The sequence below is a fragment of the Echinococcus granulosus genome (genome assembly GCF_000524195.1).
Source record: "Echinococcus granulosus chromosome Unknown EG_S00015, whole genome shotgun sequence".
In the NCBI taxonomy this organism is placed as follows: domain Eukaryota; kingdom Metazoa; phylum Platyhelminthes; class Cestoda; order Cyclophyllidea; family Taeniidae; genus Echinococcus; species Echinococcus granulosus.
Window position 1 is genome coordinate 438,905 of NW_020170395.1, and position 71,797 is coordinate 510,701.

At 41.1% G+C, this 71,797-nt stretch overlaps 8 protein-coding genes across 8 annotated transcripts in view; 2 read left to right on the forward strand and 6 right to left on the reverse strand. All coding sequences in view use genetic code 11, as the record gives it.

Annotated features, from left to right (window-relative positions):
• Positions 1–3,787: 3,787 nt before the first annotated feature.
• EGR_03057 (hypothetical protein) lies at positions 3,788–4,060 on the reverse strand (the record flags this gene model as incomplete). The annotated part of the gene is made up of 2 exons (XM_024492306.1): positions 3,788–3,907; positions 3,947–4,060. 2 exons carry the CDS (start codon positions 4,058–4,060, stop codon positions 3,788–3,790), a joined length of 234 nt encoding a protein of 77 aa, XP_024353232.1.
• A 3,396-nt stretch (positions 4,061–7,456) lies between these two features.
• EGR_03058 (Telomerase Cajal body protein) lies at positions 7,457–9,087 on the reverse strand (the record flags this gene model as incomplete). Its single annotated transcript, XM_024492307.1, has 4 exons — positions 7,457–7,749; positions 7,894–8,029; positions 8,414–8,543; positions 8,807–9,087. 4 exons carry the CDS (start codon positions 9,085–9,087, stop codon positions 7,457–7,459), a joined length of 840 nt encoding a protein of 279 aa, XP_024353233.1.
• Positions 9,088–9,239: 152 nt separating this feature from the next.
• On the reverse strand, positions 9,240–16,976 carry EGR_03059 (Iron-sulfur cluster assembly; the record flags this gene model as incomplete). The annotated part of the gene is made up of 12 exons (XM_024492308.1): positions 9,240–9,417; positions 9,450–9,565; positions 9,607–9,765; positions 11,479–11,716; positions 12,589–13,063; positions 14,124–14,295; positions 14,684–14,781; positions 14,853–15,311; positions 15,383–15,472; positions 15,510–15,835; positions 15,904–16,297; positions 16,913–16,976. The coding sequence occupies 12 exons, from the start codon at positions 16,974–16,976 to the stop codon at positions 9,240–9,242; spliced, it is 2,769 nt and encodes a 922-aa protein (XP_024353234.1).
• A 4,547-nt stretch (positions 16,977–21,523) lies between these two features.
• On the forward strand, positions 21,524–36,063 carry EGR_03060 (Serine/threonine-protein phosphatase with EF-hands; the record flags this gene model as incomplete). The annotated part of the gene is made up of 12 exons (XM_024492309.1): positions 21,524–21,608; positions 24,924–25,051; positions 26,324–26,530; positions 27,833–28,048; positions 29,107–29,273; positions 29,351–29,387; positions 31,228–31,377; positions 31,810–31,875; positions 32,870–33,055; positions 33,899–34,272; positions 34,415–34,515; positions 35,828–36,063. 12 exons carry the CDS (start codon positions 21,524–21,526, stop codon positions 36,061–36,063), a joined length of 1,953 nt encoding a protein of 650 aa, XP_024353235.1.
• A 4,702-nt stretch (positions 36,064–40,765) lies between these two features.
• Positions 40,766–42,239, reverse strand: EGR_03061 (hypothetical protein; the record flags this gene model as incomplete). Its single annotated transcript, XM_024492310.1, has 2 exons — positions 40,766–41,305; positions 41,940–42,239. The coding sequence occupies 2 exons, from the start codon at positions 42,237–42,239 to the stop codon at positions 40,766–40,768; spliced, it is 840 nt and encodes a 279-aa protein (XP_024353236.1).
• A 4,480-nt stretch (positions 42,240–46,719) lies between these two features.
• Positions 46,720–51,648, reverse strand: EGR_03062 (hypothetical protein; the record flags this gene model as incomplete). Its single annotated transcript, XM_024492311.1, has 2 exons — positions 46,720–46,808; positions 51,120–51,648. The coding sequence occupies 2 exons, from the start codon at positions 51,646–51,648 to the stop codon at positions 46,720–46,722; spliced, it is 618 nt and encodes a 205-aa protein (XP_024353237.1).
• Positions 51,649–60,469: 8,821 nt separating this feature from the next.
• Positions 60,470–64,818, reverse strand: EGR_03063 (hypothetical protein; the record flags this gene model as incomplete). Its single annotated transcript, XM_024492312.1, has 5 exons — positions 60,470–60,609; positions 60,660–60,695; positions 61,045–61,150; positions 64,521–64,730; positions 64,762–64,818. The coding sequence occupies 5 exons, from the start codon at positions 64,816–64,818 to the stop codon at positions 60,470–60,472; spliced, it is 549 nt and encodes a 182-aa protein (XP_024353238.1).
• A 6,355-nt stretch (positions 64,819–71,173) lies between these two features.
• Positions 71,174–71,797, forward strand: part of EGR_03064 (hypothetical protein) — a gene marked incomplete at both ends in the record, with an annotated part of 5,520 nt that continues 4,896 nt past the window's right edge. Inside the window, one exon of the mRNA XM_024492313.1 lies at positions 71,174–71,216. Coding sequence (XP_024353239.1) covers positions 71,174–71,216 — 43 coding nt within the window. The remainder of the gene's footprint in view (positions 71,217–71,797) is intronic.

The following is a 71,797-nucleotide window of genomic DNA, read 5'->3' on the forward strand; positions in this document are numbered from 1 at the left end:
CTGGAATTGCCTTCACTAGGTTGGTTAATTTAACATTTGATAATGATACTGAGAGGTAAATGATAGGAAGGTGCTGTGTCAATGGAGCGACGTATATTAACGTCTAGTAACCTAGGACGCAGAATGTGTTCTACCTTTTAGAACGTTCCAACAGTTAAATAATCATTGTCACTTGATAAATACGCTTCACTAGCCTGGGTATGCATAGCTTTAGGTGAACAAAGCACAAGGCCATCCTTTAAAGTCTGTATCAGCCTTGATACAACCCCGACAACGATGACAAATAAATGCGATTGTTACATAACATTTATTCACTTTGGTTTTGACATCCTTGATGGAAAGCATAAATGAAGGCTAAACTTGGCAGAGAGGCCTGCAATATAATTTTCTCAATCGCGCTCACAACACGGTCTTACTGGTAGTTCAAATGCAAGAATGCTATTAGAAAATTTGTAAATTTCTGGCAGCCCTCCTTTGGTCTTACGCACCCCACAAAAAAAGGAGCCTTTTTAAAACAAACTTAGTGTACGTCCTAGCAATCGTTGCCAGTGTTTGGATGGCGCAAAAGAACTCCTTCTAAATATCTAAGCACTTATCTTAGCCACGCAAACGGTGGGGAAGACATAACAGAAGAATTTTCCAACCATCCGCTTCTGAGTTACGAAGGATTTAGATGAAAAAGAAACCCTACTTAAAGGACCCTCACAATTCAAGATTTGGCAACGAACAGATGGAAGCTGCAGCGGTAACTTGTTGCGATTTCTAAGGACGAAGTTGTCGGAACACTCAGCATTCGTGAGACCTTTATTCGTCAGGAGGGTTTAACATTTTTTTGCAGAGGATTTTAAATATAGAGGCTTTTGTGAATATATTTAAGAGAAATGTTATCTCGAGATCTCCGTAGTTAACGACTAATACGATTAGAAACAAACCTAGTTTTTGCACTGAGTCTGCGTTGGCCTTCGAAACTAGAACGCAGACAATGGTACTAAAGTAGACCTAGGATCCTTTCGTTTGCGCATCTTCGGAGGTACTTGGCTCTCTTGTGCACGAGGCATCTTCATTTCTGCATTGCTAACTGGGTCCTTTGGTTACCCAAACAGTAACCAATGCGAACTCCCGTCAGGGAGGAAATGCTAACCGACCGTTCAGTGTTGATGGTTCGTGTCCAGATAAGTCATAAAGATAGCATCGCAGAAGCCAATCTCGTGTTTGTCCCAACTTGTCAACTATCTGGAAATACCGTGTGACAGGTTTAATAACCACCCAGCCGTGATGCTTGTTGCCCTGGTTTGAAATGCCTCCGAATCACTCCACCGGGGATCATGTTTAAACGGTCAGAGACGAGACTGATGTGAAGTGACCTTTGAACTACTCAATGTAATGTTTAGTTAGCAGTATGTACCCACTTTGGCATCTTGGATAATTTTTTTGGAGTTCATGATTCTAGTTTAAACTAGTTCAAACTCCTTTGAGTGTTAAATGGGTAATTTCAATTATGCAATAATTGATCTCCAGCCTGATTATTCACTTTCCAAAATCTCATGACCATTATCTTAAATTCCCTGTTTATTACCTTTTTTTAATGAAAGGAATCAATGGAGGTCAATTAACAGCGAAGCCGGCGTTGTAGAATGCATCATCACTTCACTCAGCATAAACCAGTGTTTTACTACAGCAATACCTACTTCACTCTCCATTTAGTCGGCTTAAAAAGCCTGTTCGTCCTCTCCACCCAGCATATATTCATTTCAAGAGGAAAGACTTCTGACTAATGATGCATGAAATGCCTCAAATCTTAGCGCTTTGGACCTCTCTTCTTTTACAGATAAATCTGGGTGTTGAATTTCAACCATAGGGTGCACCTATTTCAAGTACTACTAACATCGATGCCCATCAAATTACGTAACATTTTACAATCACAGGTTTAAGAACATGCTTCTTAACAATTACTGGAGATCAAGGTGTTTTCCTAGTCACTAAAAAGTAATGACCTGTAGTAGAAGGCAAATCTTGCAACTGCAAAGAAATCCAGCTTAACTGAATGACCAGTGGGATCTAGGGCATTGTTTGCGGCGCCTTTACCTCAAGGATTCCAAACTACAGGAGCTTTTATGGACTCTTGTAAGGAGGAAAGCACAAGGACTTCAGTTCCGCATCACTTTGGGTAGGAGAACCCACCGCCAAATATCCTTTTACGCCATTATAAAAGATTTATTCCTCAACTGTTATTGTGGCCTGTTTTGCAGCACTGCAGATGCATCGAAGTCTACCGGCTCTGTGGGTTTTGGCCGCTTTGGCATTTGCACCAAATGCCAAAACTGCAACAGTATTCCTCCTGCACCTTGAAGTCATAATTACTTCACTGTTCATCCTACCACTTTGGCAGATGTATAACCTATCGCCGAGTGCTCCAGCCGCCAAGATACAGCAGTTCTGCGTTCGAGAGTTAGCTTACAACAGGTCTAGAGCACTTTTTGAACTTGTATGACAAAGATGGCACAGAAATGAGTAGGACTTTCCAACCCAACTCATCTTCTCTGCAAAGATTTTATTTAGTCTTAAGTGGAAAGATGGCTAAACCACTTTATCTCCTACATCTGTCAGATTGAGTGTCAGAGATTAATCGCTGGAGCTATTTTTAAACCACATCTTTCTGCAGGCACTTTTTGCAAAATAGCGATGTCACAATTTGCCATTAAGATGTCTACTTCGTTCCGTTCGAATGAATAGTTAACAAACAACTTGTGCCAAATTTATAAACCATTCCAGACAGGGATAAGGAAAAAAGTGGCTAGGTGTTTTTATACCTTTCGATGATTAGCTGTCAAGAAAGCGCTAACACCCACGAAACCGGCTTGTGTACAGCAAAAAATGACGCCCCAGTAAAGAAACTCCCCTGAATAAAGACCGAAGGCACCTATAAATACTTAACGCTACGTTTTATTCGCTATAGTGCGTGGACAAGACCAGTGCAGTGATGAGGAATCATAAGTTACATTTGGGAAAAGCAATGCCTAATCTATAGTAAAGACAACTGGGTCAACATGTGGATTTTTGATTTACTTCGGAAAAGGCAGATCACTTCAAATCAATCAGAGTAGTCCTTTTGGTTAGTTGGCAGCTGAAGTGAATTGCAAATCTCCACCCAAAATCTCTGCAGTCTCGTGATACCTAGTAAAGTAGCTCCTAACCACCTTTCTAATAAATACCTCAACAACTGAAATGTGATCAAGCCCTGAGCTAGTTATTTGCATTGTAGCCTAATCCATCCACTGCCAACCATTTTAGTAAGCTGGTAAATTATTACTACTTAATTTAAAAAGTAACAATACTTTCGCAATCACCTTGTTGAAGTCCTGCTAAAATTGCTCTTAATAGGGACGTAAACTAGGCCTGAACATACAGTTTAGTGGAAAGCGTAGGAAACTTGAAAAACCAATGGAACATATCAGACAACTCAATCCTTGAGGCGCTGTCGAACATTCTGTTTGAATGTAACATTTTAAATGTAATAGCAAAATGGAAGCATTTGTTACTCAAGGTTGTTGGCTTCTTCCCGTAAGCCTTTAACGTACACTTCACTGACTGTATAAGAAGTGGTTGCAATATCGTGGTTGGTACCGATTTACCAAACATGAAAAGAGTGAAATACCAACAAAAAGTCACCTCTTCAAATGAGTAATCTAATGAGTTTTCAAATGACATAGGAACGATCGTTTGATCCCCTCCTTCGTCGCCTCAATTCTACTTCTGTGGCCATTTTGAGTACTGGAAGTTGGGGGGTTTAACCATGTAGGAAGAAGGTAGTTACCTTTGCCAGCAGCCAATCCATATCCGAAATCGCAGTAGAGGTCATGATTCTTATATTTTCCGGATCATCCTCGTCTGCGTGTTGTCGAAAATTCTACATATGGATTAGGCAAAAGTTGAGTGGAAAGCGAACCTGCCTAATGTAGTTGCGGTAGTAGGGCTGAACCTCCGCCGGCAGAAGGCGTACCTTGCGCAGCAGGTAGGCGTAGAGATGGAGCGAAGTTTGAAGCAATTTAGAGCCCGCCATCTGTTACCTGGGGAGGGGAAAAATAAAGACATGCGGTTCAATGCGGTGTTGAAGGTAGGCAACTGTTGCACGAGAACTTGCAAGCCATGCAGGTGCCGTTCTTTGCCAACACTTCTAGATCATTTACCCCACATCAGTGCCAGTAAAGCACCGCTAAAATCTACCCCTTTCGGTCATCAAACATGCCTAGAGAAAAGATTACTTCAAATGCGAATTTCCTACTAGACGTAGATAGTCTCTTAAAAATGCTCTACTAATCTCATTACTTGAAATACCGAACAGCACGTAAAATAAGTAATATATTAAACAATCTCTCGTGGAAAGTGATGGAATCCTCATCGACAAAAGCAGCGAACCTAGGAACGGTGATTTCATGAGTACATCGAAACCTGCCTTCTTGTCGCCGAATTGATATGAACCGCAGACGTATGCTGCAATCGTTTAGTAATCAGCACAGGACTACGAAGTTTGGCACTGAGAGCTTGCCCATTTCTCGCCTTTCGCAGGACTTCTCAGTTCGCTGTGGGAATGTCGACTCGTCACCTTTTCCAACGATGAACTGCTTCAATAACTGAACAATATCCACAATCTTAGTTATTTGGATCGCTATATAAGTCCACAAAGAACGAGCTACAAATTCGCCGTTGGGAGCCGAACAACAATTATTCTAAATGACATCTCTAGGCAGTGTAAGAAGGCTTCTTGGGGAACATCCAGAAAAAGTCAACCAACCGAGAGAAAATTCCATTCTAACAAAACTTCAAGCCGTAAAATTGACCTGCGAGAAGATCCCATACCGCATTTTGGGATGAGGGGGAGACCGCCTCATCCTCTGTATTCCCCTCATAGTTCTCCAAGTGATTGCCAACTCTCCTCGGCATTATACTATCACATGTGAGAAGGACAGTTCGAAGGTAAGAGGGCAGGTCATTTTGTCCTAGAAACCGGGGCCGAAGGTGAGGATTAGAGCTTTTGAAAAGCATTTCGACAAATGTGCTGATAGACATGCCGCACTTATTTGCTTCGTATATCAAAAACCACACTTTATTACATCATGCTAGTCAATAGAAACCCAGGAAACGTAGGCTACCTAGCCGTACTTGCTGTCACCATAACGCAACACTAAAATCCAGAGCAAAATGGGTACACACAACGCAAATCGCTGAAGGTCTGAATGCAAAATGACTCCAGCATCGATTCAAAATGCAAGCACTGGGACATGCAGAATAAACGAACATCTACCACATCCACAATTTCAAAATACTGTCTAGAATGTTGGCTCAAGTGGAGGCGTAACCGTTTAAAAGGCACTTAATATTCGAAAGCACAAAATCGAAACACAAACACACAAAAAGTAGAGCGGGGCTCATCACAACGTAAAAAAAATATATTTGCTATTTCAAGACATTAGCTACAAAAGCTGTTCCAGCTAGGCAGCAGCCAAAGCCATAAATCCAGCGAAATTCCAGCCACTAAAATAGAGGAGAGAAGAGCCACACCTCGAACCCTTATTTATCAAAGGGAAAGATCCAGAATTTGACCTCCTTTCGAATGGGCAAGAGGTCCAGCCGACCTGCCATAGGGAAGTTTATCCTATCACCACTGGCCACTACCGCAGTGGCTTCGGCATCCGTGAGAGAGAGCGGTAACTCATTCTCGGAATCGGATGAGGACGATGAGGTGGATTTTGGTGTCTTAGAGGGATTGGAGGGAGTGCAGGTAAGAAGATGCTCGTCCGCGAGATGGGGAGTGAGGAGAGGTCGTTTTTGGCCCGAGGCAGTGGCGAGGGTGGGCAGGAAGGGGTGCACCGAGACGCTATGACAGCTATCCTCATGGCCGCGCCACACTGATGCTAGGCGCATCGTTAGCAGCTCGTAGCAGGACACCGCGCCTGTCTGGTTGCCCGTAAAGAGATATCGTCCCGTACTGAGCGAAGGAAGAGGGGAACCCCAGTGTCACTAGCCGACAAGTCATTCCAATCAATCCGCTTCACAGCTCAGTAATAAATGTCATAAGTAAAGCATTATAGTTAAATGAGCAGGCACCAAGACCATAACTCGCAAAGGACAATGCAAACCCCATGGTTAGCATGCTTTCCAATTTTCTGGTGCAACTAGAAATTACGCCCACAAAACCAACTCACGACGAGTCTACATAGGGATATTCGCCTTCGGGTCCCAATAGTTACGTTCACTAAAGATATTTTACGCAGCAAAGTACTTTTAATAACAAATCGTTGTAACCTGGCTTATTTCTTATTCAAGAAGAAGGTGAGAGGATAACGTGTTTTTGGGATTAAAAGGGCGTTGAAAAACAGGATATCAATGCCGTGGCCCACAGGTCTCAATGAAAAGTTGCTGTTGCTAGCGAATGGTGGTAATATCTAAATTGTTAAGGACTTTTCACTTTTAAACAAGCAGAAAACTATTCCAAAAACAGCCAGGAAGAAGTTGTAGCTAACGTCCAGTCCACGGTTTAGATGGGTTCCATAACAGGCAGTCAAGCGTTTTGACTGTTTAAACGGTGAATTACACGGATGAAAATGGAAGCTGTGACTTACGGGTCCACGTCAAATTGGAAGCGCTGGTAGTTTTCTACTCGGCGAGATAGAGTAGCTAGTGGCGTTTCGGATTTCAAAAAGCGCGAATCCCACACATATATCTACAACAAGGTGTGGATGACCATAAGGGCCAGAATAGCGCTGACTGTCAAACAAACCTACACTGACTTGTTGGCGTTTAGAAGCTTTGGTTACCCCACACATATTTATTGCAAGTAGAAAAAACATCAGTACAAAAAAGGATGGAACGCCGTGTTTCGAGTCGCTCACTATATGAGAGTTATCCGTTGCAAATCGACTTAAGGAGAAGCGATGGTATTAACTCAACAACTTAGGCATGAGATGCAGAAACACAAGACCCAAGCCTATTGAGAAGGCAGACCGCCGTGAAGCAAAGTTACGACACTAATAACATTTGATAGCTAAACGGAACCAGTACAAAGAAATTTGTGCACGATGGTAGCGCGGTCTGTGCCATGAAACAAAATACAGCTACGAAGTCCCACAATATCAAGCCAGCTATCACCTATTAATTCGACCCATATTTTTTCTTCAGAATTGTGAGTACGAAGCTACGCAAGGTTGAGACTCCATTGATTCATTGTAAATTAATAGTCTACGATATTACGTGTCCACGGCTGACAGAGGATATGTAGAGGACAAAGCACACCATTAAACCGGCCAAATGTGGAGGTGAAGCACGGAAATACAGAAAATAGTCTGCCTCTTCTGTTGACATTGAGAATCTATCGGAACGGTGTCAATCAAGTAGCTCTAGTAGAGGCTCTGTAAGCCGGTTTTCGAAATTTTGGCAAAAGCCGGTTCCTCCAAAGGGCTTAACAACATCGCAAAAAGAGGAATAGACGCACGCTTCCGTCCGAACGACCGCCAGCAATGAGGTACCAAGGCACCACCCCGGAAGCTGGAGTGACAAATTGGACCTGGCTAACGCCTCTTCGGGGTCCCTGGAGGATGGGCGAGACGGCCTCGCCACCTCCTGACTCCGAGTAGACGGCTACCGTGCCGCCGAAGGTGCCAACCGCGTAGACACTTTCAGCACTACCACAACTGACACCATTCAGCACCGGCGCCGATAGTGCCGAGAATATTCCACCTTGCTTTGATCGCTCTGCAAAAGAAACAGTTTTTTTTCCATTCAAAATAATCACTACTTCGGGGAAGTACACCCCTTCCCTCTACCTGCACGACCGCTGAGTGAGAAACAAGGATGTGACGATCAGGTGACGTTGATTTTTTAAGAAGACGAACTCACGTCCTAGTGGTGGTCGACGTTCCGAGCGAGCACCAGGTCTATCGACATGAAAAACTTGAATGTAGCGACGGAAACCGCAGTATAAAAGTCTGCCATCTGTGGAAAAAGCCACACTCTGTGGTGATGTAAATTCTCCCTACAACAGATTATTTATGGTTTTGAAATGACGAGAAATGTGGATTCCGTCTCATCCATGGGTCTTACCAAATGATTACTGGGCAGGTAGGTGGCTCGCTGTGAACCATCGTAAGCGTCCCATAGACGGACTGGCATTCGTCTACCAGTACTTACAAAACTGAAGAGGCATACAGCATATGAATTTAGAGTGCAAGGGAAAAGTTGCAAGCATGCATCTTACCAACAGGTAGAAGGGTCGTCGGATCGCATGTACGGGAACCAGCAGTAATCGTACACGAGTTCACATTCGGGCATTCGCAGTACGACAGGCTTTTTGTGAAAGAGATTATCGAAGTAGCGCAAACACAAATGGGATACATGTAGATGTGGCCAGGCAACTCACAATCTCTGTAGTCAGCGGATCCGTATCGATACTAAACTTTTCGCCGGAATTCGTCAGGGCTGGTGGAAAGTCAAACAGTCGAAAGACATTGTCGAAGCTAAGAGTAAGCAGACAACACCCATCTGGAGACCTGAATGAATGAATAAATAGCTAATCGAGGCAAATATGCAATCTAACAGGACCAACGTAAGGGACTCACCACTTGCACCCACGAAGATAGTTATTATATAGATGCACTCCATGATAATTGCAAGAAAACTCTTTGTCAATTGTTGCAAAGAGTTTCGGCTGGGAGAAGGTCCAGTCAACAGGATAATCTGCATAGCAGAAATATGTGACCCAGTTAACACAGGATTTTCCTACCCAAATCAAACACCAATCAACACCACAAACTCGCCTTCACAGTGGCCTTCAAAGTTTTGATCCATGGGTTCCTCTTCAGCCTCAGATGGTGTCACGACGAGTGGTTCATTGGAAATATTCACCGGAGCATCAGCCCCACCAGGCTTTAAACCAAGATCCAAAGTCCCACTTGAAACTAGAGGAGAAGCTTCTTTGGTGTTTTCTTCTGTTGCCATTGTTACTACTGCAAAGGTTTCGACGAGTTCAGTGGTAGACTGAGATTCTGGAGCCTTTAGTGAAGCCGATTCGGGGATTTCGTTTACGGGTACCATCTTAAAAGCCTGCGTTTCAGCGCAACACTTTTGAACTTCGGGCGTAGAATCCTAGGAAGAGGTGGAAGCATTACCCATGTAAGCCAAAGCAGTGAACTACACCAAAAGAGAAGAAGGGAGGAAGGTGTATCTATTAAGCAGAAACTGCGCAGCTAATCTAGTTTCAGAGTAAATGAGGAGCCACAGGAACACCCTTTATCAGACTGAGGATTATTTGCTATCCTAAAACCGGATCGGATTAACTCTTCCTCGTAGTCGAGTTTAGAACCCTCGAGGAACTGCATCGACTGGGGATCAACGACGATTTTCACACCGGAATGCTCAATGATACTTAAGGGAATATTAAGTCAAACCATACTTACATGTCATCACCGCTTAGGTTTTTATCAATCTCATACTTGTACTGAAAACCGGAGCAGCCACCACTATCCACAATAACTCGCAGTAATCCATGGTCCTCTCCTAGTTCCTTCAGTTTCTAATAAAATATAGCTCACCCCCTGTAACATTCCCACTAACCTTTACACAAGACGGCGAAAAGATTATTTTATTATTCGCGGTAGATAGGGAAGCAACTCTTACAACCGGACCTGCTCTATGGAATACCGGGCGCAGCCTCAGCATGTGCGCATGGGACCCAGGCTTAAAAGTAATTAGTTGCGCTGCGCCAAATCCATACTGATGGGTTAAATCAAAGACGACTAAAACAACCAGCTTCATCTTGAAAATCCCGAAATTCCTACACTACACCTATGCACCTTTAAATGCTTTTCAGACGCTTAGGTTACGAATTAGTTTGTCGTTTAAAAGGACTTCTATTAGAATACGAAAAACAAGTAGTAAGGAAACCGGTAATGCGCCTTTTCATTTAAATATGTACTACCTGTCTACCAGCATCCAGCTAGCCTAAACATTTTGCGCTTTTAACTAAATTTTTGGATTTTTAAGGACTAACTAGCTCATTTTATTTTAGTGGAACTTTGTTTTGTAAAATTAAGAGGTAAACTTAGAACATCCTCTCTACGTGTCGTAGAACCTCAGTAGGCCACTGTATTGTAATGTTTTGATTGCTTTTTTTAGGCATTCCACGTTTCTTGTGCTGGCACTGAAGGATATGGTCACTGTGCTTTAGCTGGGTAGCATGGACTTCGTGTTGTACCGGTGGCCCCTCAGTCCTTCTGTACATCGTAACGCATGTTCCGGCCGAGCATTGTATCCTCCCAGCTTCAGGAAAGCCTCAACGCACCGCAGTACCCGTTCAAACACTTCGAATATGTTGCGGCATTAAATAAAACTAGAAACAGCCAAAAATCTCCTTATTGGTGTTCTCAAAGACCTTTTAACTTATTCCGCCCATAGTCGATAGGGGTAAGACATGCTTGAATTTACGCATACACTAACTGGGGCCAATTTCACCTCTGTCTTTTGCTTGGCTGAAGCGAATGGGCGATTTAGAATGAATAAATCCTCTCGTTTAGAGCAATGTCAATAAAGTTTGAGTGCAAGGCAGAGGAACTACTTCAGGGCCTGCGATTATTTATATCCTCATACACATATCAACCGTCATCAAATTCTATCGTATGAAACGTCTCTTTTGTGGTGGACACCACGCGCGCGAAACCAGGCAGGCGATAGCACTGTTCTCCCCCGCCAAGTTACCCCTAATCTCGCATATCGGCAGGACTATGCAGGAATGATGTCAGTGCGGAAGCAGTCACATGCCCAAATCTGAAAAACTTCAGGCTGCCTTGCTTGACTTCTGTCCTTCAGACCAAGCGCGCCCCCATCCACGACTTTCAAATATTTTACTCGAATCCATAAAACTGATACACTGTTTCCGCATCAGGACCGGCCGAATATACTGCTGGAAGAGACTACGAACATGAGTGAGAGCCCCACAACTGATCAGCCGGGCTGAGAGAACCGTAAAAGGGTATAAAGTGCCAGGGGGTGGTACTTCGTTTAGCGACAGTGAAACAAATCATGCACGGCAAGGAACTAAAACTCATTGAAAAGAACATTTTGAAGACCTCAACTCAATTCACAATTTGGAGATGAAGAACAGGATACGCTTATGCCTGAGTACATGTGCAATACATGTTTAAATGTACATTTTGGGAAGCAGGAAGCCCAACTACCCCAAATCTTCAGCCGCGCAGATATCACCAGTTCCCAGGTGGGGAGAAAAACACAGATCTCCCCCTCTCACAAAGCTGGTAGCTTGTAAAACACCCATGATATACAATGTGAAATGTGTGCCAACAACTAGCCTTCTAAATCTGGGGATAGAAGAGAAAACGAAAATATTGCACATAAATCAAGGTAAAGTGAATGATAAAATGGAATGGTGTTACATTCAATGATAGTCGAAGATGATGTTTATTGTTCCACTGGTTCATCACGAGGAGGGGCAGGGAGGTCTTGGGATCCGAAAGCACGGTCTTCCTCCACGTCTACGTCGAAGGGATTGCGTCCTCTCGTAGTGTGGCAGGGGCAGGGTGAGGTCTGCTTGTTGGTCGGTCCCGCTGACGGGGCCGCCGCCGCTGCTTCAAGTTGAGTGCGGCTCATGGGAATCAGAGGAGGAGGTGGAAGTGGGGCCTCCAACGCCGCGCCATACATCGGGCGCTGTCTGCGATGCAACGAGCAAACAGACCGTCACAGATCAATAACTGAGCGAACAGGTGTACTTAAGGTCCACCTCAGATATCTTAGGAGTAACACTTTCACAACGCACTAACAAAAGGAATAGGCTTTATTCTGGACCTAATATCATACCTCTTTTTCAAATGTAACGCTTAAGAAAGTAATTCTCTGCTTACATCCAGTGTCGATTCGCTAGATTCATACTGTTTATGGTCAAGAAAGAACTGAATCGCTCACAAGGCAGCCCATTTTAAAACGCTTGCGACGGTTATGGGTCCTTGATTCGAGTCTTAAGGCGGATGTGGGATTCAGCAGTCTGCACAAAGCAGATCTCCTGATTTGAATTGTTTTAGATTACTGTGCTTAGTGTGGTTGTTTTATCCAAAAGCACTTTCACGCTGTTTAGGTTATGATTATGGGGGCTGAAGAGGTGCCCTAGTTAGAATGAACTAGGAGCACCTGAAAATAGGATTTTACCGTCCCATCCATATCATAGTAGGCTACGGTATTACTCTCGACTTTTTACTATTCTATGCTATAAACAACTTTACATCATCCATCACTAGATCAAAAAATATGACGTCATCCCACAAGTTTGTAGCTTAAGGAAGCCGTCAACGATACATCTTGATCAGACAGAGTGCAACAAAGTTCTAGGAACGAGCTCTCATGGTGGGATTTTTTCCACCCCTTGACGAACATCTGTGATTTGAAAGCGACTCGTTAAGAGCTTGAACGAAAGAAAGACACCGAAAGTGAACAAGCTCAAATTAAATGTCCGATTGAATTAATTTCGACACAATTGGGTTCCAGTAATGGCAGTAGTGCAATCATTGCACAGAGGAAGCAGTGACTCACCTGTCCAGAAATGCGCGTCGCTCTGCCGGGAGCACCGGGGCCAAAGGTCGATCGGTGAGGGGTTGGGGCGGCCATGCGATGTTGGTTTGAAGCCGATTTTCTTCCACAGGGGCGTATGGGGGCGGAAATGTCTCGGTGTCGAAGTAGGTGAATACAGAGGGCTCCAATTCCTCCTCATCCTGTCTGCCCGCAGTTACTTCCATCTCGTCAAAGGCTGTGAAGGGCCCTCGATTTCGCCGCCGATCCCGACGCCAATATTGAAACAGACGCTGCCTCAGTGGCCACCAATGGGACGACCTTGAGGTTGTGGTTACTACCGCCCCCGTTGGCGCCGCCATTAGTGGTTCGCACAGTCCTCCTGCTGCCTGCCCACGGCTGGCGTTGTGGTCCCGGGAGTCGCTCAGGCGGAGGGCACACAAAGTTATGAGACCCGCTAGCACGCTTCCACTTAGCCATACCACCAAGAAGATTGTGTCTGTGAAGTGGAGAGGGAGAACATTCACAGTGTTTTTCCCCAATCACGGCGTAAATACGCCTTCGTTGAAGAGTTTATCCTATCCTTTCCTCTGCTCCACACAACGCGGATTAGTCAATGGTTAGACTTTATTGAATTTAACTCGTATCTGATAAAGGATCCAATAACGATGCAGACGTTTCCCTGGGGGTTTATGGTATGAGGATTTCATATCCCAAATACTCCCCTTTCGTGCAAAAGGCAACGTGCCTAATAAATCAATTCGTTGTAACTCAAAAGGACCAGAATTATCTCGACAGTTGGATGAAGCTATCGGTGAAAGCAGACAAAATAAGAAAAACACAGACAGGTGTCAGATTATTTCTGCAAATCCAAATAATCAATTTCAAGGAACCAACTCCAACCTTAGCTACCGTGCAGATAAGAAAAAGAACCGAAATTGAGCTCAAATATTTTAATAAGCTCTATCGCTCCCATAAGAATACAACAATTTTAAGAACCACCCCAACGACAATTGGTCGTCAGATCGGTTACTATGACCAGCTTATTGCATTAAAAAATACAGGTCAACTGACAACACATCTTTCATCACAACAAGCGACTACGCCTAGTGAGCAAATAAGTAAATCGAAACACCTTTGAAGGTTGTATTTAAGATAATCAGAGAGTAACTAAAATATTTTGAAAGTTTGGCATTGATATCATAAGGGTGCAAGTACTCAAAAGGGTCTTTGAACAAATATTGCCACCTCAGATGTCCATTAAGATAACTGTAGACATTCGGTTGGTAAAACTGGCAATATGTCACTGTTCACATAAACTTAGGTAGTCAATCATGAAGAAATAGGAATCATTTATATATAAAGGCGTCTGAACTGTATGAGCTATAATAATTGGAAAACTCAGGAGCTCATAAGTCTTAGGCTCTACAGTGCCTGCATGGCTCCCGCAATAATTGACCGCGACATCGACTACCTTATATCTGGGTCGAAAAAATTGCACCAAGCATGCGGCTCCTTCAGAAACATTAGAAGGTGAGGTTGCAAGCAGATTGACTAACCATTTCTGCCGTAAACAGAGATATCATGAACACTTAGACGCTCCTCTGGCCATGTCAGAATAAGAAATTCATCCACCAGAATGTAAGGTAGTAGAGAATTCGGGAAAAACAGCAGCGCAACACAGTTAAGACCGATATAGAGCCCAGTCAGTGCAACTGACAGGCCAAATGCCTAAAATAAGATACAAATTATAAGGCTAGCGGCTAACAGATTTCTGGAAAAGATAGAATTTTATTTCAACAATATTGTCGAACAGCAAATCCTCGAATTCGAAGATCTCAGACTCGCCAAAAATATTTTGACTCGCAATTTGACACATTCATTACGATTACCTCGAAAAAAGTCGGATTTCACAGTTCAAATGTTTTATTATACTAATATGGCACAGATTGTTTGCATCTTGCTTTCTTTCCCTTCCTAACCTAATTCATTTACTTTTAGTTAAAAACGTCACATACATGTGATTTGTGGACAAAGGCGAGAAAATCGGAGCGTCGCATATGTTCGACGCTAGCAGAAAACGAGTTAAAAGTGCATAAAAAGTACGTATGGGATATACCATGTTTTTGTAAATATACATTAGTGCAATCAGCACAATGTAAATGAATACGAAGAAGCATATATGTCCCGGGGGATTCTTCAAGGCATCAATGTAATCTGAAGAGGGAACAATGAGTCATTGTAGGTTCGGCTCAGGTGCATGAATATCCACATATACAACAGCGTACTTAGGAGCGAGCCCACAAAGAGGGAAGTAAGAAGCAATACAGCAGGCAGTACGGGAACCAGCCTTGCCAGTCGCCATAACCGATACTGATTCGATCGTCTGCTATAGCAACAGCAGCAGAAAGTATTTTTCAATGTGGTGGTAGCAGTGTAGATGCCTTCACCTGTTCCAAAAGTGAAATTAGAGTGGCTTCTAGGAAATCTAAGGTGAGAGGACCGCTCAGGAAAAAAGTGGTCCGCAAACGAGCCCCCATTGGTTCTGCCATCATCCACATCTCCTATTGCTCCGTAGCTGCTGTAGAAGGGTAGCTGTGGCTCATTTAGGGGGTTGAATATACTTGGGGATAGAGGAACTGTGTCTTGTACGTAGAATTTTCGAATGCAGCAGCAGTAAATCAGAAACATTAACAGGCAGCTCGTGAAAATTGGTATCAGCACACCAACTACAACCAAATGAATTGCTAAAGGTGCAAACAACCAAAACATGACTAAAATTGCATTAGGTATAACCAAAGAAGTATTTAAATAGGACAAAACTTGCCACTATCGGGTAGGTGGGAATAACGGTAGAAAACCATAAGACAAATGAACGAGGACATCATTGCAATAGAGGTACCGCAACCTAGAAGTATTAAACCATCATCAAAAGTGAAACATACGTAACCACACAAAGTAGCTGCCAGAGAGAGCGTACAGTAAAGCTGCCAGGAAGATAATTCCGATGCTAAATCGGGTTCCAGTTGAAATGCCGGAAAAAAGATCACAAGTCAACTGATCGGATTTGGTGTAAATACGGTAGAAAGACTGCTCATCAGTATGGGGACAAGTGTATAAAACCGTGGGAGCGTAGGCCACAAAAGTGGAGCTCTCCATTTGGGAACGGGAACCCGTCTTGTACTCAGCAATCACATTCACAGCTGACGCAGTCCCCAGATGTCGAGCGATCTTAACCTCATAACTGTTGTCACCGTAAAGTCTTAAGTCTCTAGTAAGAAGAAGTATTGGTAAGTAACAAAAATATGTCAAGATAGAGAGTAGCCATTTCGAACCAACTTGGCATTAATACTGGCAACGAGAGTCCCACGCAACGCCGCATCTCCGTAGGAGGAAAGACGATTTAGTACACATAAAACGTCACCAGTAGAGGGACTAACATAAGTGCCACCAGAACCACCGCTTGTTACCAGTGGAATGTGGTAGATGTGGTAGACAAGATTAACGATGGATGATGCATTTGCCTGAAACCCAGACGGGCATGCATCTGCGGAACCTTGTGGGGAGGAAGCGGCATAGAATCGAAGCGTCGATGTCCACCATCGCAGCCTCTCCGATGAATTACCAGGAGTATCATCTAGCAAATAACTCGTTTCGCCTTCCCAACTGGTGATGATCGTAGATGCGGAAAAGCGGTCCGTAGAGTCAATTCCACAACCACCCGGTATAGCACCTAAAGTACTTCATTAGGACCCCGGCAAGGTTTACTTTCAGCATCATAGAGAGAAGCCCTAACAGCTGCTAGAAGTGGTTGAGAATGAAAGGAATGAACAAAAAGAATCTGTGACGCGTTTGTAACCCTCTCCCGATTGACAAGTCCAAGATTATAGCCATATTGGGATGAAGCGACTGGAAATTCCTCCAGCAAAGAAGCCCATATTTTATTGAAAGGACTGTGTATAGAAAAAGCCAAGAACCGCGAGGGGTCAGTCGCGATGCCAAATGAAAAAGAATTTCTGCCCAGCTTGATTGTGATCTCATTCCACGTGCCGATCGGCAAGTCATCTGTCAGTTGAAGGCTTTCTAGATGGTGTGTTAATTGTCAAGCACTATTTACTTACTTCCAAAAACAATTAAAATGCAAAAATACGGTGCAACCTTCAGACTCATTTTCAAATTCTCCCCTAAGTTGATCGAACCATAATGTACCAATCGCTACAGCGCCCTAATTTAAGTGGTGGAAACAAAGCACACAAGCATATCTCGTATAAATCGAAATAAAAGGGCTTTATTTTAAGCAGCATGAACTCGCATTTGTTTTTACTGAATTGTTAGGAAATGAGCTAACTTGAATTGCGTTTTAATGCTTGTTTATTTTCGCAGTCGGTCAGCCTGCTCTTACCACTGTCCATTTGTTACATCTTTGTTCCCCTTTGATTTGCCGTGACTGCGTCCGCGTAAATATTTTCCTGGTTACAAAACTATGTTGTAACTAAATTATGCGGTCTTTGATGGGTTGTTATACTAAACTGTGCCGCGTTGAGAGTTCCCCGAAGACGCAATACTAAGTCGGGCTATGCATATTCGACGTGCGGAAGAGCCGTGGGGCTACTGACACAGCTCGCGGGTGGTTTTACCAGAGGGAGTGCAGTGGTCAGTCCCTTCAGTGTCCAGGTAACCAAAGAGAAAATCAAACCGACAACCCACGTGCTGGATTACCTTCTCTCTACATTATATGACTTGTATTCAAGAATACCCGTTGATTGAATAGCGTAGAGCGCATAACTGGATTTTGAGCTTATTTACTGTTGCATGCGAGCCATCAACCATGAATACGCTAGACAATAATTGCACTACTCCGCCCACATATGAATGCAAATAAGATTGTGGTAAATAAGACAGCGGTGATTTACTAACTTAGGGCTACCTTGTTATTTTTGTGGTTCGACTAGTCCTAATTTTCGTGCGGTTATCAGCTGTTTTTTTTTCCAGTTTTACAACAGCTTCCCGTCTTTTCTGCGCCGTTTTGTCATTTTAGTCACCACCCTTCTGTAATCTGCGACTATTTTGCAAATGCCCCCTAATTATGACTCCAATTATCTAAATACAGGAACTCGCCTCATATAATACGGGGAATGACGCAAAATAAGTGTAGTTCTTTACAATAGCGTTAATATAATGAATGTTTGTTGCCAATCGTTCATCACTTCCGAGCGATGATTTGTGGAGGCAGGACGCTTTAGGCTTTAAAACAGCGCACACTCCACATCTCTTGTGATTTTCAAAGGGCCTATTCTCAAAGATATTTGAGAATCAAATTATTTCATTGAAAATGCAAAATGAATTGAATAGGTAGTAAAAATTACATATGTGTGTGTCTTTTATGGCATTCCTCTCGTACTATTTCGGGAAGACTCTGTGGAAAACGATTTGATGCTATTTTTACGCAAGCCTTCAGTAAACACTGTTTTTTACTGTCGACAGGGAGCAGTTAGGTTTAATTGCGTCTCAACATTTAATAACGACTGCTTGGAATACAGGGGACTATTTTGCTATACAAGTTAACGATACTCAGACTATTGTTGAAATGTAACAATACAAGTTAACTCAAAAAGTAGCATGGAAACTCGAAGCCTACCAAAAAATCCATTACCTAATATTTAAACAAAGCGCAGAAATGAGCTAAGGCAATTTTTCAGTGCTCTTACTTCTTAAAAGTATGACTAAAATGGAAATATGTAAATGAGCGGCTGTAATGCTGGTTCGCTTAAGCGTACCTTTGAGGCGGAAGGCGGTCAGTAAATACAAGTTCCGTGACGAATCGGACGCTATCAGTCTCTTTAGGAGAAAACGTACCCTGAACACATTTAAACCGTCCACTCCATCTACTCGTCCCAAGAGTATGAAGGCTGAGGTGGCAATACTTCGGTGGGAATGGGACGTTTTTTAACAGGAATGTAGGACAAGGCCCGTGGATCTCCTCTTCCATACTCTTCGACATGTTTATTAGGATAAGTAAATGGGGGAAGCGAGTACAGTGTTTGGGGGGGGGGGGGTGTGAACACGGAACCGCTCTCGGGATTTCAGGGCGTTGACGCCTACGTCAGGAGGTTCGACTCCTCTGCCCGCCTCCTATCTGAAAGGTACATTAAAACAGCATAAGTATTATAGGAATAAACTGACATGAAGAAGACATTATTTCAAGTAACTTGCGCAGTTTATACCCGCTAAATTCCTCTGTATAATCGACGATTAAGAAGTGGGTTTTTTAGAGATCATTTTATGTAACTGTCTTGGGTACCCACAACGAAAAAATTCACCTTGATGTTTTCAATTTCTTATAAACGTGATTGTGTATCCCCATCAGCCCAATTTACAACTCACGCTTGTATTTGAAACCGCCCTTTAAATTATGTATCTTGCCAAGGCAAACTGTATACGTTATTATTTTCAAGTGTGATACGGACCACGGATGGTTCAAAACGCCATCTGACCCAACCCTTGTTAACGCCAGGTATCTTCCTACCATCGGCCAGGTAAAAAAATAAATAAGGGCAGTTTGCCAGAATTGTGTCTTTGAAAGGCATAGTAGGAGTTTTAACATCCACAAAATGAAGCTGATTTAAATAAGTATAACTCCATTTCGACTATCACCATTATTCGAGGCAGTATTTAGATAAGTTAGATGGTGTTTAATGATTCAGATTTCTAGTAATCACTCACTAGAGCCTAAACAGATATGATCGGACGATTATAAAAGAATGATCATTGCAGACAGCTGTCTAGGCAAGATGATAAGTAACTACACCTGAAAGTGGCAAAAGCAATGGAGGTAGACAGGTAATCTTCTAAGACAATGCTTTACTTCATTTTCCAGAATAAAACAGGACTAAGCGTCATTTTGTTTTTAAGCTTGGGGCAAGAGGTGCATGGCTGACGGTGGAGTTAATGTGCGTCTCTCTGGCGTCTGTGAAACTTCAATCGACGACAGGACTGGGTGTGATTAGGAAGCAAGTGTAGGGGCGTAGCCCAAGTTTGATAAATGTATATCCCTCCTTCTCACCCACTCCTCGCTCTTCCTCTTTCTCGCTTCCTCCAAACCTACACTGCTATCCTCTCCCTTGACCGTGGGCTATTTCAGTCCAAGTCGCGGGAGATGACCGCGTCGATATTCATTATGTCATCGTAAACACGAGAGAAGGGGAACTAGAAGGCAGGGCAACTGGACAAAAGTAAAGGCTTAAGAAGAAGATAGATAAAAACAGCCCTTTCAATACAGTATGGTGGTGTTTATTTTAAATCCTTTTTACTGGGCACTTTTGGGAGGACCGTCTCGCGACAACACTATTTAGCCATTCCAGAAGATCAAAATTTTTGTATATCGTGTTTTTTGCATTGCCCAAATCAAATTCCAATCCACAATGTAAATGTTATCTATGCCTTCACCTCCTGTCGCAAAAAGCACTAGGGAAATCTAGTTAATTTATTCATGTCTATAACTTTTTAAAATCTGTATAAACACTTGCATTCTCAGGTGCATATTACTCTTTAATCACATCTGATTGCAAAACTTTGTGCAATTCCGCCGCTATCACAAATAGACTTCATCTTTTTTATTTGTGTATATCGCAATCTTGACATTTAATATAAAATCTCAGCACAGTATGGCGCATTTCCCTACCTTCATCAAATGGACAACAGTGTTAGCTCCGATTTCGGTATGGCTCGCCGCAATGTCGTGTATTACGCCATGGGAATCTCTGAAATGCGACTGTTAGCTGCACAAGGCAGTACACTACTCTTTGCTGCCCTCTGACCAATATCCTCCCATTCTGAACTCTCGCACCATAAAGTGTCAATTGAACCTAATGTCATCTGAGCTTGTCTACTTTAAGAGGTGAGTTTGAAGCTTTCAGTCGAACTTTTTGTATAGTATTGCGAAAAGGTATGTCACCAGACCGTGCAATTAGGAAATAGTTGGAAATTTGTGATTATGCCGATGAATCTCCCAAAAAAGGATTGAATATCTTTTCTTTATTCCTGAAGTTAAAGGTGCGGTGATTCGGGCTAAACGTGCCCATAAAAAAGTTCTGTGAGGATTAACTTTGTGTGGTGAAACAATTGGTCTCCACCTATATCAGAGGGGAAGTCGCGTAATCCGAGCAAATTGCCACATCACAGGTATTGATGGATAAAAATAAGTGGATTTTGCTTTACCCTTTTTACCTTATAAAATCACAATGACGGGATTGTTCATCATGAGCTTTTTGCTAAAGGCTAAGTGACGATTATAACTCAAAATTAAAAATTCGAAGGCATGTGGGAGAAACTGCTTTGGAAACAGTCAGGGCTAGTTAAGCCATCGGAAGAAAGTCCTGTTCTCATAAAACAGCACATGACCCTACACCTCATGCCACCCGCTGCAAACTTCCCCAGGCGTAAATTTGCACTTCAGTTAGGATGGAAGAAAGACGACACCCAATCCCCACCCCTCATATTACCTTTTCCTGTTTAATGTAACCTTTCAACGGCATTACAAAGCCACATACGAGGTAGGGTAGACTGGTAGAAATTGGCATTGAGGAGGAAGAGGGGGGAGCCAGGTTTTTTGGCTCTAGAGATCAAGGGTTATGTAAAAGTCAAATTTTTAAGTTTTAGGGTTGTTGAGACAATCATAGATAGCAGTGGTGAGCATTCCAAAGGATATATTTATGCTTAAAGAAGTCCCCTGAAGTTACCTCGTTTTGCTATCAGAATCACACGAACTTATCTAGTGGTCGAATACTGCACAATCCAGCAAGCAATATTCTATAAATGATTAATTTGAAGGGCAGGCTACAAGTTTTCAAGGGGAAATGTGTCCAAAAAACCAAGACGAATATAGCAGTCGCTCAGACAACCTGTCACCCACAAATTGACAAACGAGATGTCGCACATTCTCAACCAATAAAAATCGGGGATGTACCTGGCGAGCAGTGGCTGCCCAACCCTCGCGAAGGCGGACTTTCTTCCCTACTATCTGATGAAACATGGCAGAAGCGGAGGTATGTGGTCTCTACGCCTTGTTAAAAGTCACCGAAATTTCTATGCACTCATGGTCCCATCACCATGTTTAGCTCCCTTGATTAGGATAGCGAAAGAATGCTATGTCAAGGTTTTCTGGTAAATCTCAAACGGAGGCGTGGATGAAAATTTTGTGATGATAAAAACACCCGTTTTCTGCATCTTTTCTCACAAAGTCTTCACACTTACAATCAAATTGGTCTGCCGCATGTTACGCAACATGAAACGAGCGCCTTTTTACCTCTGTTAATAAGATGAAAAGCAAAAAGTTCTAAGTTGAATTTTTTCGTCGTTTATTTTTAGGTTTTATTTATTAGGTGCAGTACGTAGCAATCATTGCTATTGCAATTTTACTATTTCATAGATTTTCTTTTCGAATTTACGCGAAATCTTTACCTGAATATCACTCACTCAAACGTTTTTTCATTGGGCAGTTTTTAAAAAAGCAGTAAAATGTGACTTTCCACTTCATTACTAAAATATTTTATTTTAAAACATTAGAAGACTAAAGACCTGCAACTATGACAAAAAAGAAAGAGTAAATGGAGGACGGGATCGGTAACAGGCATAACTTTTTTCAGAAAGACGTATCATTTGATGGAAAAGTCGACGTCTGATAAAAAGCGGTTTATTTAATGGGGGGAAGGTTGAGGCTCTTACTTAAGTACATTAGAACGCATGCCTATTATAAATGGGGAGAGCGATCGCGAACGAAACGCATCAACTTTTTCCATCATTTAGCGTAATTGTCTTACTTTCCAATTAACCATGGAACAAGTAAGAGCCAGTTTAGGTATTTTAAATTGAGTGTGTGCATCGAGCTGTGCTGCCACCTTTGCGAGTATAGACTTTGGTATTAGAATTTTTGGTGATAAAAACACGGTAAATGTAATTTGATTTGTGTATGAAGTACGTAGACGTTATCCGTTGCCTTGTCGGATCAGATGAGCTTAAAATCTTTTTCCTTTTTCAATTGTCAGTGTGTCAGTCTATAAGGTGGTGGTATATGCTCTTTGAACCCTTGATGTTGTCATAGGCTCGGTGTTCCCCCCTTCCGCCTCAGTCTGCATGCCCTTGGAACGAGCAGACGAATTGGACGAGGCCATGAATACTAGGTAGCCATAAGTAAGGGGTACAGAGGTGGCATGGTCTAAGTGTGCTCACGAGGTTCGTAATTGCCAGCTCAAACAAACGTTTTTTTACAACGTAGTTCATTTTAATCTAGACAGGACTTCACAGTGTCATATGCTGTAGCCCTACAAAGTCCAAGGTGACTCACAAAGTGCTGGACTACTTGTGGCCTTTCTTTTGCCTTCTCGGGAAGATCTTCCCTGAAATTATGGTCCCAATCATTAACAGTTAGGATGTTTTTGTACCATCTGCCTATCATTCCCATTTTTTGAGCACATTGTCAAATTTTCTTGGTTCAGGCCCTAAGCCTGAAAGAAAGTAGAAAAAAATCAGTAAGAGGGGATCTGCCTTGTGCAGGCCTTTATATTCTGTCAGATTTTGTTTGTGCAGATGACTCCGTGGTTTGCAGGATTGTTCGCTATCCTCCGCCTGAGTCAAGGAGACATTAATGGATAACTATTTTTAGCTTACGACAAAACATTTTAGTCGCTAAAACATCCAGAAAAGGGTGTTCCTTTTATAACTTTGATTGTTGTGAATTAAAATGTTATTCTTAGAGCTGCTATATTGTGTCCATTTCATTTAGCTGGATTGGAGTTTATATCCCTCCCAGAATAAGTGTGCTCATTCAGCCTCATGCATAGTCATTCATTGAGAAATAAATGCCATCTAGTTAAGCAATGATAGCTATATTCACCGTTACCTGGATTCCCAACTCGAAGGTGTAATAGTGAATCCTAACTTGGGCGCTTCGCTAAGTAGTCGAAATTAGGTGCTGTTGACAAACCCTACGAGTTCATCCTGTTAATAATTACCGCAAACATTTTCCTCATTTTCCATCATCTTGAGTTTCCGAAACCTAAAATCAGTCCGCCCTAGAATGGTTATGAAATTATGCTCTTGTTCAATCCGTTTTAACCATCATGGTTTGAGCAGTTTAGCTTTGGTCCTCTGTACGGTACATTAAATCACGTTAGTAATAAAAGCTCGGAGGAGGCTGTAAAATAAGCAGCACTGCGTTTTTGCTTTCCGTATTGCCTGTTCCATATTACAAAGTGGAGGGATTCGATTACATCAGTTTCTGATGCTAAAAAGTTCCAACTGGTCACAGGTAACGCCAATGGCATAAATGTCTCCTATCTATAAGCTCAATGCAACAATTTGATGAAAAGTGTTGTTTTTACAAAGACTAAGGGACAATTTTTAATTGCTTGTACCTAAACCTCAATGAGGTGTACTGCTTGCTCGGTTCTGCTGGAACTCATGAATAGTTAACCATGCCTTGCCTAAATAATCTGTTGTGATACTGCAGCGAAATCGCACTTGGTCCTATTTTTAGAAGTCAGTATCGTTTGTTCAATGAAATCAGGGCCAAACAAGGCGTTAGTCTTTTTCGTTAAATAAATTTATGCATTCCCACCTTTCCAAGATGAAATATTTTTAAGTTAAAGCTTTTTATGGGTGCGTTGAAGGCATTCTTTCAGTTTTTAGGTACACTGGAAGTAATCAAAGAATAAAACACTTATACTGGAACTATGATTAAGAAACCTAAGGAATTAATAACCTAATTGACTTAAAACTAGACTAAGAACTTATTTAAAAGTAAAGTTTTTCATTTGTAGAATGCTTCTACTGGCTTATACGGTCGCATCAAGAGGGACCGCGAAGCATGCATATGTGCGCCAACATTTCTGCTTCAGCTCACTCCGTCTAGGCTCAAAATGAAAGACGAATCGTGAAACTCTAGTACCACTTTGAAAATATTGCATGTAACGCTAGCACTGATCCCCGAAAACAATCCGCTCCAAGAATCACGCAAAAAAATCCGGCGACTAATTATTTACTTTATTTTGGTTGATACCGAATTGCCTTTGAATGAATGAACTAATCACGCCTACGACACTTGTAGGGTTAATTATTCGTATTTGCCACCACTTTAACTTGTCGGTTGTACTCACTTCAACTGTAACTTTAGTTAACACTATTTCTGGCGTTTAAGCAAATCAAAACTAACTATCAAGCTGTAGCACTAAATGCATTTCAACAAGTCATCTACCTTACAAATCAAATTGATTGGTCACGAAGAGAAGTTGTGTAAAGTTTAAGCGGAAAATATTGGAAGAAAAGTTGACGCGTCTGATAGAATCTTTTGGGATTTCCTTCAGCACTGAAGGCGGCTCTTTTGATACAAACGTGGTATCGACGCCACCAAGCCGAACTCGAATTGCGTCGACGATGCGCCTGGAAGATTTACGAGTTCTTCGAATACACTGGAGCTGACGACCAAAGACACGTAAGAGCACTGATTCGATTGCATAGGGACAGTTGATTTCATGAATTTTGCGAAATATTCAAATAAGTGCTCAAGTAAATCCTCAATTCATTGCTTTTTATTTGACTCCAGCTTCCATGACGAAGGTATTCACACTTGCTTGGTGTATGGCTCTTTTACCAATTTAGTATGACTACCTTGGCTTTTACCAGTTTGATTGCTATAATTTAGTCCAAGCAATGTGTCAGGAGGAAGAGACACTAACCTGGTGTCGATTTTTTTAGCTCAAGGAATTTTTCACCTGGATCTTGTCCAACTATAGTCGTGAGTTACACCTCAGGATAAGTTTCATTGAGTGTCTTTGTCATACAACGTGTTCACACAGGAATTAAACTTTATCAATTAGGCTTTCTTTTGCCGACTGCTAAAAGAAGAATTGCTGTGATTATAAAAAGCGTACTTATATGCAGAACTGAAATTGTCACGTTAATAAGTGATTACTTTTGAGTTGTTTTGTGTCAACGATACAAGCCCCAGTACCTGAATAACATTGGTGAGTGACTAAGTCCATATGAGACAAGGACCTTCTTATAACGTCAAAGAGTAAATGCGTGAGGATTTTTAAAGTGCCTATCACCTAATAGAGTAAGTTATGCGTATTCCACTACACTACCGAGGATGATTAGTGTGATCTTATGAGGAAAGCTGTTTTAGTACTTATCATGCGCCAAATTTTCGGAATTGCATACGTTCATAAATAATGTGGATTTGCATATGTCACATAAAGTCTCGTCCTCTGCGCATTTTCGCAACAAATTGTGTCATTCCATTGTGCAGAATAAGGCGCTTCAGCTGAATGTTCCCAGGAATGGTTGCTGCACTATAAGTAGGGACCACCACAACCGAGATCGTCACTAACAAAAGACCAGACATCGTTGAAACTCTTACACATCGGAATGCTTTACTGATGACCCTGACCAGACCACTGTACTGTTCTGAAGGTCTTCTACAGATATTCGTATGTTATCGCCCGTGTCCACTGAAAACAAAATAATCATACACAAGCACCACCGTTCGTTGCATGTTACCTGGAATTTCAGTTAAAGGAATACGAGCTTCCCTTGTAGCATGTGCACCGACCACTAGTAAGGAAAGGTACACCATATTAGCTCTGTCGCAATTAAAAGTCTTGTGCTAACTTAAACGCCCTTCGTAGTTACACTGATGACATGATGAAAGCTATGCAAAAATACAAATGAAGTTTTTCATTGCAACACAGCGATTCCTTCACAGCCGTCTTGGCCGATGGCAAAGATGCGTTTGCAGTCAAAGAGCTCCTTTTCGCAGAACCTTGAGCGCCGCCTTCAGAAGGTGACAATCGCGGGGAAGGGAGATGCGCGGTGGAAGAACAGCACCATTCGATTTCACGAGTCGCAGTGGCACTCGCGCTTCAACAACGACTACATTCAAAGTCTCATTGAATTTCAAAAACAAGGGAAGGTCAGTTTTCATCTCTAATTATTTTGATGGGCAGCTCAAAATACAAAAACCTGCCAGAATCATAATAAACTAGAGCAACAAAAGCCTCCGTTTTGCTCAAGAGGCTATGCATCTTATTTTGCCAAGTAGGAAAACAGGTTAAAACGTCAACAAACTCTCTCATGGAACTGAAGTGCGAACGTTTAATCTAGCATTCCCCAAATAAACTTGGGAATCTAGTTAGTATTCCACCCTGTAAAGGACATAAATCAGTGTATTTTATGTATACCATTTTTGTTCAACATATACCACGAGGAATAGCAAATCTCTGCTCTTAATAAAAGCTTGGGGACTAATTGTGTTACCTTTTATTTGAGTCGTAGCAAACCCTTGAAGGATTCAAACTTGGATGCCGATTAGCCTTCCCCTGTTTAAATGGTAATAATTGAAATATTGGTGTACTTTTCAGTTGTTGAAGGGACACAATTTTGGGGAATTTCGTAACTTGAAAATTGACAGTTGTTTATTGCATGACCTCTGTAGGTCAGTAGGTATTTGGAACACCAGACAGACAATGAACTCGGTTGAACCAAATATCAGCTTTTGGTATAACCTTCCACACATTAGTCACTTTCTTCCCTAAGTGATTAAATTTTTTAACCAAAGTTAAATTCCTTTAGAAATGAAGTAGATTAACTTTTGATAATTACCCAGGCAGACGGTTTCAGAGGGTCTTAACACAAGTGTTTCCTGGCCATAATTCTCAAGTCCAGTTTTTAATGCCTATTGTTGTGGCATTCTTAAAAAAACGCGTTTACAACTTCATTTGAAGGATGAAAAATTTTTCGCATAAACGACTCTAATAACATGTGGTGATTTACAAACGGATCCAATGAAGTATACAGGTTAAAGAGACTAGAAGCAGAAGATAGCTTTCCAATGAAGCATTATTAGTTTAATAGGCAATAATTCCCTTCTAGTGATCTAAAAGTGAGACCGGTACTCATGCAGTAAACTTTAGAGGTATTGGTGCTTTTAAATTGTTTAAAGTTTGTTATTTAAATGAAGAATACTTTTACGGTTGCGGCGCTTCAAACCAAGACATTTGATATCTTACCTTTCAATACCATGGAAAAAATCGGCACAAGTCAAGTGCAAGTGTAATTAAAACATAAAATTATTCTATTTATGCGCTTAGCATCATAATCAAAGCTACAAATATTGGGACTCTTCAATTCCATCCGGCAGTTACCAAGCGAAAGCATTATAAGCATACGGCCCTTTGAATCTTAACACATCTCCACCGGAGTTTTCGCTGCTTAGATTCTGGATTCGGACCTGGTGACGGAAGTGTTGGAGGAGGCGACCCTCATTCTCCAGGCACTTCCAAACATCCAGAGGGCCTCCACCACTCTTTCACAGCGCATTACTATCTGCGGTGATCTCCATGGTCAGGTGGAGGATCTGGCTCTCATCTTTCAAGCGGCACGTCCTTTCTCCATTTTATTTCAGACTTTTCCTGTTAAATTCGCTAATCGTGTTTCTCCAGCTTTTAACCGGACATTGATCTGTCTGTAGCAACATAATTAGAGCTTCATAGGGGGAGTGTAATGCGAAATCCATTTAAACTCCAAGTCATCACATGCAATTAACTAAAGTATTCGAAAAACTTTTAGTAAAGCATCCGTTTCATTAAATTAAACTACCTTCTCTCCTTTACTGAAAGCCTGAATTGCGCAGAAGTGTGTGGTGACAAGCGCCTATCAGATGCAATGTGTGACGCACTTGAAACATTAAACACGGAAAAGAGGCAATCGCGTTTACCACTAGGGTGTTGTGGATATTCCTAAAATATCCGACTTTCACTATACTTCTAACCAAAGTTAGTTCGACATAGCCAGTGAGCTGTGTGCGATTTTTCCCAATGATAACCTACCTGCTTGTGTCGAAATTGTAAATTATGTAGAGGGCGATACTCTTGTCCGCATACATTAGTTAAGTGTAATGGGCTCGATATTCCTCTCTTCCACCTCAGCCTTCGTAACCTTGGAATGAGCTGACAAGGTGGACGAGGGCATGGCTTATCGGGTAGCGATAAGTAAAGGAGTGCAGAGGTATCGTGGTCAAGGCAGTTTGGGGCACGTTTCCTGCCCCTTGGGGACCGGTGGCATCCGATCAGCTACGAGGATGGTATTTGTTGACCGCTTCTCTCCTAAAAGGTGCATTCAAACAAGCTTGTGTTGCATTAGGGACCCAAAGAGATAAGCAAATAGAAGGATTAGTGCTTGGTAGTACTTTTTTTCAGTATCTTGAACCACTGTTACCCTAATAAGTAGTTAAGAGATTCAATTTGGTGGAAAATGCAAAGGAAGCTCTGCCTTATGGGTGGTAGCGTTTGACACATAAGTGCTTTTAGTGCATAAGCAGATAGGATATTTGCGCTTATTTTAACATTTAGAGGAGCTGCAAATGTAATGAATGTAATCAACGACCTGCGTATTAGTTGAATGCGGGTAAGCGCCTCTAATAAAGTGCTGTTTTCATTAGAATAATAATGAACGAACTAGAAAATCATTCATTCCGTCTTTATATTTCAGAACGGCCTTCCGGACGTATTTAATCCATATGTATTCAATGGAGACTTCGTTGATCGTGGCAACAATTCCATTGAAGTGCTGGTTATTCTTCTCTCCTGTCTCTTGGCGCATCCCTCAGCGGTTTTCCTCAATCGTGGGAATCACGAGGATCCCATACTGAACAAACGGTAAGGCCGCTGAACAACTAATGCGTCTGCCTTTTCAAAGACATTCGTCTTATTTCTATTTTCTTCTTTTGAGACAGATACGGATTTGCTGATGAAGTTCGTTCAAAGTATCCGGTGGGTGAATTTGTTTCATCCTCCATAATAAATGTTGTGCTGCTTAATTTAAATAGACTGGACTAGAGTGGGTGTTAATGGAGCGCATGGGTCATCCACAATCAAGCGTTGCATCAAAACCTCACCCAAGGGCTCACTGAATAAAATAAAAATTCAGTAATTTTTTTTTCATGTTCATCTAAAGCCAGAATTACTTATCCAATTTTTCCTTATCTCCGAGGTTTGAGTTTAATGACAGTGGTGAAATGAAGCGATATACGATGTAACATTTTATGTGGTGACTCAATCGTTTCCTGGGATCAAAAGAATCCATAGAACTAGAGCAGTGTATGCATTGTCGACATGGAGAGGCTGAAGACTACTGTTATGGTCCCTAGGCTATGCCGCCCAGGCGAATTACAGAAATGCAACCTCCAGTGCCCGCCAAATCAAACGATAAGTAAAACAAAAAAATCAAAGTATTACATGGTTCGTCCCCTATTTGAAGCGTCGTCTTCACTTTTCCGTGCTCAACGTTGTCAATGCTATAAGAAACACACCCATGAGCCAACTACTCCAGTCATCGAATTTGCGCGCAACTGAGAAGATGTTTGACCGCAATGTCATTAATCCCTCTTGGCCATTCTACTAGAGCTGGAGTTTTGTTCCACTTGGGAACCGTATTGGGAAAAGGGGGAATGTGCTAGCCATCTCATAGGTCCATTGCTCTTCTTAAAAACGCTGGCCTAAGAACTTTTATTTAATAAAGAACGGTGTTTAAAATAGTTTCGTTGGAATAATGTCTTGAGTCTGTTCCTTCTTGCTACGTTATTCCCGCTTTAATACTGCTTAGCCATATCTATTTGGATTCTACCCAACTAGTAGAGAGGTGGAGAAGGCTTCGTGCACTCACTTGAGCGATATCTTGGTAGAGGTACTGTAGACGGCTGCATAGAGAATTTTTCTAGATGGCTCATGGCTAGTGTCGCTGGAGTCGTTAATTACTTTCCTGCAGAACACTGGACTGAGGTAGTTGCCGAAAGTGGACGTCACTTTTAATCCTTCTGCTAGGGATCGTTACAGCTTCTCCCATCCGTAGTACATGTTCTTTATCCATCACATTAAGGTCTTAAAGTCAGGAATGGAAATCAAAGTATTTGTAATTGGCTTTCCACTGCCACAAATATAGCACCCTGGAACTTTTCTGAAGGTCATGTCGTCTGGCAGAGGTAAAATGGCTGAACCTTCAGTGTCCGAGAAACCAAAACGAAGTGTTAAAGAGATAACGAAGGTATTGCATTTACTTTTTGCAGAAAGAAGGCATAACTAGCTAATCTTTGTTTGTTATATCTACTTTGTGGTTAAGATAGGAGGCCATGGTTTTTTTACGAAACGACTTAATCCTCTTTTGTGGTTGAAAAGCAGCGGATAAATTCCGCATATAGTCACTAAAGTGAGGAAAAATCAGGTGTCTTTTCAGTTGCTACTCAAATTACATGTTAAAAATTACTGCGACTGTTGCACGTGAGGAGGACTTACGCGGTTCAAGTAGCATCCACTTTCATTTAGATTTCTTGCATTGTCTCCATCTATGGATACTACCTGAATTAAACATTTTTACGATAAAGGAATTTGTACTTTTATTTCCCTATTCATTTAATGCACGAGTAAACGTACTCCTAAGTATTCTAAACGTATGCCTTTCCCGTGAGCTTCAGAAACAACGTTTTAATTTAAGTACTTACTCCTACCTTTTCCCCACGGTCCCTCTGTGGTGCCATTGGAGAACCTTTAAAATGAAGCTGTGTCAAGACGAGTGCCAAGTGGTTCTTAAACCCCTTCTCTTCCTTCCCTTGTTCAGAAGCAATACAAAAAAATTTTGAAGCAGACTGAGCCCCTTTTCTGCGCCATTCCACTCTGCACAATCTTGGACGACGTCATCCTCGTGTGTCATGGAGGTATTTCGAGAACTACCGACCTAACTAAGGTCACCAAACTCGATAGGAAATTGGTAACTCTGCCTTCTTTTATGTCTTTCCTTCTTCGACCTAGACGTCAACCACGCTACTCCTGTCATAAATGAATAGTTAAATGAACTGCGAAGCACACATCCCTAAATTAGTTAAGACAATAAAGAGTGGACCTACTGGTTAAGAAATAGTAACTTTGGACGTCAGCGCAAATTTTATGTTAATGATTCAAAGCGGATGGTCTTTAATTTTTCTGCTAAAACAATTAACTGATTAAATAAACCACCCAACGAATGCCATTTAGATCTAAAAATGGTTTTTCTGCACACTTACATCCATTCGTCTTCCATCTCTAATGGATTTTAACTTTCCCACTTGCTCCAAACAGAATGAATACCTTTCCATAAAATAGATGTTTTCATCATTACAGGCACAGGTAAAGTAGTGGTTTATCTATGCTCTCTCTTTTACAGTTTTTCTCAGTCCTTCAACCCCCCCTTGAAGGGGAAAAAGCAGTCTCCATTGACGACTGGCGACAGGTAGATTACTTCGTTGACAAAGTATTTTTTACCAGGTAGAGCTAAAAGTTACTTTATGTGCTTTGAGGAGCAAAAAGCATTTCCTTTTTAAGGTAGTTCACTTTGCTATGTGGAGTCTTAAGTGGCCTTTAATCCCTGTTTAGCTTCAACTTGAGGCATGAAAAGAGAACTTTAAAAGGTAGTCTTACCTTTAAGGCTCATTAATGGTCATAGGATGGTCGACTGGATTGACTATTTTAAAAGAAGTGGCACATGATGTGATGCATGCAAAATTGGATTGGTCTGACGTTTAAATGCATGCGCACCTTATTTGAGGGAATACGTTTATTTTCACAGCATACCTAATGCTGTTCAGTGTGACTATTCGTAATTTTTATGCGATGGGGCTAAAACCACCAGGCTTTGAGCTCCTTTTTTGTTAACATGTAGGCTCATGCGAACACTTTAATGGGTGCATTTAACAGGTATATGCAGCGTCCTAAGACTTCTCTAAACACTAAAGAAGACAATGCTCGGGTAGAATATAAATATTCCGCGTACAGTGGAGTTTGGGGCTACTGGCATGCCCCAAAGGTCAGCTCATCCGGCAAAGATACGATGGCGGGACCTAAAGTTTTCCTGAATTTTCTTTTTATAAGAAATTTATTTCTGGCCTGGTGGCAGAGATGCTTGCTAACCATGTGCTATAGATATTCGGAGGGTCAAGCCCCCATATCTTTTGGACTATCCACTTCACCGTATCTCAGTAATTTGTAATTACCCCAATTTGCCAAGACCTCAGTACTCTAAACAATGTGTTCCCCTGTCCAACTCCATATCTAACCTCAGCTAGGTCTACTTCATCCCTTGTATTTTGGCAGCGAAGTTAGGATTTGACTAGTTCCCCGCTCTAGAACCATGTCAGATCATCTGTTTGAGATCTCCATTTATTAATTATCAAATTAATACAAAGCTTAATGCTCCAGACTAGGCATCATCATCGTTATCATCATAGGTCCTCGACCTCTTGTGGAGCGATCCGCAGTCGGCACCTGGATGCAAACCAAACATTAAACGTGGTGGAGGAAGTCACTTTGGCCCAGACATCACTGCTAGCCTCCTCAATCACCTAAAAGTCGGTATTCTCATACGCTCACATGAATGCTGTCCCAACGGCTGGAAGATGGATCATAATAATCAGGTTTGTGATTAACCGAGTCTTTTCCCACTTCTACTAGAAGTGGGCTCAAGCAACCGCGAAGGGAGCGATTCTAATAAGGATGTATGGAATAAATGAAATCGAGTATGATGACATATAGTTTCAAACAAAGGACTTCGTACATATGTACAAATTGCTAAATGCCCTAAATAAAGAGAATTTTCCGCACATTAAATTAAATCATGGGTTACTTGGGATGTGAAGTCAGTGCAAATTTGTATTAATCGGCGGCATTCAACGCAGGGTACACAAGAAGTTCCCATGCAAACTAGTTGTGTGTGCAATTGGGATATCATCGGAGAGCATCTAAATTTGCTTAATAGAACCATGGGAATGAGCTCCTTGGTTTCCCATACACTAAATAAACTAGAATATGAATGCAACTACGTCCCCGAACTTGCATCGTTGACTTCATTCAAAGACATTTTAAAAGCGCAGAATCGAAACGTGAATCATTTTTACGTAAAACTATTGTGCTAAAATGTGGAATTTTTCACACTCTCACACTTGGGTGGGCTAATTCAGGCCGTTGGATTTTATTAAATCCAGATAATAAAACAGCATAGGTAATCTGACCCGTTTGGATCTGAAATTGGTCCCACCATGGATTATTAGCAGGAGAAAACGCCTGGATTTCGCTATCACCACCACATAATTTGTTCCATACAATGAAAGGAGGACTTTTATCCCATTAGGGGGTATGATGCAAAGAGACGATACCATCTACGAATGCTAACCGGCATCATGAGTAGCACGGGTTCTCATCTAGTTGGATCCTCTTAAATCACATAATGAGCTGAGAACCAAATCGTCTCATCTACTTAGGTTCTGACTGTGTTCTCTGCCTCCAACTACTACGGGACGGACAGCAACCTTGGCGCCTTTATCCAACTCTCCTCTAAGCGTGTAGTGGGTTCAGCTAGTGCCGCGACGCGGATCAGTATAATGGAGCCTGTGAAGTGTGAACTCGATGACCTGCCAATGGCTCAGGCGTCTGCGATGGGCGACGAAAGCGCCACCATCGCCGCTTCAACCAACACCTCAGCCCGTATCAGCTACACCCGAGTCATGACGCCGCCGGAGAATGGAGAGGAAACAGCAAACAGACATAAACAGATTGTTGAGATACTTTTGGCGCCACGGCTGGTGATGTTTCGGACCGGATGGTCGAGTAAACACCAATCTCTGCTTGGAAAAAGGTAGATCTTACTCATAGGCATGTATTTTTTACTCGTTTCTAGAAAGAAATTTAGAAATCCTGTGCCCTTTTTTGCGTTTAAATGAAACTGGACCAATAATTTGAAGAGTTGTTCCCCATTGATGTCAATTTTTCGGTTGTAGAAATTTAAATGACGCTGCCTACCGCATGTTGCTAAGGCGAATTCTCAGTCGTAGGGAGACCATAGTTGCCGCCCTGTGTAATTACGATCCACAGCGCACCGGTTAGCGATTTATCATTCGCCTTTTATTATTTGATTTGATATACATTAAATCAGAATTATGAACTGAAATTGACTAGCCAGTTAAATAATTTTAAGCTACCAACACAACGATTGTCATTCGGCTATGAACTGGTCAGAGGATCAGGAATTCTCTGGTTAATGATTAGAACGTCATTCTTTATTTACAGTTTTGCGAAACCGGCAATTTAAAATGAACATCAAAAACTTCATTAACTAATAGTATTGTGCTGTATTTTTCAAAGAGGAACTATATAGTCATTAAGGCTCAAACGAGGGTGGGGCAGGTCTGTAAGCACCTGATGTAATTTCTGTCAGGCTAACTGACAGCCCTGGAGGTTGGGTAAAAATGATCACTAAGCTCACATGCAGAAATAAACTTGATTCCGTATGCACACTTAAAAGAGTGCTACAAATCTTTTGTATAAAGTAGGCTTTGATTAGGTTGGAAAAATTGTTACTCCGAAATACTGAGAAGGGAAAAGTGAATAGCTCAATGGGTTTGTCACAAACGGACTGTGACCGTAAAATTCACCTACTTCTGTGTATCATGACAACCTTAAGTCCTACAAAGTCAATTTTTATGTGAGTAGCAAATAGAGGAGCATCAACGCAGTCGTCCAGCCGCCTCTTTTAACGTCCAACCTGTTATTAATTGGTGAAACAAAGAAAAAGGCATCACAAGTAATGTTGAGCAAAAAGCTACAAAAAAATGTTTTAGTTCCTTCTACGGCACGGAAAACACCATTGGGGATTCTGTCTTGTAATATACTTGGTCTTTGAAATGAGATAATTAAATTTAGTTTAAGTGCGATTTATATTAATCGCTCCAATCATTTGAATAAGCTATTTTGCGGTTATTTGTTTGGTAAACTATGATGGATGGAAGGATTCAATTGCCCCTGTATTTAATCTAGTAGGTCCGTGAACCAATAAAATGACAAAAAAGTGCCTTCTTGATTGGAGGCTAGAAGCAATATTTTCTTATCAAAACATGAATCGCTGTCAATTATTAAATTTAATGCAGCAGGCGTATGGATAAAGTACAATTAATAGAATCAATGGGGCTTAACATATCTTTTATTTAATATCCTACACGGCAGTATTCTTTGTAATTGAGGTAAGGTAGACCAAAACCATGGTTAGAGGTGGGTAATACTTCCTTTCACCCATGCTACCAAGTACTAAAAGAGTCTTCTGAATGAAGCGACTGTTTTGATTCAAATTGTCCGGGCATATAGATGCTAGACAGAATAGATTATACAACAGCTTTCGCTTTCGTTTTTAAATGCAGGTGAGGTAAAAATCACTCAGTGGTGCACAGTGATGCTGAAGCACGCCGGTCAAAACCTACCATGGCGTATCCTGCGCTACTCTCTGGTCAAATCCTCTCCCACCCGTCCCAAAACCCACGTCCTTTACATGTCTATGTTTGACCCCAAGCACGAGATTTTTTCCGAATCCACAGTGAGTCTCCCAGATGCTTCTGCTGATGCAGTCTCATCCAGTCAAGGATCGATCTGTTCGTAGACTATTGTCGGGCCTTCGGGGCTCCTGAGAGGCACCTCATTTGCTCAAATAACAATTATAAATTCTTAGATGCTCACAATCTTCTTTTGCAAGAGATTTATAAAACACGTACACTTTCTGTTGATAAAACACCAAATTTCCGTTGACTCTTGCATGGAAATTTAGCATGCAATTCAGAAGATAAGTAGCCTTTTAAACATTTTGGTGAGATACGAAAGGTTCCATGGTGGTAGGATAAAGTGTTTAGTATTGTGTTATTTAATCATCGAGCAAACTGTTTAGTTTCGCACACCGCCCTCCGCTAGCCACGGTATGAGCTTTTCATATTAGCGCATGTTTGCCTCATGATATAATCAACCTTTCTTAAAGCAATAACTTTATTGTATTAGCATTCTGTCAACACTTTTTCTCTTTGTTTTAATTTATAATACGTATTTTTACGAAGAATGGCAGTTAAGATGGAGTCTTGGGGTACAATGGACGTTAATAAAGTGACAATCATAAACGGACACTCGGCTGTTTAAAAATAAAGGAGATGTGTCAAGGTGGGAACATTTTTAAAGCGCTATTTCACCAATACACACATTTGAGCTTTTTTTGGTGTTCAGTAAAGTGCAGGATGGGTTGTGACGTACAATTTGGCGATAATATGCCATCACTGTTATGATTAAAGGCGCCCATAAAATAGCTACAGTGGCTCCACCCAACACAGTTACTTCGCTTACACTTAATAACTTTTCTTCCATTTCACTTTAACAGAAGCGAAAATTCACCAGTGAGAATTATGCAGATTTGGACGATTTGGTGTCGATTTTCAAGCAGTTTGACAACGATGACAACGGTGAGTCACTACTGATTTTTTGTGGAAGACTCCTTCCATTTTGGGTATATTCGTTTGTAGGCCATTTTCAATGACCCACTAACCTTGGGTCATTTTTCAAAAACAAATGAGTTTGTTTTTTTTTACTGAAATCGTATTTAATGTGACTTTTTTATTGCTTACTACAGCTCCGATGTTTTCGAGCGGCTTCTTGCATTTGCGACAATGATAGTAACCAAATATTTTCAAAGTGTCACACTCATTTTAGGCTTTGTGAGTGTTGAAAAGTTCAAAGAGAAATGCAAAAAGCTATACACAGACAAGGGATTTCCATCTAATGACTCAACTATCAACAAGTTGGCAACGCTCTTGGACTTCAACAGCGACGGGATCATTGACTTTAATGAATTCATTGAGGGGTCCCGGCTTGTCAGGCAAAAGTGTGAGTGCTTACACCATTTCATTTGGGGATTCATGATTCAAAAGGTAACAGACTGCATGAGCTTGACTTAGTGGGGATGAAAACGCTCCCTACAGTCACGATCACATTACATTTCCATTTTAAGAGGAAGTATTTATTGAACTGAGCTCTAGAAGTCTAGATGATTTCCTTATAGCTGAAGACTTTCGGGATTTATAAGTAAGCGCCTAAAATTTGGTACTCAACTCCACTAAAATAGTCAGGGCTTCGTTGAATTTATTCTCAACTCAGTATTTAAGCACAAAATTAGAATTCCTTCCATCCAATGCTAGTGTAGCGCCCGAGTCTGCTCTGAAGTCCTGAAGCGACGTACAGAAGGGCTGGGTGGTGGAGCTATCGTCCTGGCATTAGGCCGTTTCGCCGGGTGGAAGTACAATGGCCGTGCCCTTCATTACCCTCGTAGCCAAAACGAGAAATTAAACAAAAAATGAAATATTACACTGTCACCTCAAAAAAATACTCCTTTATATATTTTCACCGTCTAGACTGTGGGCTGGTCAATCACAAGAGAAGGGAAGGGCAAAAAGAGTAGTGTCTCGTTTGTCCAGTGCAATAGTCAAGCCCTAAAAGCGGTTTCGTTTTTTGGGTTGAACGTACTTTCAAAAGCCTCTAATTAAATTCGCCTTACGTCAAATGTCAAAAATCTTCGGTTCTTAACGTAGACAAACAGAATGACTGCCATAAAACTACAAGGGCTAGGCGAACGGCAATCACCCTCCTGACTGCCCCTTCCGATAGGGACGTTGCAATTGCAGTTTCTATCCTAAAAATTCTTTTTTTGTTTTCATTCAGGACCTAACAAATAAAAGGAACGAATTTCTACAGCAACTTGTACTAGAGTTGTATGTGTATGTGTTGTACGGTGCTTGTCACCTATCCTACTTTGTGATTATTTTGACTGGTTATGTCAAGTACGAGACAAATTTTCCTTATGGACGGAAAGTTCCGGAATTGCAACATTTGTCCCATTTGTTCTCATAAACTATATTGCGATGTATTAGAGAGCGGCTTGGCAATTATTACTACCAACAATTCTTTCACAGACCAACAACCGCCGACCTACGTTCCTGTCACAATTTGACGTCTAGACAACTTATTCATTTGAATTATGTAATCTCTTTCGATGTGGAATAAAGAAATGGTCATCAGTCTAGTGTTGCCCCTAAAGGAGGCAGGAAGCTTTGACTCAACTCACATTCCAGTGTTTTTTTTTGCATGGAAATTGCCTGATCACGACTAGATCATTATAAGTAGTCAAATTTGCCGTAACATGCGTTTTCTTAATAGAAGTGGACATCTCTAATAATCGTTCATTACACCCCAGAAGTGTAAGGTGACAATTTTTTAAAGATACAAGTATAAAGCATCAAAATTTACTTACTCCATTAGTAGACAAGCGTGATTCGTTTCCCTAGCACAATACAAGTGATAGTGCTTTATTTGGCAGACTGCAGACTCCAGATGCCCAAGTGCTTCCTTTACGGAAAACGAAATAAGCGCGAGGGAAAAAGCCACCACGGGTAATAAGTCATTCAGTCTAAATTTAACCTACACTGAGGGGGCAATTTTATGGAATACCATCATCCAGGTCTTCAAGGAGGTATTCCAACTTTGTGACTACCCTATTCACACTTATTTAATTAGGGGTCTACTTCTTTCCTATTTAGCTTCACGATTTTTCCATATTCATATATTTAAGGAGTAAAATACTTGACTCGAAATCGAATGATTTTCCACCATCAAACGTTGATCATCCATATTTCAGAGGATTTTTCATAACTGTTTGCAGTCCATTCTCGCTATTGTGAAACGTGAGCATACCAGGATTCCTTTTAATTAGTCTGCAGTTCCGACGGTCGACGTTTTGTGGTTCGACGTGAAAGTTAATTTAAACTAGTTTCTTTAAGGTTTAAATACGCATTGGATACTATGACTACTTGGTGCCAAGCAAGAGGACCCACTTATTAATCAATGTAGATTCATGCTTATGTACTTGTTGGTGACCTAAAAGGTGGTGGTCTTATGGACACCGGGAGTCTAGAGGCGGTGATCGAGGTATAGAAGATTAAGGCTTCATTGTCGGACAAGAAATGATTAAACAAGCTCATATCTTTTAATACATCACAAAAAATATCCACGAAATTGATTTTAATGAGTATTAAAAACTTGAATGTCGTCTACTCAGTCCAACCCGACATTGTGTTGTTTGAAATGGAATTTACTCAGAAGCAATGGATTAATTAAAACACTGCCACTGCGCTCCACAAATAGCATTTTCTGGACATAAAATGCACGTTACTTTATTGTTGGGGACACTTTGTTGCATGCGTCAGTTCCGAGGGTTGGGCTTTTACGGCACCAGCCTAGGCTATCAGCGCTGCTCAAACAGTTGGTGGAAGCGCCAGAAGTTATTAGAACAACCAACATTAATGTGACATGAACATTTTATGCATTTTCACTAATAATGAAGCGCTTTTCCGGAACCATATTTAGGGAAAAGTTTGTAGGTTAGTGGGAATTTTGCAAACCCGTAAACGTTTTTCGCCTGATTACAAGCAGTTAGTAAATTTTGCGGCCTTGTTCAGAAAGTGAAATTGCCGAGCTGTGGTAGAAGCAAAACGTTGTGATGGTCCTACCTCAACTTATCCATAGTTTGCCAAGAAAAGTACTCCAAGTATTTGACTGGGTTTGTACTTTTAGTAAAAAAATTGCGTTTACTGAATGTATAAAATTTTACAGTGCAATTTGAAGCTGTCTTGCTAAAAACAGAGTAGAAATCGTGTTCTGTAGCCATGCAATGGAGTTCCGTGGCACTTATCATTGCTTTAAAACATAGCTTTACTGAATCAGCTTTCAATAGAGCGAAATTTCTAAGTTAAAAGGATGTTATATTGGATACTTTGCCTTACTTTTAACGCAAAATTGCTTTATTAGAGATGAATGCATAAAACGCAACATTGAGTCGCCTGGTGTGGAGGTCATCTTAAGAATGCAGATGAATGGTAGTGGGTGTGATGTCAGCTGTAAGGGAGTAGCAGAAGGAGCATTTGCAGTCAACGTACTCAATGTTATAGTCATTGATGTAATCGTATTGCTGGCGTTGTTGGAACTGTCGCTGCAAATGCAGGTAGGTATGTATGTCTATATATATAATGTAATTTAGATATGTATGCATATCAAAAGGAACGCAAAAATCTGTCAGACGATGGACAGGCCTTTTTACAACAACTCCACCAATTTGCTTGTGGCCGTACCCTCTTCCCTCTGGGTCCATTTAAACTCGGTGGCTGGTGTGGGGAAGCATGTACGATGTGTGTGTAGACCAGGAGTGGGTGGCGGCTAAATTTACAGAGGTAGTTTGAGGAGGGGAGGAAGGGTAAATGCGACTGCTTCGTACCGCATCAGTTGCAGGTGGAAACGACCACCGTTTTCTCACATGTCTCACACCGCACCTCACAGCACCAGTGGAACTTGCATTTGCACTTCTCCTGTTGAATAAACACCTCTCTGCGATAGTCGCGACCACAACAGAGGAAATTACAGTTATCAGGCCCCTTAGAGTCGACACTGCAGCGTCTACCATAGGTCCCAATGCTACCGAAACGGGGGTCGTGGTGGCAGTAAGAGGGCGAACGGGTGGTGTAGATGAGCTCGTTCTCCTTCAGCATCGGCAGCCCCGCCAGACTAGCACCAACAGGCACCGAAGACTGGGCCGACGGCGAGGGCTGTGGTGGTCCGGAGGGTGAGGGGCGATGGTAGAGTGCTGATTTTGGTACAAGGCGGTTGTTTACGTAGTCTACCATTACCGCCTCTTGGAACAGTTCACGAAGCTGAGTGCCCACAGAGCGAAAGTCGGGCAGTGCGCGCCAACATGTCCGCATCTCGCAGGAACCGCTCACCCCGTGGCATTTGCATTTGATATCCATTTTTTTCACTACCGCCTGCACAAGAACAAGACTTTTCTGGCATCCATAGTTACTGCAATCTGGTCTCTCGAAATCCATTAAAATTTGTCAGGCACATTCTCAAACCTCAGTAATAAGATCTTAGCAAAAACTGGAAATTTCCCTGGTCAAGTAACTTTCGTACCTTTTACTATAAATTGGTCGCATTTGCAAACTTTTCGAGTCGAATTTTACGGAACACTGGAGTGAATGAAAATTTCTCAATTCAAATTTTTTTAACAATCAGCAGCTTTTGCAACACTTTTAACACTACAGAATCTTCTTCTTTGACACTTTCCAAAATAGGCATTTTTGCTCAAATCATTTATTTAATTCCTAGTTGAGCAATGCACTTTCCTTTTTCTTTACCATGGGTAGACGATCAGCGTAGGCGTCAGCACTTTCGAATAGCTGTATGATACGTTTAATCACTTACTGGCAAAACTTCACTTATCAGTAGTAGTTGACTAAACCTTTACTTGGCTTTAGACTGAGAATGATCGCTTTTTTTTCTCAATATACATTTTCTTTCAGTAATCGGGTTTTCTTAGCACCATTAGTTGTTCAAGTTCGGAAAGTAGTTGCTATTGAAAAAGATTAAAGTAGGGCAGTTTGTTCCACCGCCACCTACTTGTCGACCGACGTGGTTGTTGTGTAGATTGGTGAGTCCTAATTTGGGATTTCTCTGCACACGTCCCCTTTCGCGTGAGTCGAGGAATTTTCTAGAGAACGCTGCACCGAAGTGGATATTGTCAGAGCAGCCAGACCACTCAAAGTTGGGCTGTCGCTCATGGTCGTAGATAGTGCGGTCGCAGCCACAGCTGTCGTGCATGCCCGAGCTGCAGGCCTTCGTCACTGCGTGCGATATGCCCGCCGAGGTGACTGCTAATACGTAGGCGGATTCGCGTGTTCCTATAGTGGGACACCTCATCAATTTGTTAATAGTACTAACTTGTTCCTAAACTCATATCCGCATAATGTGGCGACGGTTTATGCCACAAATAGTAAAATCTGGCCAGTTGTCTTATCGCCTCGCAACCAGGAAATAATAAGTCCTGGCTCTTTTGTACCACCGCAATATGGTTCTCTCTATCTACCCAAGCACAGTCTTATCTAAAATGGAACAAAGGTGGTGATCTGTTATGCTAATCATGTGGCCTGCGTTCACCACGCTGCTCAATGTTGTTTGCCTTGATAAACAGAAATTTTATGCTTTTAGCCACGGATCCCCTCGTAATCCCAATGGAGCATTTCCTTTGTTTACATTTTGCTCCTGTCCTCTAAGTAATTTGTGAGCCAGCAACTGACCTAGACTGGATGAAGTTGGCTCTCCGAATATGTCATTACAAACGCCTGCGCATGTTTTCAGCAGGAGGCACATGCTAACAAAAATTAAGCCAGTGAACTTTATGGAGATGCACAATACAGAATGCCATGACATTTATCATCAGAAATTACAAAATTATCTCACTTTTCTATCGACACTTAAAACATGGGAAAGTTGTTCGGTTTGGTGATATTAGTAAATTGCATGAAACTGAACCACACTATCTTTTGAAAGGCTTGCAGGAAAGTCAAGCATATGTCAGAAAAGTAGAGTAAAATTAGTTCAGTTTTGTTGCTTTCAGCACAATTTATAGCTGTAATGACATGTGAACCGTACGTTGAACACTACACTCCGGGCTGCAAGTTAGACTAGGTGTCAACGCAGGGCTATTAGGGAATTGATGGAAAATCTGTCAGTTTATAAATGGTGCCCACCATTTCCATTCACATCGCAACATGTTTTGTTTACCGGGACAGTAAATACAGAAAATAAATTCATATCCGTTAGCATTTAAAGAAAAGCAGTTTGTGTATTTCTAGTATGCAATAACTAGGCTTCACTTGGATTCCATTATAAAGCATTGCTATTTTGAAGGAACAACAGCCAACAGTTTTGTGCATTGGAGCCTTCAGCGCATGGATTTCTCATAAATCCAGCGTCCGCCATTGATCATCACAGCAATTCTTTAAAAAAAGTGGTATCGTGGACAGTAGTGATGGGATAAAAGCAGCGAGGTAATTAAATTGGTTAGTCTCCGCAACAAAGCCATTGGGATTTAAGCCTCCCATTTACCTGCGTAAAATGGTTAAGTTAAATTATTTTCTTCCCTTTTGCAAATTGAATTGAACCGCATGTCCTTATGGCTTATTATATGACTTCCATCAATGGCTTAGTTTTACAGAGTAAGGGTTAGTGGAAGTACGGATAGTGAACAAGCAGCGTGGCTGTTATTGTTTGCACACAAAATAATTATCTTGTCACTGGCACTTGTGTCAACTTTTTCTGCTTAAAATTATCCCTCATGCCAAGAATCGACAATAGCTGTAAAAGTAGCTCAGTTATTACAACAAAACTGTTGCGCACAATAAGTGTTCTGTAGACTAGGACCAGCAAAGACCATGAGAGTAAACACCTATGTACATTGAGAATTGTTAATCAAGGTTTTGTAATACTTAGAAGAAACACTATGGAAGTTGGGAGAAAAGCTCAGTACGCCTGCGGATTTTGAATCGAACAACAAACAAGTGCTCATTTAAATACTAAACTAAGAGGTTCTACGTAAATCACTGCCATGTCCCACTTGCCCCTATTTAGTTTTACGGTTTAAACACCCCAATCCTAGTACCTTCGGTGACATCTTTTAAGCAAATGGAAGTCATAAATTATGGTAAATCAACACGTATCTTTTAATTCATTTCTTAACTCGGCTCTATTAACCAGGGGTGATGGGGGCTTAATGACTACCCTAGCATAAGTGTTGCATAGTCAACGGCAGACGGTTGTTTGGATATCCATTTCTAATGAATGGAAACATGCCTTTGGCGCTTGCTCCTGAAGCTGACAGACTGGCCACCTCGACCGCGTGACGTGAGAGCATGCGAGACGATGGTCGCAAGCCCGTCTAGAAATGTGGTCGTGAGGTACATGATCAGGGGAGGTAACAAGGGTCACTCCGTCCTTCCGACCCCACTCCCCTTTTCCAGCGCCTGTCCAATATGTGGTCTGGTCACCGAGAGGGCCTCTTGAGACGCAACCCACAAATGACTACTCTGTTGTTGGATGTGTCGGCGTTTTGACGGTAGCCGCTATCCACCGGCTAAGACGACAACGACGATGGCAGGAGTAGTAGGATTAACAGCGGTGTGGAGTGAGTCACCCTTCGCCAACGGTCTCTAAATTTATCCCCCTTAACTCTGCCCTCTGCCTTTCTCTTGTGTCAACCGGCGCGCATATAATGGCGTTGGATAGCACAAGGGAGCACGATGCAGACAATATTTGAACACTAAAGAGCAGCTCAGTCCCCTTGGGCATCTCATCTGACTGAGTCGAGATGGCATGACGGGAGACAGAAACATCTAAGTTATCAACGGTTTATGTTGATATTGAACCACTTGCTTGACATGCTCTCCTCCAGGGTCAAATGTACGCGATGCCTTTTTTAGGCCCGGTAAATTGATTACATCAAATCCTATCACAAGAGGACTAATTGAGTTTTGGAAAATAAAATGCTTGCAGAGATTTTCTAACCCGAGGGTATTTACGTTCTTTTAAGACTTTAACAGCATAACTCCAAGTAAAAAGTAGCGGCCGACTAGTCTACTTAGCTTTTCTTGATTACTTTAAACAGAATTTATCGTCTTGACTTCTTGGGAAAAGAGCATTTCGAAATTGGGTCCACCACAGCACGTAATCGACACTGGACGAAATGCAGCCCCTAAAGGGAGACTAAAGTTGCTAATAAAATGCCAATCAGAGATTTGCTAGTACATCAGCTTTCAATCAACACAGCAAATTCGTGTGATAGCAAACGTCGTAATTCTTCATCTGGTTAAAAACAACCCGCCTATCGGTGATTACTTTTCCACAAGTTTTAAGAAATAACATAATTGCCTCAATTGTTGGAATATTTTTTTTTAAGAAATTGAGTTACATTTTGTCTGAGTTATCAAGCTAAGAGAGTGTTTCCAGTGTGAAATAGCTCTTTTATTTGCCTCTGACCATAACAAGCTATCTCCGGGGAGGAAGCGGACACTAGTCTTTATCATTAAATTGCCCTACCCTTAAGGCTAGAAAAATTATCTTGGCTAGTGGAAAGGGCATTCTTTATCCCACACCCAGTCTTTTCTCAGCTCTGCAAAATACTACTTTCTCAGCTTAAGTGACATCAGATTTTGTGTCCTACTACTCTGTGTTAAAAGATATGTCATGCTTGAAAAAGTTCGGTGCCGTTGTTGAAGCTGATGAGGACTATTTAGCGTCTACTAGCTCCAAAAACAGTCTGCAAAGCCATTTTTCCATAGGTGACTCCGAAGGTAACAACCTCCAAGTGTACGCGCACCAATCGCTCCATTCTCTCTATTTCGGAAAATAGGGTTGGAATCCCCGCCTCTACCTCTGCCCTGCAATTTCATATTTGAACTGAACCTTTTTAAGAGTACGAAAAGAGGCCTCTGTTGGAAGTAGAGGCGAATTAGTGGGAGGACAAAAATGCCGTAGAGAGCGATTAATCATGGACAAGTGTGTAGGCGCTTTTGTACACGGGGATGTTTTCGACGATCTGCTTGACATGAGGGCGTAAACAAGGTGCACCAGCACTTCTGCATTAAGTAGGGGCACGCCAAAACCCTTCTTAGTCATGTTGGCAACCAAAAATTCAACTAAGCACAGCAGTATTTATAGAAAAACTTGGCATTGAAAAGACGCTTATGGAATGCTCTCATTTGCTAGAGGAGAAGTTGTTACGGTTTCCCAATTAACTCAACATTGAGAAGGCTTGAAGTCGTCCCACTTGCAGAAGGGACTGCCTCAGATCGGAGAACCTGCCACTAGTACTAATGAAATGCAAACGTACAAGAGCCCTTTCCGTTGTTTGTAAATCCGACGGATGTGTTATTTATGGCATGGAAAGTACTTGCAATGCAGCATCCGCATGAAACTTTACTGTCTCAGATTCAATTAGCAAGGCTAAAGTGATCACAATAAACAACCGGTAGACAGAAAAATTAGTTCAAGGAAGTTAGCACTAATTTTTAGCTACTAAGTTTTTCCGAATCTAGTTATTTCGAAGGTCATTGAAGGCTCTGAAAGGTTTGATTAAAAGAAAAAAAGAGGCCAATGCCTCTTATGGTCAAAGCTTGAGGGGCTACAATAGAGCTTTGAAAGCTGAATGATGTAACAGTTTCCTCCTTGAACTGGCTGATGATACTCATGAAATGTTCAGACAAGTCGGTGTACTTTACTTTAAGCAAAAGTTCATATTCAACTGTTAGGTGTTTAAATTTCGTACCCTTAGCTCAAATCCTTAATCCATTAGTGGACTCACAAACAACGGAAAGGGCTTTTTTACGTTTCCATTTCATCAGTACTAGTGGCCGGTTCTCAAATCTGAAGCAGTGCCTTCAGCAATAACTGTTTGACCGTCCCACAAAACCATGAAATCGAGTCCTCTTGAACCTAGATGTAGAAAGGGATCCAAGAAGGACAAAGAAAAATGGGGAATACTCAGCTTTGGGTCAAAATAAAAGTATCAGCTTAACTTTCAAGCCCATTTATCAAAATTTTACTTTGTATTCGCTGAATGCAGGTCAATGTGATAAAGGGGCATTAATGCGGAATTCGCAAAATTAATTTCTCTTCATTTGGGGTAGTCTTACTGGTTGGATTGATAGATGAGATTTGTTAGCAGTCAGATATGACAACTTCTTGCCGATTTATTAGACCTATGGCGGTAATTGTCAAGGCATAAACTCCGCATATCTTGCACTGTGATATAAGCAAAGAGTCCTAGAGGACGACAAATAATTAAATAGAATCGATTCAAAACTAATTGGGGATTCTAGTAAAAAGCTGTCAACAAATTTCACGGAGTTTATTTTTTAGTTCCACTCAAAATTAATGAATCTCTCCACACCCAGGTTGAATGCTCACCATATAATGCAATCCAAATTAGAATTCGCTGTTAGGTGAAAGGTGTTGGCTACCAGATTTAACAAGGCTTTTCTATCTAGAAACACTGCAGTCGAATCGGTTCTATGAGCACCGATTGCGTGAAATATGATATTAAATAGCCTTACAGTGTGGAAGATGTAAAATGTCCAAGTATGCTAAAATAGGTTCACCTTTAGTTCCAACTGAAGATGCTTACGAAATTCCAAAGCACATTTTGAAGAATTTAGCATCAAATCCGCTAAAAGTGGACGACTGTAGTGGAAGAACGATCCACATAGAGGGATTAGTGAAACGTCGTGTGCTTTATTCAGCTAGAGCTTTTACTAGCCCATTCAACACCAATGTAGTACGTTTTTAATAATGGCACACCCATCATGGTAACGTCGTTGGTTACTGAATTTAGCGCCTAGTTTCTTATTTAGGAACAACAGTAGTGTTGTGAATAGTAATTTTGTAAGGAATTATGCCGCTAAAAGACACTAGAATTAGTGGTCCTAGAAGGCCGACGAACAGCGGTAAAATTTTCAGTCATTTCCTGCAAAATATGAACTTAAATTGGACAAAATCAGACCACCAAAGTAGTTGACAAATCACATAAAAATATTTTATTCACTTGTAATCTTATATGAATTTTCCGACCTATCACTGCTAGCAAGTAGATTTTGTCGGTCTGCAAATTAAACAAGAGATTTTCGGCCTCAGAAAATCTAAAATCAACAGTTCTATGGACAGTAATGTGAAGGATGGAAGGAGTCGATTCACCTTTAAACTAACCAAATCGGCTAACGCAACTTTCCAAATAAATCACAAAATACAGAGTTAGTTTCGTAATATTGAATCGCCGAAATGGATGAGAGTATGCAAAAACCAGTGAAAGACTTTTCACCTCATTTTGGTCAAGCGATCTACAGAGTCCCTTCAAATTTAAGTCTTGACAAACAACTGTGATTGAGTGACACACTTTAAAGCAGGTATGGTGACGACGTCTTGAAAAATACTGATTTCAGTAAACTACGAAGTTAAGACGAACTTGGTAGTATTGTGGAGAAAGAAGCTGACTGGGGCCTTCAGGGCCGTGAGAGTGTCTTGCAGGACTAAAATTAACTAATCATGCCCCAGAGTGGAGGTACCTCAGGAGCTGATAGAGGTATGCAGGCGAAAGAATGCCTCCGAAATCGTTCTAACGGATGTGCCAGTGACTTAGGCCCAGCACACATGTGTGTGTGTCTGTAACGGGGCCAGAGTGTCGGGTCGGAGCGGGTTGGAGTGAGGAAGCGGGAGGAACCGAATCGAGTGGTACGAGGGTACCACACAGATGCTCCACTGTGCACCAAGACGACATTTAATGGCCACTCTTGCTCCCTCACTCCCTTCGATGTAAACAGCTGGCTATCAGAAAAAAAACGAATGCCAAAATACACACCCGCGAGCGCAACGGCCGTTGGGTTCAGCAAAAAAACCGCCTTCAGCCCAAAAAATGAACAAGTGTGATTGATGTAGAGGAGCCTAAGGGCAACTGCCTGGAAGCATTCCTCTTCATTTAGTGTAGGTGACTTCCGCTGCAAATTACATTCCTCCGTCTCATGTGCCACTAAGTGACTGTTTTATCAAACTTTTCTATCACTTAGTAGAAACCTGTAGCCCTATATTAAGTCAAAACATAGACATTCTAAATCTGCTTATCCAATTTCAAGTCCTGTCACATATTCAAGAGATGAGTAGAGCTGGAGAGTCAGTAAGAGCTTTCAAAGCGGCAACTGAATGAGTGTCAATTACCACCATCAATTAACGACAAATCGAGGCAAACAGTACCTCAAAACAGTCCATCGGGATGGGTGAACCAAACTAGCTGCCTGCTCCAGGTCTCTGGAACCGGGCCAAATTTACGCATTTATGGGAGCCTCGCGTGTAGAATGGGAATCCATGTATCAAAGCGCCAAAGTGTCCCATGGGATAGAATATGCAGCGAAAATGTGGAAATATTGCTCAAAATGCAGCTTGCATTACCGACGGCAAAGATATGCAACTGCGATCGCTGCAATAATGCAAATCTTTTCAGGCAAACACACTACACCTCATCTTGCAAACTGAACAAGGAGTATTTAGAGGGGCTAGTAAAATGGATTCCAAAAAAAATTGTGAAAATCTCAAAATTTGCGTGGCCGAGGGGTTGATGTTTTTGATTCTAGGTTCATAAAATCCTACAGAATGATACAATTTGCCCCTCTGATGGAAGAACAAGCCTCGAAAAGCTGCCTACTGGCGACTTTCAAAATAAGTAATGTGACTAAGCGTATTTCCACAACGATGGTAACACAACAGAGATATCTTTTGGCCCAGTAGAGAGTGACCTTTAGTGCCAAAGAAATAATCTATCTTGGCGAAAAAATGAGTGTATGGATAACAAAAAAGGCCTCTTATCGACGGATTAAAATAATCATGCAACATGTATATCTTCACTGTGTGGTGTTTTGAAGGGGAGTAATGTCTGCAGATAAATATTAGAAACTTTCTGCATTTTGGGAGTGATTTGCGCTTAAATTTTCATAAATAGGATCGAGCAAGAATAACTCCGTGTGGCAGTCTTGGAAAAAGCTCCTTTCTTGGTGAGACTACCATAGATCCGATAATGCTATCAGATATTCCAACAGTTTTTGCATGAGTCAGAACGAAATTAGAAATTCATAAGCAAACAACAGTTTGATGATCTTACAGAAATCTAATTTGTGCGAAAATTAAACATGTTTTCGCCAAAAAACCGAAATAATAAACATGGGATCACTTGATAATTCTCTTCAGTAAAAAGCATTAGAACCGATGTAAAAGTTTAAAAATTTACTTCATCACCGAAAAGTAAGACTTCTGAGGCTCCCTCCCCCTCCCCACTAAACGATGGGTGCATGTTATATCAAAATAGCAAACTCTACTGTAATTTATGCGTCTGCCTTCCGGCCAAAAATAAATTTAAGTCTTTTTTATTGCTCCTAAACCCCATCGTACACGCTAACACACAGACACTGATGCACCGTGGAGGTCAAGTCAAGGCTATTGCAATTCCGCATTTTGCCACATCCACCACCCTAAATAACAACTCGTCACAGCGCCGTCTGGGCACCTGCACCGACCTGCGGAATGAAGCTTCCGGTTTATTGGTCTACAGGCTGTACTGGAATTTCTCAGAAGTGGTCTCGCATTCAATCGGACCCTGAAGCGACTTAATTCGTGCTGTACCCGCTAATGTCAAAAACGTCAGTCATCCCCAGAGTTGGATTGAGATACACTCCCTCCCTATCTCTTGAATAAGGGTACATCAAATGGCTTGTTTGATCGCCATCGTTAACTGAAAGTTACTATCTATCTTCATTTGAAAAAAGGAATTTACCCTTTGATATAGCTGTGAAATTTCTTAGAAGCTTTTCTACTCCAGGTATCTTTCCATAATTTCACTAAAACATAGCTCTGAAATCGCTTTGATACGATCTGAATCCATCGTGAATGGGCTACTTGCTTGGAACTTTTATGTTGGGTAAAGTTTGATGTACTTTGAAAACCATTTCCACTAAGGATATGCACTTACTTCCACCTGCACGATGGGAAACTATCTTAAGTTAAACATCTAGAGCCTAATATTGTTGAACCTCCTTCATACTTCTAACTCCTTTTGGAGAGGTAATAGATCATGACGGAGTCCGGTAATTTTGGCATTTTAAATAACATTTACTATGCTCTCATTAAAACAACGTTGTGAACACAAGGCCAGCAGAAGCAATGACTCAGCCAGACAGCTGGTGCAATGATGACAAAAATTCGACTTACCGCTGGATAAGAGGCGGTCCATGTATGTCCTCACGTGTTTCCTCTTCGAGCGTCCTTCTATCTGACTTGATCGGAGCACTTTTCCCGGTTTCCTCCTCGAGGGTGAACTACGAATAGTGAGGTTATATCCTAGGCAGTTCCACCGATGTGCTGCAAACTGGTATTCGCATTCACGCAGACCCATGAAGTAGCCCCGCACCACCGACTCCATCAACTGGATGTACTGCAAACATAAAGCACGCTGTTTTCGCAGAAAACCGTTCGGTTGGTCGCAGATACTCGACTTGAGCCGGCCGTCGGGCCCAATGTGTTCAGACACCTTGCGATTCTGCATCCGCACCACACCACTGGAAGTACTGATGGTTGGAGGCATTGGATCATAGAGACTGCTACGATTCCCTAATAAGTAAGCACTGCCACCACCTCCACCGCCACCACCACCGCTGATTCGCTCTGAGATGAGAACCTTATCGTTCTCATGGTTAATTCCCGAGAGGACCGGATCATCTCGCCCCGACTCCACTAGCATTGTGCGGAGCTCATTACTGAAAACAAAGGGAGGAAGGAAGAAAAGTAGTGGTAGGGTGAAAACATTTGTGTGGAGCTTGGTCATGGCGCTCAGTGCTCAATGTCGTATTGCATCCAATGAGCGCTAATTGCTTCGGCGGCTTGAGTGTCGTCATGGTGGGTAACGTTGTCCCTCGCATGCTCGTGCGCACGTGCTGGTAGCTGGGATGCCTCCGCCAATGGGAGCGGAGGAGTGGTGGAGAAGAGGTGCCAGGTGTTTGGTGAAGTGATTGGCTGATATTTTATCATCCAGAGACTTTTTACAGTTGGAAAAAGCTGTTGACATGGTATGGCATTAAGTGGCCTACTTAATTTAGACCGTCAAGTGTGCGTCTGCGAAGTATGTCATGATACTGGGCTTCATCTGCCGATTTCATGGGCAATCCAAACGCCATGGCACCGAGCCTGTCATGAGAGTGAAATTCCTACATATCTGTTCACATCGTTTCCAAGTGTGCTATCCCGCATACTTGGCTACCTGCATGTGTGCATCCACGGGCCCACAATACGTCCGCAAGATAAGTCTCCGTTGGGTGGAATACGAGGTCATATGTTGGTCATAGGAATCCCAACGTAAATGTATTTTGCCATACTTTCAGGAAAAAGAAACTAGGCACGAATTTTAGGATTCGGAAAACGTGTAAGTGCTAGGATTTTAGCCTTGAATATAATCGGTCATTTGGATGCTTGTGGATTCACTACCTTTAAATGTAAAAACCAAAATTAACAATTCATGTTCTCCAAATTCTGATGTTCTTACCTTAATTTTATTTTTTTTTTTTTATTAAGAAGAGGAAGGGAAACCGTTTAGAAGGCAAATTGTGGTGCACCCAAATTGCAGGATGGCTGTGTAATTAAAAGCGAGCAAAAGTGGTTTCAAAACGATTTCATTCCTGAAGAAAACCAAGACATTCTCTATTTCTATAAAATATATAGTGTGGTTCAAGGCTTCACCTATTTTAAGGAAATGTCCTTTCAACTTCTTGAAATTTACTAAACTACTGGCGGTTTGTGTCTTGTCTCAATATCACGGAATCGGCGGTCTCAGCGTATCCTGCCATTGCGTCCCGTCGGGAGTGACAGGTATGACAAATGCCTCCACATTATGGGTTTACCCGAAGAGGCTCCTTACCGAGCACATAGACTGCACTGTGTGGCAAAAATCCGGGTTAATGCAAACTCGATGGCGTGCTCGGAGGAGTCACGGGGAGAGTCGCATTGCTAACATGTTGAGGTTTTCGCATCCGGATAAAACCATTGTTTTCTTCCCCTATTAGTTAGTTTACTTGTTCGTTTTTAATGTAACCGTTAGCATTCCATTGGACACGGTTAATTGTTGTCGCTTGCCCTTTTCTGTAAGAATATCCTTTATTTGACTGAACCATTCCTTTTGCTAGCCCCCTAGTGCTTTTAGGCATATCAAACCTCTATTTGATTGCTTGCACACTGCTTATCTAAAAATGTAGGGTCACCGCGATTAGGTGGTACTCGATGCAGCCATTACATTCATATGACAGTAGAGAAAGTCGAAGCATTCTAGTCTCAGGCAAATAACTGTTCCAACACAAGGATCGCATACTTCCGATTTGGAACTTTAAACTCCACTGTGCTTATCATTTATTATTTACTAGTCCAAATGCTCTTTTAAATGTCAATTTCCATAATTACAGAATTTCACATGTTCGTCACTAGTCTTAGAGGAGATCAACCACCACATTCCAAGTACTGTACGGTTCCAATATGCCAACATTTTGCCGATTAAGCTGCTGCTGGTTAACTACAAAGTGAAAATTAACCTCAAACCAAGAATGTCTCAAATCTGCTTTCTTGTTGTAACCAACCCAGTCAGATGTAATTTAGTACAGTGAGTTATCATGAACCGGTACAAGGCGCATGCAACATGTGTGGGATGCCAAGTTCAGGAAAGAACATCGGGACTACAGCTGCGGAATTCTTAACGTAACACATAATCGGCCGTTTTAAATAACTATGGTTATTTCAAGGACCTCAAGTACTTCCGTTTAGTTTGTACAATATTTTACAATGTTTTCGTGCATACTTTACTTAGGCACGCACGTTCACTAGTTGCGTTGCGAGTCCCACTTGTTGCTGTTTTTATCATGTCACCAGCTTAGCGTGGTGTCCGGCGGATCTGCTTAGCTTCGCCGTATTTTCATCTGCAATCTTGGAAGGAGGGTCCCACACACTGTCACATGCGTCAGTGAATAATGCATCACTTGTGACACGACTATCACGTAAATAAACACCTTAGCAGATGTCTACTATTAAATAATAAAAAAAAACAGAAAAAATTTCCCGGTATGCAAACCGGTGATTAAATAATTCGTTAATATTTTCAATCACGGTCTTTTCTACATTGAATAGACGTGATGGAAGCGAGTGTGCCCCAAATGAAGCAAGTTACTGACTGACATTTAAGCCATGGAAACATTGTGTCATCAAAAGTTTAGTAGTGATAGATGAAATAAAAATTATATCTAGGATTTCATGAACTATTTCTCTTGCTAATTCCTAATTTGCCGAAAAGGAAACTTCTAATGTCAACTGGGTTGCAATTATATAAATTAGCCATGTAATTTACTGACTCGAAATAAAATGGAAAACACAAACGTTTACAAGATTTTTGCAATTTCTATATGGGGTAGTAAATTACAGTCCTAAAAGTATAATATGTATGAAATTCTAAGGATATTTATGCATAAAAGTTGTTCCATAAACCAAGACACCATTCTAGAGAGTGAACGAGTAAGAGGTAATGGTATCTCTTTAATGGAAAATCTTTAAAAAGAACATAAAATGTGGAACACGAAGTAAAAGTTATTGTATCCCAAAAGAAAAATCATGTCGCTATTTGATATTCTTAAACTTCATTTGAGAGGATTTTAAATGACTCAAAGGAATTGGTAGAATTCATTGCCAAGCAAGAAAAGCACCATCATGATTGTATAGGCATTAAAATAACCGAAATTCACTTAAGAGACAGTCCTATGCAGCACAAATATAGTGGAATGAAACAGAAGATTTAAGCTGTGCCGAGGTGTACTTTCGAGCTCATCTCACCCTTATATTGTTACTTAATTCTAAAGTAATATAGCTCATTTCCAAAAGTGGATAGGTATTCAAATTAATTAAAGAACTACATATCAAACATTTCTAAATCGTTTGGATAAACTACTTTCTTGCTAGTATATCAGAACGGAGTTAGAATGCCCCAGCGATTGGCAATTGACAGAGCTTTATGTTTGAATATGCAACCTCCCCAGTCTTCTGAGAAGCCGCTCACCACCTTCTCAAAAGAGAACTCAGACGTTACACATAAAGAGACACTGAAATACCTACATATTCAAGTGTTTGACTGTGATCTCTGCCATCGAATCGTTAAACATGTTATAACCTAAAAGTTTCAATGTTGATGGATCACCGTCGCCACACGCATTCTGAAATCTTCCAAACTTGTAAATTTATGTTAAGAGGTGTGTTCTCCACCCAACATCTGGGGAAATGAGACAGGAAATTATCTCAAGTTTACCTAGTTAAATGTGATGAATCTTTAGCTACAAGACCAATGAATAACTCGCTATATACCAGTACAGGCTTTAATTTCATGCAAGAAAATCAATTTTGATGGAAAGAGATGTTGACACTCTCCAACTTAGATCAGCGTCAAGAATCTTGGCTAAGTAGACAAGAGTTGAGAAATTTAAGAATAGCAGTGTAGATAGGCTAATAGTTCCATTCAGTCTCCAACGGACGAAAGGTAACCAAAACGTTGTGTAGCTGAAAGAGCTAAACTAAAGCCTCTCTTGATCTGCTTCTCACTAAAAAACATAATCTCGACTAATGATAAATTTTACCTACTTTCAGTTTTCACACTCCTACCATTCCATCACTATCAATTATTCTGCTATGGAAGAATGATTCACTCGCTAGTCCGTTCTGTGGGGCTTTTCCATGTTTAAACATCACATTTTTAAGTGCAGATTTGGATTGAAATAGCAAATATCTTAAAAAAATATGCCCTATAAGAGTGTGTAATCATTGTTCTGGTCTGTAAATAATGTACTGTAGTAATCACCTTTCCTGTTAGCGATTGGGTGTTGACATACCCCACCTGTGTGTGTAAACCGGCTGCCAAGGGACGTGGGGTCGCCTACTGCCCTGGTGCCCAACAATTCTCCCGAGTTTAGGATCGGCTTGTTACTTGGCCAGGTGCAGAAGTCAGCAGAGGCCTCGCCCTCTCTCTCTCCAGCTCAGCGTCTTCGCTGCGATGTGATTTATTACTTACCGCCCCCACCGACAGCAATACATTAACGCCGCCGTCTCGTTAAAATTTTGTTCCCCCAATTTCGGAATTCTTAGCCTTCTCCCCCTCCCCCTTAGTAGTGGTATTTAACCCGAGAGCACATAAGTGCGTACGTGCCCGCGTCCACGCAAACCGGCCAATTAGCATCCACCCCACCCCCAACCCTCACCCTCACGGACGCACACGCGCGTGCACACACGTTTGGACTAAAGCAATTAATCAAAATCTTCTGTGTACGCCACAGAAAGAGGGAGCGGGGGTTGGGAGGGTAGTGAAGGGGGTGAGGAAGAGAGGGGGTATGTAGGAGGGGGTGGGTGGTGGTTGTATCCCCACACCCATCAAATGGCTGATCGGGTTTCAGCTGGTAGTGTGCCCACCCCAGAAGCAGCAGTAGAGGCAACAACAACACTAGAGGAAAATGGCATTCATGTAATTTTATCATCATTTGTTTCGCTCTTTTTCCATTCCTCCCTTCCTCCACCATTTTACAACGGTGTATGTGTGTGTGTGTGTGTGAGTGAAGGTGGCAGGTTATGTGGCAAACAAATCTTTTTCAGGAAGGAATTGAGTGCTTGGGCAATTAGAAAGGCACAAAATTAACATCAGGCTTCAGAGAGGATTTTGATGGTTAAACCATCCACCAAGTATAGTCACAAAGTATGTGAGGTCTTCACACTATCCTTTAGACAGTTGTGCAGAAGAGAAGTAAAGTAAACACCAAACAAGGTAAATAACAACAAGAAATAAACTGCTATTTACCCTTCCAATAAAATTATGAAGAATAACCCTAGAATACTGAGATCTTCTTATGTGCTAGAACAACCTTGGAATGACTTCGCATTTATCAAATTCGCATAAAAAGAACAGAACAACCATCGAATGGTAATGTTTAAAAATAGTAACATCACGTTTCTTTAATTACAGGGCTGCTCATTACAAAGATAAAATCTTTGCAGAGAGATTTGAGTCAGAGGTAGATGGCTGCCTTAGTGCTTCTAAATATTTGAAGCAGCCAGGGTAGCATACAACTGGGGCCTGTTAAATTTCCACTTAGTTTGACAAGTATGAAGGTAAAATTTAGCAGAAATATTTTAAAGCGTTCATTGATACTAGTCTAACATGTCAGGTAGAGTTTTCATTTACTATATTCCTTCGGTTGTCAAATATTCATTCCGCCAAAAGTTAACTTAAATATGCTCTTGATGACAACAGCTGTCGATAGTGTTCACTTGGAATAGGAGGTTTCAAGCCCACTAGTGCAGTGGGTTAGGATATGGCCATACTGGAGATTTCAATCTCAACTCTATCAATATTCAAAGCATTAATATTCGTGTATTACGGTTGTAATTAGAGAGAAAAGCCGTGACACTTTTGTAAGGAAATTTTACTATCTCGGATATAATGTGTGTCCGCAATTCGACTGCATTTCCTAAGTTCCCCTTTGTCCAAACATGCCTTTCGGCATAAGGCGATAGCAACTACGTTGAACCTCCTACAATTTAGGCTACATGGTAATGCTACTTAAACCTGAACTTACACTGCAAGCATTAAAGAGCACTTTTAGAGTGCAACAAAGCAATTCTCCAAACGAAAATTCACCTTTGTTTAATTTTTGTCCTATTAAAGTCGTTAAAGAGCAAATAGGGTTTGACAACGACACAGAAAATAAATGAATTGTGAGTTAATCATAATTTTGACAGCTAACTTCTAATTATTAAATCTCACAAATTTCTCATCATGAAAGGATGCAAATTAAAGCATTTGGTAGAAGTTTTCTTGAGACATATTCACTTTGTAAACTTAATTTGTCCTCGAGGTATAAGAACTGAGAAACGACATTGTACGAAGAATTATTCACTTTCAATAGGCATGCCCTATGGAATTTCACACATGCCTTCCAAATCTACCTCAGGGCTTTACCAAATTTCTGCAGTATACCTTGTTTCCCATAAATTGAAGTACCAAGGGTTGGAATGAATGATTAATGGATTCAGATAGTGGATTTGCAATCTTTTCAAAATAAAAAAACTTTTCCCTGGCTAAAAAGGCTCGAAGGTTAAAAACAGACCTCGAAAAAGGAGATAGGGAAGCAAACAGAGCAATTAGGTGGGATGGGAAATGAGTCGAAATTTGGTACAAAGTGCATCTATTAATGCATTTCTTCGCTCAGTTATAGTGTAGAAAAATTGGAAAATGAGTAGGAAAAAAGGGCAATTACTTATAGTTAAAGGGCTATAAAATTGGTCAGATTCAGTAGTTATATCTTAAAAGGCTCAAAAATTTTCTATGGAAGGTAATTTATAGAAACTGCTTTTCTATTCACCTAGGAATGCACCTGTCTAATAGTTCTTAAAATCATAGAGCTTTGGGGCAAATTATAAGGCATATTTTTATTATTTGCATAAGCGTCCAGAATAGTTCTCCGCAATAGAGGGAGTATGGTAAGCAGGGTTTTTTCGCTACTGAATATTGCTTAGTAGCAAGTAATATTCATTCTCCAAAACTGTTCGAGGCCAACTTTTTATAATCCAACAGCATTTAAGGTGCAGGAGTACTTATTTTCTTTTTTTTCACTTGCATAATACCCCTAAAAATTGCACTTAAGCTCATTATCTTGTACCAAAAGAGGCTTTTAGAACCACTAATAGTTAAAAGTATTTAAACAACCGTACCACCGTCTACAAATAGATCATTCCCCTATAATTGTCTAAAGGCCTAATTTTATTACGTGATTAACTTATGAATCATAAGGAAAAAATCTACCGAAACATCTATCTAATTAATTTGATCAAGTGAATAACACGAGATTTTGTCATTTCTTTGTACAGTTTAGAGTCTTAAGCTCATAAGCAGAGAAATAGAACGGTTACTCACTATAAATAACAAAAACTAACCGTTTTAGTCTTAGGTATCGCAAAACAAAGCATCATGTGATCTGAGAGGCCTAAACCATCTGTGGAATGGGATGGAGGCTACCACATAGCGTAAATTTGCTCAATCCATCATCTGGCGATGCCAGATGTGCGCGCAATATGCTGGATAACTTAGGCTCGTCATCTGTGAATGTACCAAATCACAGTCAAAAGCTATTCAACAAAAACTTTTCCAGCACGATGCAGTTTAGCAATAAGAACACATTCAAAGGTAGAAGTAATTTTAATTTGATACATTTCGAAATTTGAACATTTTAGAGCTCCAACAAGGTCGGTACATCACTACAGCCACTTACACGCAGATGTATTTTATCGAGAAAATTGTGCATTTTATGTGAAAAAAATGTAAATTGTTTGGACATAGGTGAGAATCGCAGTTAATTCATAACCCAACAGGCCCTACACTGTGTCGAGAAAATAATAATCACTACGATGACATGAAATCTTATTAACAAAATTTTCGTATAAAATCGGTTTGCAAAGTCCCGGTAAATTCACTTTTGCGTTTTTGTTCCCAGCATTTTTTGGAAGGTTACTAGGCTAATTAATCTTTGAAAATCTCCCACTTCTTGAAAAACTCTTCTGGAAAATATTAGTCTGGAGGTGGAAGTCTCGAGCAATCCCAGACAGAAAAAGCACACACGATTGAAAATGGATAGCTGGGAATTACACACACACGCAGACGCTCACATTCATGTGGATATGGTCTTGACAAGCAAAAGAGGCAAAAACAATAAATTAGTCCCCAAGGCACGAGTGAGGGAGAGAGTGACAGAGAGATAGATACAGAGACAGGGAGAGAGAACTGGAGAGTGAGAGGAAGGTGAGGGCATGAGGAGAGGCGAAGGAAGAGAGGAGGGGGCTAGAGTGCAAGACAGGCATAGTTTCACTCATTAACCTTTTTCTTGAATGATTTATGCATTCCTCCTCGCCCTGGTTGACATTTTCCTTTGGGGCACACACATACCCAAACACAATTCGAGAACTGATTTATGGAATGATTTGTGGCCTTTTGGCATCGCCAGTCCTTCTTGCGTAACATTCTTCGTTCCTCTCGTAGTTCTACAAAAATCTGTGTTGAATCCTTTTTGCTGATACGAGTGGACAAAAGATCTATGCGCGACAGATATCTTACAAACTCTTAAATTCTCTACTGTAAAAAAGTAGCCGAGTCCGATCTTTGTATTCCTCGCAAAGACTATCAAAGGAGAGGCATCTTCCACTTTCTTATGTGACGAATTCTGTTGAAATGAAATACACTTATCATTTTCAATGTGTTTGAGGGAAAATGTTAGTAACTATCTGAAGAAATGTCCCTTGCTACTAAGGCTGCTACTCGGAAAACCAGGCGATTGGAGACATGTTCCTATAAATTATCATTGTTTATGCCGATACGAGTGACTCAGAAATACGGTTTGGAAGTGGATGCATATTTACTTTAGCTTTCTTCTGTAATGTTGGTCACTAGAAAAAGTCTAAAGACCTTTGCTTTAACGCATTCCCGAATCTATAAACACATTTTGGTGCTATGAGAGATCAACCTTTAGTAAACTTTTTAATGAGCAGCTGTTAATGGCACTTTTGCTCCGAATCCTGTCACCAACAATGGAATCCATCCCACATTCATCTCTCCGTCCATCCTGCATCCATTCTTCCATCCGCCCATCTAAAAACTCATTTTCCATAAAAAATCAATTAAAATTCAAAGCTTCTGACCTATGAAAGGCCTCACAATCCAACACTTAGGTATTCCTTAACAAAAATGATTAAAATTACATGGGTCTAAACCAAATATATAGTTAAACAATGTGGACAGAAATTATTTATGCACCGTATAAACGGTTGTGAGGTGAAAATCTCTGATCACATACACCGAACCTTCTGTTCCGTGAGGCCTTCCAACTCTGCTAAATCCCGTGATATGATTTGGCAGGAGGCAACAAACTACGGTTTGGAGGGTAATTAATCTCAGCTTTGGACAAAACAATTACAAGTATCGTGTTGTAAATTCTTTTTTGGAATTAATTAAAAGCGTAATTAAAGTAGCGTGGAATTCAATTTCGTGTTCTTCACCAACCCGCCAAGTTTTGATGAATCTTACGATTACTATCTGCTCGTATCAAATACGGCGGAAAACCCTCCAAAATCCTTTTCGTAGCAGCTGTTTGCGAGAATGCTAAACAATTTTTATTTTTGCGACCCAAAATCTACTGAAATCAATCATTGGCGTAAGAACAGTCTAAAGGGTGTGAAGAAAGTGTAGAGTGTGAAGGCGGAGAAATGCCTGCATTGTCGTGTCTACTGCGGTACCTCCAACGCCATGGAATATGCTTGGCACAAAAAAGGCATTTTGTGAGTAGCGCGGACCGATTTCCTGTTCATTCAGAATATGTGGAGGGTTATGATTAGTTTTGCCCTCCGAGTCTCGACTTTTACATAAAAAGATTGTGCGATGGAGAGTGAGAGGTTTTACGTGGCAAATGCTCTTTCAAATTTTGCTTGAATGAGCTCTGTAACTTTATCTCAACATTCAGAACAACTCCCTTTCAGGTTTGCAAAACGCTATTCAAATGGTCACGTTCTTGGAAGCATCGGTAATTGTATCCCTACTAGAAGTAGATCCCCTAACGGTTAAAAAATAATCGGATCGTAAAAATGACGGGATTTTGTTGTCCTTGATTCAGAAGCAAGTAAAATCAAATCAAATTGTTCTCTTCTTAGTAGTTCCTGGGACCCCGCAGTCCCTAATTGGTAACCGTGCTTATTTGCCCCAAGTCAGCAGGTATTGCGAAAAGCACAAGGGCTTATATTTTGCTGAATAATAGCATCTCAAATACCTCCGAGGACTTGTAATATTTCCAAAACATCAAAGTTGATGAAAAACTCCGCTAGGTTCTCTAATTTTCACAAAAGAGGTAATTTTTAATCACCCATTACTAAAGAATGTGATTAAGTTTTGAGCCCCAAGATTTGGTATATACTACTTAGAAGGTAAAATACAAAGCAATACGCTATACACTAATTAAGTATATTTGATTTGACTTTGTAGTAAAACCCTGTCACAACACTAAAAACGCCATTTTTAAACAAGATGTTAAGTAGAAAAGACCAGTGGTAAGAATGCTAACACCTCAAAAGAAATTAAAGGGAGTTATGGTCTTTGTTTCACGACGAAACGAAATCCCAGTTCCTTCCAAAAGGTGCCCTATGGGAAAATTTTAAGGTCATCAGTACCCATAGCTAAACAAAGAAACAAGTAGGCAAGTATACCAATCTCTACTGCTATGGAAAAAGAGGATTTATCAACCAAAAATCATCAAAAAGTTTTGCACTCTCTGTCTCTGTTTTTTGTTTGGTATCTTATAGGCTCCGCCTATTTAGCTTACACCAGACACTGATTGATGCCTAGCCTCTAGGCCAGCCCTAAAGTGGGATGGTATGTGGAGACTGAAACAACTTTGTTGTTATTACTGCTGCTGCTGCTGCAGCATCCTTGGAAGAAGCAAAGGGAAAACCATCTGGGAGGGCCATGATTATCAATCCCCTACTAGGAAGGAGGCAGAGTGGGGTGTGTTCGTGTGTGTGTGTGTGTGGTTGATAAATGAGCGACTGAGAGATCGCACTCTGCAATACTTAATCTCTGTCAAGCCACAAAAATGCCCCCCACGGGTTCCACACTTAAGCCCATCACCACCGTCAGGGTGTGTTGCCCGAGGAGGAAATGTGATGAAAGAGAAGACACCATTAGCTACATCGGCAGCGGAGCCTCCAGCGTCTTTAGGCGCCTTTTGATTTTTTCCCTTGCACCTCTAATAAACGTGTGTGTGTGGGTACACGCAGGCTGTCGTGTGTGCGCGTGTGTGCTGCAATTCCCAAAAGAAAAATCGCGGTGAGTGGAAAGAACAGAAGAAACGGCGATTATTCTATTTTTTGAATTCTTCTAGACATCGACTACTACATTACCGTAAGATGCAAAGCGCGTTTAAAGGACAAAAATTCTTTCAGACTTGCAAGATATTCTACGACACAATCCAATCTACTCATTGCCAACGTTCTTATGATTTTTATTTAGCTAGTATGCTTTAATTCTTAGAGTGAAATAAATTACTAAACTCGTTAAGTTGTCAATTTGTGATTTTTTATCCAGGGCTTTTGTCCGAACGGCGAAAGAATCTCGATTGAACTTAGCGCCGCTAAGGCTGGTATTTACTACCAGCTGCTAAGTCTACATACAGAAAGGGATTATTGTGTGTTGATTAGGCACTTGAAGGTTTACTCCAAGCCAGCTCCTAGAACAAGTGCTGATTACCTAGTTTAAGGGTTCCTAGCACAACAAAGCTTCCCTTAAGAGTCAGAACGTTGCCGTTAGGTATTCAGAGATAATGTTTAAAAGGGAAGTATAATGCCTCCAGAAGGCCACTGTCACCCAGGAAGCACGAAAGTGCTTTTTACTGTGGCAATGCTTGCGTGCGGTAAAAAGGAAGAATAAAAACAATTCATTTGGTGCCGAAATTTGAAACCCCGAGGGGAGCTGTTTCCAAAAAGGGCATGGGGATAAAGTGGAATAAGGTCATTAATCACGTCCGAAAAGGTCTGACTTTTGATGAGAAGTGCTTTTGTAAAATGCCAAATAGGGCGTTGGTGACAAGTTCGCTAGCGGTAGGCTGGGCTGGCAGAAAATTTGAAATCTCCTTTATCCTTTTTGAATGACTTTAAAAGAGATTAAACATTGATTGAAAGCGTTGGATACGAGGTGATCGAACGCTGCCGTGACATGGAGATGAAATACGGGCGCGGAGTAAAATAAGCAGTGTCGACAATTTAACTACAAAGTTAGAGTTTGATAGTGTTAAATACATCTCTTTCCTACCTTTAGCCAAAATTCATTCAGATGGAAAACCTCTGACAAAGCACAGACCAAAATAACGGTATGAACAGTCGACTTCAAGTTGTTAAAGGAGAAATAAATAAAACTTTAAAAATAATCTTCTCTTCCATGATATTAAAAAATAAAGGGGATCGTGATTAAAATGCTGTGAAAAAGGGAAGGGCATCTTTCGTGCCATCAAAGGCAATATGAATCCCCAATGCTTCGATAATGGCCACCAGAAAGGTGCCGAGTTTTAAACGATAGCCAGCTGAGCAGCGAAGCTCAGACTGGCTTCGAGCCTCTACAGGAAGTGCTGGGTTGTCTCTTTGTAGACTGTGGAGAGCGGGTCAAATCATCTAATACAATAAATCCCTCTTTATTGTGCAATGCAAAGCATATCAGATTGAGTCAAGCTTCTTGCGTATACATTTACCCCCTAGGAAATTGAAGATGGTGAAAATAGGAATGTAATCTATTCAGTTTTTTACAAGCTACACATCATCTGCGGTTTATCAGGGCATATTTATGGTCCATGCGGAGCCGTGGTCTGCTGTAACCACTTTCTTGCAATTACTTCAGGACGTTTACTGCACTATGAATGAAGCAATAGAGCCCAATAAATACTTCTTCCCATTTTTATCTCACAGGTTTTGGGGTCAAAACTCGAGGGCACCAAAATTTGCCATTACGAGGAGAAGAAATTCTACTTTTACAATTTCCACTGAATGTGCTTCAATTTGTACAAGAGTAAAATTAGACATCCATTCAAGTTGTAGACGAAAAGGGAAGACGTCAACCCTGCTCACAACCGTATTATACATTTTAAGCAAATAACTATTTTCCACTCCTTCCTTTCTAGTCTTTTTAACATAACTTTTAAAAATACCATCAAGGTATCCTTTAAAATTGGGAGAAACCTTGAAACAACAAATAAAATACATTTCAAACCTCTGCTAAACACACCAACATCTCAAAAACCGCCTCCACTGGATTGTCATCAATCATAAAGTCCCTTTGGGTGTCCTCGTCCGCTCGCCGATGCCTTTTCGCAAGCCTCTAATCTCTCTTTCTCCTCCTCCACCTCTCCCTCGTGCATCAATAGCCGCGCACTCTACGAAGGCAAAAACAGCAACACCCCAGGAGGCGACTGTCTTTGCTTGTTTTCATGCAGGCTTGCTTACAGCTATGGTGTTTTCTTTGCTCCCTCTTCCGAACGGCGAGGCTTAAGGGGCTTGCGAATTCAACATTTTTGTTCAAAAATAAATTGCCCCAGAGATGGAAATCTTATTTCAAGTCTTATAAACAAATGAAGAGCACTTGATGGTAAGGCCTTCTGTTCACAGAAAAACTTTTTGACTTTCTTCATGGACTAATTCATCTATGATACCTGTAAAATGGGGCACCAATGTAGTCTGAGGAATAAAAAGTCATTCTACCTCTGAGTTTTCTTTCACATTTTAAGCATCCTTTTTCATATATATGCTACCAATTCTTGGGCAGGGAACACCTTTGCCGATAGCAATAGATGAATGCGATGTGACTCCACCAAAGTACCGAAATGTATAAATGACTGAAATAGGATAAAACGTAATGAAAAAAAGTGCGCTACAGATGGTATTTAAATATGATTTTAAGATACTGCTAACGTATTCACGTTCCATCATGATTTAGCGTACTACATCATTTGTTCTGCAACAACATCTGCTTCGGCAAGATGACGAACTGTGGAGTAGGTATTTTATAAGCCCACTCATTCAAAGTTGGGATTTTATTGTGAAAACATAAGGTTCCATGATATTTGATGCAAAGAAATCATGGATTTTAGTGCAGTTTGTTGGGCTAAAATTAATGGAACGAAATAAAGTAGTTTCGCCTTGTAAGTAGACACAGCTCTGGATTGAAATACATTACTACCCCATCATTCGTTAAATAATATTTTGTGGATATGCTAAAATGAATATTTTACAGCGCAGCCTCGCCTTCCCATTAGCAATGATTAATTTTTGACTAAAACGCTACTCTACTGAATGCATAAAATCCATTCTATTGATGCCACAATGCAATAAGGGCTTAACTGAGAGTGACTTTCAAACAGCAGTGCCAAAAGGGACTGTTAAAGCATTTGGTCGAAGTTAGAGTATAAATTGCCGATGGTAATTTTGCCTGTTACTTAGATAACTTGCTTGCCGACTTGCTTTGCAAAAAGATCTTGAGAAAACAAACCGCAAAAACAACAGCACAAGAAAGTGATGAATGCTGAATGACAAAGCTGATATGATAAGGAGAGAAACAGAAGTTTACTCAGAGGAAACAAAAAAAAATTTCATCATTATTACTGGATTACATTATACTGCAACTTACATGCTGTACAGCCAACTGTACACCGGCACATTTCTTCCATCATCCCTCCTTGAAGCCTCAGTAGAAGATATTTCCGAGAAGAGGAAGAGGAGGAGGAGGAGGAAAAGAGAGAGAGCGGCTGGTGTACGCTGCAAAACAAGGCGGTGCCTTTGGTTCTGGCACCGCCAATGCAGCCATACACACTGCCAAGGGCAATGCAAACGGTCGCTTGTCTTGGATTGGCCTTTGAAGTCCACTCCCGCCTGCCGCCTCCACAGCCGCTGCCTCCTTAAAAGACCTATCTGGGTCATCGCGCTTGAAGCCTCGGGTTTATGACTCCCTTCGTATGTCTAGGCGTGTGCGTGTGCTGGACTGTCTGTGTGATTCGGTGTATGCACTGCCTTGTTTCCTCGAGGCTATATATCTACTTTTATCTCTCTTCTTGCTTCACTCTAGATGAACACTAAGAGGATCACAAATTGTGCACGCACTACACCCACATTCATTCTGGACACTCACAGCTTATTGGCTGAAGACGCGCTTTTTCCTGCGCGAAACGCGTGTCCCACCAATCATATGTCTGGCTGTAGATCCTTGCAAACGCGCTCGTGTACTTCTGGCGTATTGACAAGGTCTTTTAGCAGCGGCCGAGTTGTCGTCGCCACTACTGACCCTAATAGGGGCGATATCAAAACCCATAAAACAAAATCACCCTCAGGTGGCTAACTGAAGCAAAGGGATGACTGTATCAGCCCTGCTTTTGTCAACCCTAGTGTTGTCAGTGGCAAAGTCGAGGTTGTGTCTTGATACCATTGTGCATAATTAATACTTGAATTGATGAATTTTGTTTGTGAGGATTAATAGTCCTACCACTTTTCCAAAAATGGAGCCTTAGGTGTCGCTTTGGTGGCTATGTTGGAATCATGCTTTTGAAACATGTAATTTAACCAAACTAGAATGGGTTGATTATCAACTCCTTTTTTTAGAACTTAAGCAGCAGTTGATGGAATGCTGATAAATTTATCATGATTGATAAGGAAAAAGCCAGGGGGAGCATCCGATGCATCACCTTGAGAAGAGATTACATTATTCGCTCAAATTGAAATTTGAAGTGCTTTGTTGAGTAACTGACTTGGCCGATAATTGTTTATGGTAGACAAGCAATGGCTTTATGCAACTCCACCAAAAAACCCATGACAATATAAGATGCAAATGCTAAATTAAGCCCTACAACGAAAGATCCTTTCAAGTAAACCAACTTCTTTGAAATGAGAACGTCTTCGTCAGGAAAAGTTTTTACTGGCTGCATAGAATTCCAGCCACTAGCTTTCGTTCATTGTCATTTATTGAGCCCGGGACTCACCAAAATTTGCTGTTTTACAAGGGAGTACACTTGTGGTTGCAACGCCTTCATTGTATCAAAAATTATGCCTAGTTTTAAAGTCTAACTTCCATTAGATATCTCATAATTGATGACAATAAAGTGCGAGGTTCGAAAGAGACGACTCCCTTAAAATTCGTGTTAGGTGTTTTACATATTCTTTCAAAATGGGTTTTTAAAAGTCCAAATTTCAAACCTTATCAATCATGCAGAGATGATTGAACAGCGATTCTTAACTTTAGTTTATTTCAAATGAACATTTTGGTGGAAATAGTAAAAAGGGGATTTGTATCTAATTTCCAATCTGTATAATGATAATGATGGCTAGTTAAAGTCAAGGAAGAGATGTACTAAGGCAGTTTAGGTGGAAGGAGATTGTCTTGAAGGAGGTAAAATAAAGATTATTAATCTCACTTTACCCGTCTTGATGGTGGACTGTTTGCGGGGCAAAAGTGGTTCCAGTCTCATTTTTTAGGCAGGAAAGATGCTGGTGACTCACTTAACCACCACCACCATCGCTGCTGCTGCCAAGACGCACTGCTGCCTCTGCCTCCCCCCAGATCTCCTTCGTCGTGTTGACGCCCGAAGGCCTTCTTTTTGCTCGAGTGGAGAGAACACTTCAAAGAGGGCGCATCTTGCATGCGCCTCAGAAGACGAATCCTTTCCCTCTGCCATCTGTAAGCGGCCAACTTTTTAACAACAAATTCTAATTTGAAGAATTCTCAAAACACGAAATTGAGCTTTGGCTTAAGTCGGCAGACGTGGTGGTATACCAGGTGGTTTGAAATATCAGAAAGCACTGCAACTTCCATGTGAGAAAAAGGGTAGTAAGTTGTTGAATGCACAGGTAATAAAGTTGGTCGGACAGTCGAATTGCCTGTAAGGGTACCGGTTTCATCTCTTGAGTCCGGCAAATAGAAAGGTGAGGAAATGATAAATCCAAAGCATTGAAGCCAATGCAACTGATTGGATTAAGACATGACTTTATGTTAAAACTTCAAGGTCGGTCATACCGGTGTGGTTGTAGAGGACGTTTTCGGACAGCCGACTACTCCAGTTATCTTTATTTTCATTACCTTGCACAGGAAAACTCAAAACTCTGAATGGCCCACGGACTTGCACATCCAAAGTGCGTTTGCTAAGGCAATTGTTTAGACTGCGAAAGAGGGATAATTCGGAAATAAAGACTCATTTTGAATGCAATAAAGCGGTTGGCTACTACTTCCAGTTGGAGATTAATAACCTCTAACATCGGCTCTCGGTTGGATATTGTTTGGCGGAAATAGCATTTTAAAATACAGCATACAGGTTCAGAAAATTATCACCATAACAAAAGAACTAATGAAAAATTATAAATAAGTAGTGACTGATTTTGTCAGGAGGAAAATCATGGTGGTATGCATAAATTACGGGTCAGGTAACATATATGAATCCAGGCTTCTAAAATGTTAAAAAATTACACCAAAGATGCGTATGATTTAATTTAAATTTAAAATTAACGGACTAAATTCAATTAGCTATGCGGCGTTTTAAGCCTTTCCCGAAGACGGAAGAAAACGCAGCACCAGGGTGGAGCGGAGGGACTACTGCCAGTTTGGTCCGGTGGCCATGCCACCCAGTGGAAGCACAATGGCCATGGCCATAGGGTTGAACAAACAAGCAAGGTATTGCAGTAAGTTTGTAAAACTAGCAAACTTTGGCTCTAAGCGCGATTGTCGCGTCAGTGCCTGATGAGACAAAACGTGGTTGACCTTTAAATTTGAGAATTTGAATGTTTACCTTGGAACCGACTACCGTATTCTGCATACTTTAGCCTCAATCGCTGCCCGTTTTAAGAGTTTACTTTCACTTTATATTTATTTTTAAAGGCGTAAACATACCTCATTTGTGGGAAAAACAATCCTTATTATCAAATTTCCTGTACATCAAGAGGAAACTAGAAGAGTTTAAATATAACGTTAGGTTTTCAAATTGAATTTAGAAAATTCCTTAAAACTGTCCACATCAAACGCCATCTTACTTTAAAAGAGGAAAAAGTCTATTTGACTTTAGCTTTAATTCTCCAAAAATATGAAATGAATTGACTGCCACAGGTAGGGAGATATTTTGCGTATCACGCAAATAAGACCGGTTTTTAATACACTTTAAAGGATTTCCAAAGCAAACGGTGTTTGGTATCAGCTGATGGAATAAACTCTTTGAGGTATTTTTAGTAAAAAGTCTTGTGAATCCATATTTTTGGATGGTAATGACATGAAGGGGTACCCGGTAAACTGTCACCCGGCGCCAATTTTATTCACTCAATTTTTCCTCCACTTCAAAGCGCAGCAAGCCTTTTCCCCCAGTTTGCGTTTATTCGAAGCACAAATGCCTGGCTTTTGAACTTTAGAGTATGGAGAATGCATGTAAAAATGTAAATGTGTAATGCCTTGATTATTTGTTTACATCTTTGTTGTAGTTTCAGGGGCAATTAGGGGCTCGGCGTATGCCGCTTGGCCATGCCCGTAGCCGCCAGCCCTTCTGCGCTTCGTCAATGCATATTCCGCCGAACACTACATCTTCTTTAACCGTCAGGTAGTCACGTGGGGCTACAAACATGTCACATTTTTAATAACTAGCTATTTATAAAATGGCAAGTGTCGTACTTACCACTTCTAGTAGACAGGTAGGTAAGGGTTAGCTTAATTTAATAAAAATACTACGTATAAAGAGCCGGTCTCAAGACGAAAACATGAATGATTTCTTTTCGAAAACAGTGATTCACTCTTTTAAGAACTATTTTGATCATGACAGCATGTCTCCAATAAAAGTAAAGCGTAAGTTTGAAGTATAAAAGGTTTTTAAGGATATTTTGACATGCTGAATGTTTCAAAGATGCTGCACCTCGGCACAAATGCTACAGAAGTGTGACATTCCTCCATGTCGCCGTTAATGTGACAGATCCACAGCGGCGACGGGACTTGGCGTAGCCTCATAGCAGAAAGTGAGGTCAAGCTTCGAGAAAAAAACGTTTTTAATAGTTATCAGGTTTGTGTTTTGGAATCAATTCAACTTTATTAATTCACTAGTCAGATGGATGGGAGACACGTCATACCTTGCCACTGACCACAGCAAATCTCGGGGTGAATGCATCTATCACTTCCACTACAGTTGTTTTCAGGTCAGATTGGTCTCACTTCATATCCGCCGCCCTTACCGACTCATCCCTAGGCTGAACTCGCTTACCAGAACAGATAGAGCATCGTCAAATGAACCGCATATTTATCCCTTCTCTGCGAGCTGCATTCGCCTATTGGTTCAAAAGAATGCAAATACGATGATGGAAAGGATGCCAATTGGAAGCCCAAAGGCGATGTGGGTTAACGGTGATCAAATAAGCAATCGCAATCACGGCAAATTCCATACAGCTATCTAAATGAAACATCCATGTTTAGGAAAGTGAGGCATTTTCTAGTAGGTGCTTTAAAAACTTTTTCTAACCTCTTTATGTCTATCAAATGATAAATATACTTGAGATTTCAGTTGAGTATAACTAGTCATTCATGAAGTAGCCTCCTTGGGAAGCTTCCTGTTCAAAGACATTTAAATTATAAAGCCTGGAATAGGAATGTCTGCTTGTTTTTGGTCTATATTTTAGTTATGATTGTAAATCTGGTGCTCTCCTGTCGAAGCTCGTGTTGGGGTAAAGCTCAACTGAAAATACCCACAGTTTTGATTAAAAGTCGCAATACTTGCTTACCAATGAATCCTACATGTGCACAGAATTTCCTGGATTTTGTTCCTTCATTTCATCAGTTTAATATGAAGATGCCTGCCGGGGAAAAGTCTCACCATATTTTGAGGATTTCTTCATGAATTTGCTCGATCCCTTAACCGTATTTTAAATGGACCGGAAGTTTGCCTCGAGCCTAGGGAATTTTACCGCTCCTTGACATCAGAGATATGCGTTACCTAAATAGACGTTAGTAGACCAGAGATTTTGCGAGTCAGTGCATTCCGCTAAACTGGGTGGAATAACATTTAATGCAAAGCAAATATCCGATAAAAAGAAATTTCAACAATTTATTTTACTTCTGACTTTTTATTTAGAAATCCGCTTTTCTTCTTACGATGATTTGAAGGTACTTCGACTTTTGAAGGCATCAGGTTAACTAAAAAATTTCTTCGATCTCGAAATATCACCATATAATGAACGTAATACCTAATTAACTTATTATCCACCATTCTGTAAGTCAATGTAAAAAGCCTAATTGAAACTTGGTT